We start from the raw sequence: 72,089 nt of genomic DNA on the forward strand, positions 1-72,089 counted from the left end.
TTATGTCGAGAACTTGCCATAATAATTATTTAATTGATTCTCATTTCTACCTTCTGTCGGTTTCCAGGACTGTGGCACCCCGCTTTACATGGCCCCAGAAATCATTCTGAAGAAAGGCTATGGAAGACCTGCGGACTGGTGGTCAATGGGAATCATCCTGCATGAGTTTCTGGTGGGATATGTACCATTTCATGGGGATTCCCTATCTGAGCTCTATAAAAATATTGTCACTGGTAAGTAGAATAATCCGATCATTGCTTTGACTGGTTACATGAATTTAGTTATTTCCTCTACTTTATCTTACAGTCCAAAACAGAGGTTTTATTTTCTGTAATTTTCTATATAACAGGAGACATAATTTGGGATTGGGATCGCGCTCCTCCCCCCGATGCTCAGGACCTTATTAATGACCTGCTCAGAACAAATCCTGCACAAAGACTTGGGACAGGTAACTGATATACTTTATTAGTATTAATATTCACTTTTTACAACGAGGACTCTTCGCTCCTGTCCATGAGGATCAGCACTTCTCTATCTGCTTGCCTATTTCTAGTTCTCCATAATATAACTTTCAGTTTGTTTCCTTCGGTTTTGTCATTACTTAAGATTAAGATATACTGTTCAGATATGGAGCAGCCTCTAACAATGTCCGCATCACTTTTGTTTTTCTTTTTCCAGGAGGAGCATTTGAGATCAAGAGTTATCCATTCCTGAGTGACTTAGAATTTGAAAACCTTCTAAGTCAGAAACCGGAGTACATTCCTCGGCTTGTTTCAGATGAGGACACCAGCTTATTTATCAGTAAGTAGAAGACGTCATCTAGACTAAGTGGCTGTTTGTCTCGTCTTCAATAATATTTGACAATCGGTTCCCATTAATAGTAGTGATAAATGGTGACTGTGTTATACTGACAACCGCTAATAACACTTCATTACCTATGTCTTGTAGATCACGCTGATACAAACAAGCCTATTGTCTCAGAGGAGGAGGACACAAGTGAGGATAATGAGAGCCTTTTCTTCCAAAATTTTACAACATCCTCTAAAAGGCTTTCTAAAGTAAGTGATCAATAAATCCAGAATACATAAAAAGACCTCTAAGGCTGAGTTCACACGATGCGTTTTTCATGCGTTTCCGCGGCGTTTTTGCAGTTGCGTAAACGCCGCGGAAACGCATGAAAAACGCATGGTAGAAGGGCAGCAATGTTCCCCAATGGAAATCCGCATGTGCTATGCCCATGATGCGGATTTTTCCGCAGCGTAAACGCTGCGGTCAAAAATCCGCAGCATGTCAATTAATTTTGCGGAAACGCTGCTCTTTTGCCGCCATTGACTTGCATTAGACCGCATGGAATCCGCATCACTGTATATGTTGATGCGCTTTTCATGCGGTCTAATGTGCGGATGGTACCCGGGTGTGGATGAGAGGACTCTCATCCAGACCCAGGTACCATTAAAAAAAAAAGAATAAAATAAAAAATATATATATTCTCACCTTCTGACGGCCCGCGCTGCGTCCTGCCGGCTTCCCGCGCACTTCGCGGTTGAATGAAGGACCTTCGCTGACGTAAGAGTCATGTGACGGGTCACGTGACGCTGACGTCGGAAGGTCCTACAGTCTTCACTGCCGGCAGCCGGGACCGATGAAGCAGGACACCGGGGGCCATCAGAGGGTAAAGTATATATTTATTTTTTATTTTTTGACATCACACACTATATAAATCCATGCCGGCTGCATGGATTTATATAGTGTGAAGTTGACAAGCACTTTCCAAGTGATGCTAAAATCGCTTGGGAAGCGCTTGTCAACCCACATGCGGAAATGAAAGTGAAGACCGCTTCATTTCCGCATGTCCCTGGCAGGAAACCGCATGTACAATCCGCATGCGTTTTTTCCTGCCAGAGAGATGCAGAAACGCTCAGGAAAAAATCCTGAGCATTTCTGCATCGTGTGCACATACCCTAAACGTAAAAAATTGAATTTCATATCTTATTTTTGTCATTTTTTAGCTCTGTACCACCGCTATCAAGTTTCCTCCAGAGTGTACCCCGGCATCCAGCAGAAACATCTCAGAAATGTGAGTAGATTATGGGGTCATTATTGGGAGCTCCAGGCTAATATATGTGCACAACACCAAATATAGGACATAAATACCATAATATTGAATGCAGCATCCACCGCCCCATGATCAGCGGTCATTGGCTATTGGCTTCAGAATCCGCTGGAGATAACAACCCATAATTGCTGCCGGTCAGGCATTGTTAGTTTTGCCCACACTGCAGGAGATATGTAGTATTACATGCCGGCCATTGTTGCTAGTTGTTTCCATAGAAGGTCGTTTTGAGCAGGAGACTTCCCCACTATGACTTTCATATGTCCTATTAGGCCTTATAGTCGGGGTTCTTCTAGTGAGACAATCCCTTTTATACTGAATTTACTTGTGATTTACACATTTTTCTTCTTCCTAACAGGCAGAAAGGATCTTCTCCTGAATCTGCTAGAGACGATGCTATAACCAGCTTGCCGTCCTCGTCCCCATTGTCAGGTATGTACATGTCTATAGCACAAACAATGTGAATGTTGTCATCAAGGGTGAAATATTTCCACATGGTTTTTCTTTAACGGGTCTCCTATGTTATCCATGTTTCAAGGAACCCAATTACTTTGCCCATGGGACCATACAGTGTCTCCATTTCTGCAACTTTGTACAGTATTATCATGGATTCTGTGATACATTGTTGCATCCAGTAACCTCCGTCATCATAATGAGACATCGTCTCCTATAGTAGAATATCGCTCATTAGGGATGCACCATATGGCGGCACACAGGGCGCTCACTGCTCCATATTAGTGACACATCTAATGCCCCTCATATGAGGTCATGTCCGGTATATAGGACTTATTCTGCCCTATTGTGTAATACCAGATTGTCAGGACTATAGGGGACAGGACTAGAACAATCTATATACTATACACAGGAGAGATACGAAGCAGATCCCATAACAATATGTCTTTAGTGAGTTGTTGTTTTTTCTTCTTTCTGATCAGAATTTCCAGCTGATGACGAAAAATCAGAAAATGGGAAAAAGGGGAAAAAGAGACGAGGTAAGTGTGAGAGTCATCTCCATGTTGTGTGATGTCGTCAGTGAGAATAATTCATGTGGAGCAGATGTCATCTGTCGGAGATGGGATTGTCACATGTATGATGGCTGACGATGATCCCTGACCTCTGTGTGATGAGATTCCTCTGCCGTCCGGCCACAGTGACCGCACAGTAGTATCATGTCATATGGAGTCCCATCACTTACATTATATTTCCTTCTCTTCTCATAGGTTCCATCTTCCGCCGGATCTTATCATCCTGCCGGCGTGGATTATCCAGGGCTGCTCGCGTATTTGCGTGTTGTCACCGTTCCCCTAGAGACATCTAAAAGACGGGAAACTTCAGCATCCAGCGCCCTGAAGTCCAGCAGATCCACCATCACTGCTGGAGCTGTACAGAAGGACCTTCACCATCTACCGGTGGCCTTCTGACTGTTACATCTCTGCCGGGACAATCTCAGTATCACCTCTGTCACCAGGCTCCGCGGTATTCATACTGCTCGCAGACGTGGCGGTTACTGATCACCTGGTATCTGACCCCGGCTGTCCTCCTGACTATGAGTTTGCCTACTGATTCTGTTCCTGGTTTTGTCCCTCCCTTCTATCCTAATATTAATTAAAAAAAAATTACAATTATTATTACTGAGATCTTGGTTCATCCATCAAACTTTACTTTGCATTTTGTTAACTGATAAAAATAATTTATTGACACTTCTGCTTTTAAAAGGATATATACAGTATGCTTATAATATATATACAGTATGCTGATTATATATACATGGTGACAAAGTCACTGGCAAAGTGCTGGAGGGGAGGTATGTTTCACTGAGGCTGTTAGCTTCAGTGATTTGAAGCCCATAAGTTTTCCACCAGCACACTATGTGTTGAGAGGGATTAATCGGCCATTTTAAGGGCTGGGTTTTTGTGAACGACCATAGAGCGGGTTGGGAGGTTGTTCACCATTTGGGAGGTCATTCACCATATCTCCACCCCAGGGTGGGGACTAGGATGTATATAGTCCTTCTAAGGCATTCAGTGTTCAGTAGGGCTGGAGAGAGGAACTCCAGCGCTTTGTGTCCTGAGAAGGAAAAGCTGAACTAGTGGATGGTTGTTCTCCTGAGCGGGCAGATCCCCACAGCAACACGGCTGTATGTTATGTTTTGTTTTTCCTTAGGTCAGAAAGCACGTATTTATTTTTGCTAACTCCTCACTGGCTTATGCAGCATCTTCAAATAAACCAGTGAGAGACTTAAGGAGACGGCGCTCCGGTGGCTACTTCTGTGTGCAACTGAATGGGCCCATCTACCATAGTATATATATACTGAATGCTTATACCGTATTTTTCGGACTATAAGAAGCACCGGACCATAAGACGTACCTAGGTTTTAGAGGAGGAAAATAGAAAAAAAATTGAAGCAAAAAATGTGGTCATTATGCCCTGTTAAGGGGGAGGGGGTCTGCTGCTGACACTGTTATAGGGGTAATGTCTCCCAATTCTGTTAATATCCCCCATCCTGGTATATTTATATATACACTGCTCAAAAAAATAAAAGGAACACTGAAATAACACATCCTAGATCTGAATGAATGAAATATTCTCATTGAATACTTTGTTCTGTACAAAGTTGAATGTGCTGACAACAAAATCACACAAAAATCATCAATGGAAATCACATTTATTAACCAATGGAGGCCTGGATTTGGAGTCACCCCCAAAATTAAAGTGGAAAAACACACTACAGGCTGATCCAAATTTGATGTAATGTCCTTAAAACAAGTCAAAATGAGTCTCAGTATTGTGTGTGGCCTCCACGTGCCTGTATGACCTCCCTACAACGCCTGGGCATGCCCTGATGAGGCTGAGTATTGTGTGTGGCCTCCACGTGCCTGTATGACCTCCCTACAACGCCTGGGCATGCTCCTGATGAGGCTGAGTATTGTGTGTGGCCTCCACGTGCCTGTATGACCTCCCTACAACGCCTGGGCATGCTCCTGATGAGGTTGCGGATGGTCTCCTGTGGGATCTCCTGCCAGACCTGGACTAAAGCATCCGCCAACTCCTGGACAGTCTGTGGTGCAACGTGACGTTGGCGGATGGAGCGAGACATGATGTCCCAGATGTGCTCAATCGGATTCAGGTCTGGGGAACGGGTGGGCCAGTCCATAACCTCAATGCCTTCATCTTGCAGGAACTGCTGACACTCCAGCCACATGAGGTCTGGCATTGTCCTACATTAGGAGGAACCCAGGGCCAACCGCACCAGCACATGGTCTCACAAGGGGTCTGAGGATCTCATCTCGGTACCTAATGGCAGTCAGGCTACCTCTGGCGAGCACATGGAGGGCTGTGCGGCCCTCCAAACAAATGCCACCCCACACCATTACTGACCCACTGCCAAACCGGTCATGCTGAAGGATGTTGCAGGCAGCAGATCGCTCTCCACGGCGTCTCCAGACTCTGTCACGTCTGTCACATGTGCTCAGTGTGAACTTGATTTCATCTGTGAAGAGCACAGGGCGCCAGTTGCCACTTTGCCAATCCTGGTGTTCTAAGGCAAATGCCAAGAGTCCTGCAAGGTGTTGGGCTGTGAGCACAACCCCCATCTGTGGACGTCGGGCCCTCATACCACCGTTATGGAGTGGGTTTCTAAGCGTTTGTGCAGACACATCCACATTTGTGGTCAGCTGGAGGTCATTTTGCAGGGCTCTGGCAGTGCTCCTCCTGTTCCTCCTTGCACAAAGGCGGAGGTAGCGGTCCTGCTGCTGGGTTGTTGCCCTCCTACGGCTTCCTCCACGTCTCCTGGTGTACTGGCCTGTCTCCTGGTAGCGCCTCCAGCCTCTGGACACTACGCTGACAGACACAGCAAACCTTCTTTCTACAGCTCGCATTGATGTGCCATCCTGGATGAGCTGCACTACCTGAGCAACTTCTGTGGGTTGTAGAGTCCATCTCAAACTACCACGAGTGTGAAAGCACAACCAACATTCAAAAGTGACCAAAACATCAGTCAGAAAGCATTGGTACTGAGATGTGGTCTGTGGTCCCCACCTGCAGAACCACTCCTTTATTGAGGGTGTCTTGATAATTGCCAATAATTTCCATCTATTGTCTATTCCATTTGCACATCAGCGTGTGAAATGGTTTGTCTATCAGTGTTGCTTCCTAAGTGGACAGTTTGATGTCACAGAAGTTTGATTTACTTGGAGTTATGTTCTGTTGTTTAAGTGTTCCCTTTATTTTTTTGAGTAGTGTACATATATATATATATACACTGTGGCTCTGGGTGTTGGGGGGAACGGCAGTGGCGGAGGAGCGGGGCACAGAAGGCAGCAGCCACCTGCTGCAGCCTACACCTGAACGGGATTCGGGCATATGATCTGACGTGGCCATAGACTATAATGGTCCAGACAGAGTGAATGTGCCCTCTGTCGTGCATCAGGTGTGTACGCCTACTGGAGGCGCAGTCTACTAAGCCTATGGCCTCGTCAGCACACACTACCGAATCCAGTTTTGTGAGGGAGTTCGCACCAAAGCCCCGACTGGTCAATGTGAAACTCCGTAAGGAAGAATGATGAGATACATACCTGCATAGACAGAGTATGAGAGTGATGAATGGATGGATAGATGGGGGCATTTTTGTCAGGTTTACACAGTGGCTGTTGGGCTCTAAAGAAATCACTTTGTGCAAACGTTGTCCTTATAGTCATGATTCCTTTTTCAGACCCCACCGCTCCACAATTTTACCACGGCCACTGATTTTACCTCGGCTCCCAGGAGGCTTCAGCCGCGCTCAACAGATTCGTCAACTTTCACAGAAGTCCAGTAGGTTCTGCCCTATTTCTGGAAACCTCCATATGGCAAATATGGATGAGACAGACGGATGATTAGATGGATGTCTGAGAAGAGGGCGCCCTGATAATGAGCATATATTACAAAGCCTGCACAAAAACAACAGGGGTCCCGGACCCTGGCCGTGTAGACTGATAACTGGTGTACTGCACTTACAGGGGGACATTAAGTCATAGGGGCCACACCAGGCAGGGACCCGATATTACAGGGTGGCAGGAGGGCGACTATTGCAAACAACATAATTAGAGCTATGGGCCCTTATGTGCAGAGTATTCAGGGGCCCCATTATGCAATGCAGGCGGGATACAGAGTCCCAGCAGAGCTTATATATCAGGTGTAAGGGCCACATAGTAATGGTATCAGGGGCCCCAGCAGCCGCCTGTACTCAGCTCCTATATATCAGGTGTAAGGGCCACATAGTAATGGTATCAGGGGCCCCAGCAGCCGCCTGTACTCAGCTCCTATATATCAGGTGTAAAGGCCACATAGTAATGATATCAGGGGCCCCAGCATCTGCCTGTACTCAGCTCCTATATATCAGGTGTAAGGGCCACATGGTAATGGTATCAGGGGTCCCAGCAGCTGCCTGTACTCAGCTCCTATATATCAGGTGTAAGGGCCACATAGTAATGGTATCAGGGGCCCCAGCAGCCGCCTGTACTCAGCTCCTATATATCAGGTGTAAGGGCCACATAGTAATGGTATCAGGGGCCCCAGCAGCTGCCTGTACTCAGCTCCTATATATCAGGTGTAAGGGCCACATAGTAATGGTATCAAGGGCCCCAGCAGCCGCCTGTACTCGGCGCCTATATATCTGGTGTAAGGGCCACATAGTAATGGTATCAGGGGCCCCAGCAGCCGCCTGTACTCAGCTCCTATATATCAGGTGTAAGGGCCACATAGTAATGGTATCAGGGGCCCCAGCAGCCGCCTGTACTCAACTCCTATATATCTGGTGTAAGGGCCACATAGTAAAGGTATCAGGGGCCCCAGCAGCTGCCTGTACTCAGCTCCTATATATCAGGTGTAAGGGCCACATAGTAATGGTATCAGGGGCCCCAGCAGCCGCCTGTACTCAGCTCCTATATATCAGGTGTAAGGGCCACATAGTAATGGTATCAGGGGCCCCAGCAGCCGCCTGTACTCAGCTCCTATATATCAGGTGTAAGGGCCACATAGTAATGGTATCAGGGGCCCCAGCAGCCACCTGTACTCAGCTCCTATATATCAGGTGTAAGGGCCACATAGTAATGGTATCAGGGGCCCCAGCAGCTGCCTGTACTCAGCCCTTATATATCAGATGCAAGGGCCACATAGTAATGGTATCAGGGGCCCCAGCAGCTGCCTGTACTCAGCGCCTATATATCTGGTGTAAGGGCCACATAGTAATGGTATCAGGGGCCCCGGCAGCCGCCTGTACTCAGCTCCTATATATCAGGTGTAAGGGCCACATAGTAATGGTATCAGGGGCCCCAGCAGCCGCCTGTATTCAGCTCCTATATATCAGATGTAAGGGCCACATAGTAATGGTATCAGGGGTCCCAGCAGCCGCCTGTACTCAGCTCCTATATATCAGGTGTAAGGGCCACATAGTAATGGTATCCGGGGCCCCGGCAGCAGCCTGTACTCAGCTCCTATATATCAGGTGTAAGGGCCACATAGTAATGGTATCAGGGGCCCCAGCAGCCGCCTGTATTCAGCTCCTATATATCAGATGTAAGGGCCACATAGTAATGGTATCAGGGGTCCCAGCAGCCGCCTGTACTCAGCTCCTATATATCAGGTGTAAGGGCCACATAGTAATGGTATCCGGGGCCCCGGCAGCAGCCTGTACTCAGCTCCTATATATCAGGTGTAAGGGCCACATAGTAATGGTATCAGGGGCCCCAGCAGCCACCTGTACTCAGCTCCTATATATCAGGTGTAAGGGCCACATAGTAATGGTATCAGGGGCCCCAGCAGCTGCCTGTACTCAGCCCTTATATATCAGATGCAAGGGCCACATAGTAATGGTATCAGGGGCCCCAGCAGCTGCCTGTACTCAGCGCCTATATATCTGGTGTAAGGGCCACATAGTAATGGTATCAGGGGCCCCGGCAGCCGCCTGTACTCAGCTCCTATATATCAGGTGTAAGGGCCACATAGTAATGGTATCAGGGGCCCCAGCAGCCGCCTGTATTCAGCTCCTATATATCAGATGTAAGGGCCACATAGTAATGGTATCAGGGGTCCCAGCAGCCGCCTGTACTCAGCTCCTATATATCAGGTGTAAGGGCCACATAGTAATGGTATCCGGGGCCCCGGCAGCAGCCTGTACTCAGCTCCTATATATCAGGTGTAAGGGCCACATAGTAATGGTATCAGGGGTCCCAGCAGCCGCCTGTACTCAGCCCTTATATATCAGGTGTAAGGGCCACATAGTAATGGTATCAGGGGCCCCAGCAGCAGCCTGTACTCAGCTCCTATATATCAGGTGTAAGGGCCACATAGTAATGGTATCAGGGGCCCCAGCAGCCGCCTGTACTCAGCCCTTATATATCAGGTGTAAGGGCCACATAGTAATGGTATCAGGGGCCCCAGCAGCCACCTGTACTCAGCCCTTATATATCAGGTGTAAGGGCCACATAGTAATGGTATCAGGGGCCCCAGCAGCCGCCTGTACTCAGCTCCTATATATCAGGTGTAAGGGCCACATAGTAATGGTATCAGGGGCCCCAGCAGCCGCCTGTACTCAGCCCCTATATATCAGGGGTAAGGGCCACATAGTAATGGTATCAGGGGCCCCAGCAGCCGCCTGTACTCAGCCCCTATATATCAGGTGTAAGGGCCACATAGTAATGGTATCAGGGGCCCCGGCAGCCACCTGTCCTCAGCTCCTATATATCAGGTGTAAGGGCCACATAGTAATGGTATCAGGGGCCCCAGCAGCCGCCTGTACTCAGCTCCTATATATCAGATGTAAGGGCCACATAGTAATGGTATCAGGGGCCCCAGCAGCTGCCTGTACTCAGCTCCTATATATCAGGTGTAAGGGCCACATAGTAATGGTATCAGGGGCCCCAGCAGCCGCCTGTACTCAGCTCCTATATATCAGGTGTAAGGGCCACATAGTAATGGTATCAGGGGCCCCAGCAGCTGCCTGTACTCAGCTCTTATATATCAGGTGTAAGGGCCACATAGTAATGGTATCAGGGGCCCCAGCAGCCGCCTGTACTCAGCCCCTATATATCAGGTGTAAGGGCCACATAGTAATGGTATCAGGGGCCCCAGCAGCCGCCTGTACTCAGCCCCTATATATCAGGTGTAAGGGCCACATAGTAATGGTATCAGGGGCCCCAGCGGCCGCCTGTACTCAGCCCTTATATATCAGGTGTAAGGGCCACATAGTAATGGTATCAGGGGCCCCAGCGGCCGCCTGTACTCAGCTCCTATATATCAGGTGTAAGGGCCACATAGTAATGGTATCAGGGGCCCCGGCAGCCGCCTGTACTCAGCTCCTATATATCAGGTGTAAGGGCCACATAGTAATGGTATCAGGGGCCCCAGCGGCCGCCTGTACTCAGCCCTTATATATCAGGTGTAAGGGCCACATAGTAATGGTATCAGGGGCCCCAGCAGCCGCCTGTACTCAGCCCCTATATATCAGGTGTAAGGGCCACATAGTAATGGTATCAGGGGCCCCAGCAGCCGCCTTTACTCAGCTCCTATATATCAGGTGTAAGGGCCACATAGTAATGGTATCAGGGGCCCCAGCAGCAGCCTGTACTCAGCTCCTATATATCAGGTGTAAGGGTCACATAGTAATGGTATCAGGGGCCCCAGCGGCCGCCTGTACTCAGCTCTTATATATCAGGTGTAAGGGTCACATAGTAATGGTATCAGGGGCCCCAGCAGCCGCCTGTACTCAGCCCCTATATATCAGGTGTAAGGGCCACATAGTAATGGTATCAGGGGCCCCAGCAGCCGCCTTTACTCAGCTCCTATATATCAGGTGTAAGGGGCACATAGTAATGGTATCAGGGGCCCCAGCAGCCGCCTGTACTCAGCTCCTATATATCAGGTGTAAGGGCCACATAGTAATGGTATCAGGGGCCCCAGCAGCCGCCTGTACTCAGCTCCTATATATCAGGTGTAAGGGCCACATAGTAATGGTATCAGGGGCCCCAGCAGCCGCCTGTACTCAGCTCCTATATATCAGGTGTAAGGGCCACATAGTAATGGTATCAGGGGCCCCAGCAGCCGCCTGTACTCAGCTCCTATATATCAGGTGTAAGGGCCACATAGTAATGGTATCAGGGGCCCCAGCAGCAGCCTGTACTCAGCCCTTATATATCAGGTGTAAGGTCCACATAGTAATGGTATCAGGGGCCCCAGCAGCCGCCTGTACTCAGCTCCTATATATCAGGTGTAAGGGCCACATAGTAATGGTATCAGGGGCCCCAGCAGCCGCCTGTACTCAGCTCCTATATATCAGGTGTAAGGGCCACATAGTAATGGTATCAGGGGCCCCAGCAGCCGCCTGTACTCAGCTCCTATATATCAGGTGTAAGGGCCACATAGTAATGGTATCAGGGGCCCCAACAGCCGCCTTTACTCAGCTCCTATATATCAGGTGTAAGGGCCACATAGTAATGGTATCAGGGGCCCCAGCAGCAGCCTGTACTCAGCTCCTATATATCAGGTGTAAGGGCCACATAGTAATGGTATCAGGGGCCCCAACAGCCGCCTTTACTCAGCTCCTATATATCAGGTGTAAGGGCCACATAGTAATGGTATCAGGGGCCCCAGCAGCCGCCTGTACTCAGCTCCTATATATCAGGTGTAAGGGCCACATAGTAATGGTATCAGGGGCCCCAGCAGCCGCCTGTACTCAGCTCCTATATATCAGGTGTAAGGGCCACATAGTAATGGTATCAGGGGCCCCAGCAGCCGCCTGTACTCAGCCCTTATATATCAAGTGTAAGGTCCACATAGTAATGGTATCAGGGGCCCCAGCAGCAGCCTGTACTCAGCTCCTATATATCAGGTGTAAGGGCCACATAGTAATGGTATCAGGGGCCCCAACAGCCGCCTTTACTCAGCTCCTATATATCAGGTGTAAGGGCCACATAGTAATGGTATCAGGGGCCCCAACAGCCGCCTTTACTCAGCTCCTATATATCAGGTGTAAGGGCCACATAGTAATGGTATCAGGGGCCCCAGCAGCCGCCTGTACTCAGCTCCTATATATCAGGTGTAAGGGCCACATAGTAATGGTATCAGGGGCCCCAGCAGCAGCCTGTACTCAGCCCTTATATATCAGGTGTAAGGGCCACATAGTAATGGTATCAGGGGCCCCAGCAGCAGCCTGTACTCAGCTCCTATATATCAGGTGTAAGGGCCACATAGTAATGGTATCAGGGGCCCCAACAGCCGCCTTTACTCAGCTCCTATATATCAGGTGTAAGGGCCACATAGTAATGGTATCAGGGGCCCCAGCAGCCGCCTGTACTCAGCTCCTATATATCAGGTGTAAGGGCCACATAGTAATGGTATCAGGGGCCCCAGCAGCCGCCTGTACTCAGCTCCTATATATCAGGTGTAAGGGCCACATAGTAATGGTATCAGGGGCCCCAGCAGCAGCCTGTACTCAGCCCTTATATATCAGGTGTAAGGGCCACATAGTAATGGTATCAGGGGCCCCAGCAGCAGCCTGTACTCAGCCCTTATATATCAGGTGTAAGGGCCACATAGTAATGGTATCAGGGGCCCCAGCAGCCGCCTGTACTCAGCTCCTATATATCAGGTGTAAGGGCCACATAGTAATGGTATCAGGGGCCCCAACAGCCGCCTTTACTCAGCTCCTATATATCAGGTGTAAGGGCCACATAGTAATGGTATCAGGGGCCCCAGCAGCCGCCTGTACTCAGCCCTTATATATCAGGTGTAAGGGCCACATAGTAATGGTATCAGGGGCCCCAGCAGCAGCCTGTACTCAGCCCTTATATATCAGGTGTAAGGGCCACATAGTAATGGTATCAGGGGCCCCAGCAGCCGCCTGTACTCAGCTCCTATATATCAGGTGTAAGGGCCACATAGTAATGGTATCAGGGGCCCCAACAGCCGCCTTTACTCAGCTCCTATATATCAGGTGTAAGGGCCACATAGTAATGGTATCAGGGGCCCCAGCAGCCGCCTGTACTCAGCTCCTATATATCAGGTGTAAGGGCCACATAGTAATGGTATCAGGGGCCCCAACAGCCGCCTTTACTCAGCTCCTATATATCAGATGCAAGGGCCACATAGTGATGGTATCAGGGGCCCCAGCAGCCGCCTGTACTCAGCTCCTATATATCAGGTGTAAGGGCCACATAGTAATGGTATCAGGGGCCCCGGCAGCCGCCTGTACTCAGCTCCTATATATCAGGTGTAAGGGCCACATAGTAATGGTATCAGGGGCCCCAGCAGCAGCCTGTACTCAGCTCCTATATATCAGGTGTAAGGGCCACATAGTAATGGTATCAGGGGCCCCAGCAGCCGCCTGTACTCAGCTCCTATATATCTGGTGTAAGGGCCACATAGTAATGGTATTAGGGGCCCCAGCAGCCGCCTGTACTCAGCCCTTATATATCAGGTGTAAGGGCCACATAGTATTGGTATCAGGGGCCCCAGCAGCCGCCTTTACTCAGCTCCTATATATCAGGTGTAAGGGCCACATAGTAATGGTATCAGGGGCCCCAGCAGCCGCCTGTACTCAGCTCCTATATATCAGGTGTAAGGGCCACATAGTAATGGTATCAGGGGCCCCAGCAGCCGCCTGTACTCAGCTCCTATATATCAGGTGTAACAGACCCCAAGACACAGCAGTGGGGGTCGCACCATGGAGAGCGGCATAGGGGCTCCTGATCAGCCCATAACAACCTGCACTGCGGTGATGCGACCAGCAGGGGGCAGCGCACACAGCACCAATCACCCACCTGTCTCTCTGCTCCTCTCTCACAACACTGCCTGCAACTTCCGGCTTCCAAAGGCGGAGGAGGAGTCGCGTCTACCACTGATCTGAGCACGGGGGGGGAACTGCAGCGGCCGCTCTTACTCTGTCCCGTCACTGATCGCAGCCGCATCTTTATTTTACCTATCAGTTCATTAAATATCTGCACTTTTACAAACAATAACAATTTATTCTCCTCAGCTCCCCCTGAGGGCTACAAAGAGTTGGTATCTTCCAAAGCGCGACGATTGGAGCAGAGCAGCCGGCTCCCAGTCTTGTATTTTCACTGGGACCCAATCATATTTTATCCCGGTAACGCGTCATCTGGTGCGAAGATGAAAACGAGTAGGCTGAGCTGATGCGCCGCTGATCAGCCTCTAGATGGCGCTGTAGATCAGCACAGGACGGAATGCGCTGTTTACTCGCTAAAAATGTCGCTTCCTTTTGTGTGACATTGGATCTGTGCAGATGGCGACACATAATAGATCAGGGATCCTAATAGACTCCATGTAATTGGGAGAGATGAGATATATATATCCAGGGATGAGTCCTTCTGTCCTAAGCCTCTATAGTCTGCGCCGGGAGGACGAGGCTGGAGGAAGAGTGCGTCGCCGGAGATCACCATGTGCATAGGCGCTGACCACGTCTCCGGCGAGGCTTAAGGAGGAGTCTGTGCCGGAGCCAGCGCATAGCGCGATATCCAGCACCATTTTGTTGAAGACAAATTCGCAGTGTCTTCAACAAAATGGCGCCAAATAGCGCAGTATGTGCACACACTGACTCCAGCGCCATTTTATTTACATATTTAACACAGACGATGTGCTGCGGGGGAAGGGTGAGTAGGAGTGTTTGTGGATGGATGAGCAGGACAGGCAGGATCGGGGGGGGGGGTGACATATACCAGGATCGGGGGTGACATATACCAGGATGGGGGGCGGCATATGCCAGGATGAGGGGGAGCATATACCAGGATCGGGGGGTGACATATACCAGGATGGAGGGGAGCATATACCAGGATGGGGGAGAGCATATACCAGGATGACGGGGAGCATATACCAGGATTGGGGGGTGACATATACCAGGATGGGGGGGAGCATATACCAGGTTCGGCGGTGACATATACCAGGATGGAGGGGAGCATATACCAGGTTCGGCGGTGACATATACCAGGATGGAGGGGAGCATATACCAGGATTGGGGGGTGACATATACCAGGATGGGGGAGAGCATATACCAGGATGAGGGGGAGCATATACCAGGATGGGTGAGAGCATATACCAGGATGAGGGGGAGCATATACCAGGATGGGGGGGAGCATATACCAGGATGGGGGAGAGCATATACCAGGATGAGGGGGAGCATATACCAGGATGGGGGGGAGCATATACCAGGATGCTGGGGTAGAGCAGGAGCGAGGTGCGGCGACGCAACCACAGCGGCTGTAAGTATGGAACCTTTTCATATTATATATTGGATTGGTTGTCACTTTGACTATATTGTCTTTCATGACACTTATTTCTATTAATGTACTGAGTGTCATACTTGCATCCACTTTGGGAAAATGCTTCTATATTAGAACCTGCATTAAACAGAAGTCTCTCACTGTGCGACCTTTCAATTGGATAGACACTTGAGCTACCTCTTTATGACCTGTTTTTGCAGTGCCATATTTTGCCTTCAGGCAATTGATTTACATAGGGCAGTACATTTAACCTGTTCCTCGTCTCCATGCTCCTCCATTGTTTTTAATTTTATGCCTCTGAGTGTTTTCCATTTTTTCTATTCTTGATTTTTTTCAATAAAGATTTTGTATTTTCATGTTTTCATGAAGTTCTTTTGTGCTTCCTTGTTCTCCATGATGGGGGGGAGCATATACAAGGATGGAGGAAGCATATACCAGGATGAAGGGGAGCATATACCAGGATGGGGGGGGCATATACCAGGATGGGGGGAGCATATACCAGAATGGGGGGAGCATATACCAGAATGAGGGGGAGCATATACCAGGATGGGGGAGCATATACCTAATGAGGGGGAGCATATGTCAGTATGGGGGTAGCATATACCAGGATCGGGGGTGACATATACCAGGATGGGGGGAGCACATACCACGATCGGGGGGTGACATATACCAGGATGGGGGGAGCATATACCAGGATTGGGGGTTGACATATACTAGGATGGGGTGGAGCATATACCAGGATGAGGGGAAGTATATACCAGGATGGGGGGGACGATATACCAGGATCGGGGGTGACATATACCAGGATGGGAGGGAGCATATACAAGGATCAGGGGGCGACATACCAGGATGGGGGGAGCATATACCAGGATCGGGGAGTGACATATACCAGGATAGGGGGGAGCATATACCAGGATGGGGGGAGAATATACCAGGATGGGGGTGACATATATAAGGATGGGGGGAGCATATACCAGGATGGGGGGAGCACATACCTGGATGGGGGCATATACCAGGATGGGGGGCATATACCAGGAAGGGGGGAGCATATACCAGGGTAGGGGGAGCATATACCAGGATGAGGGGGAGCATATACCAGGATGGAGGGGCATGTACGAGGATGGGGGGAGCATATACCAGGATGGGGGAGCATATACCAGGATGGGGGGAACATATACCAGGATGGGGGGATATACCAGGATGGGGGGCATATACCAGGATGGGGGGGAGCATATACCAGTATGGGGGGAGCATATACCAGGATGGGGAGGAGCATATACCAGGATGGGGGGATATACCAGGATAGGGGGAGCATATACCAGGATGGGGGGAGCATATACCAGGATGGGGGAGCATATACCAGGATGGGGGGAGCATATACAAGGATGGAGGGAGTATATAACAGGATGGGGGGCATATACCAGGATGGAGGGAGCATATACAAGAATTGGGGGAGCATATACCAGGGTAGGGAAGCAAATACCAGGATGGGGGGCATATACCAGGGTGGAGGGGCATATACGAGGATTGAGGCAGCATATACCAGGATGGGTGGAGCATATACCAGGATGGGGGGGCATATACCAGGATGGAGGGAGCATATACGAGGATTGGAGGAGCATATACCAGGATTGGGGGAGCATATACCAGGATAGGGGGAGCATATACCAGGATGGTGGGAGCATATACCAGGATGGGGGGAGCATATACCAGGATGGGGGGAGCATATACCAAGATGGGGAAGTATATACCAGGATGGGGGAGCATATACCAGGATGGAGGGAGCATATAACAGGATAGGGGGAGCATATACCAGGATGGGGGGAGCATATACCAGGATGGGGGGTATATACCAGGATGAGGGGAGCACATACCAGGATGAGGGGCATATATCAGGATGGGAGGCATATACCAGGATGGGGAGAGCATATACCAGGATGGGGGGAGCATATACCAGGATGAGGGGGAGCATATACCAGGATGGTGGGCATATACCAGGATGGGGGGAGCATATACCAGGATGGGGGAGCATATACCAGGATGGGGGAGCATATACCAGAATGGGCGGATATACTAGGATGGGGGGCATATACCAGGATTGGGGGGAGCATATATCAGGATGGGGGAGCATATACCAGGATGGGGGGAGCATATGCCAGGATAGCGGGAGCATATACCAGGATGGGGGGAGCATATAACAGGATGGGGAGGAGCATATACCAGGATGGGGGGAGCATATACCAGGATGGGGGAGCATATACCAGGATGGGGGCACATACCAGGATGGAAGGAGCATATAACAGGATGGGTGGGCATATACCAGGATAGGGAAGCATATACCAGGATAGGGGGCATATACCAGGATGGAGGGAGCATATACAAGAATTGGGTGAGCATATACCAGGGTAGGGAAGCATATACCAGGATGGGGGGACATATACCAGGGTGGGGGGGCATATACGAGGATTGAGGCAGCATATACCAGGATGGGTTGAGCATATACCAGGATGGGGGGGCATATAACAGGATGGAGGGAGCATATACGAGGATTGGGGGAGCATATACCAGGATTGGGGGAGCATATACCAGGATAGGGGAAGCATATATGAGGATGGAGGGAGCATATACCAGGATGGAGGGAGCATATAACAGGATGGGGGGAGCATATACCAGAATGGGGAAGTATATACCAGGATGGGGGAGCATATACCAGGATGGAGGGCGCATATAACAGGATGGGGGGAGCATATACCAGGATGGGGGGAGCATATACCAGGATGGGGGGGTATATACCAGGATGGGGGAGCATATACCAGGATGGGGAGAGCATATACCAAGATGGGGGAGCATATACCAGTATGGGGGGAGCTTATACCAGTATGGGGGGAGCATATACGAGGATTGGGGGAACATATACAAGGATGGGGGGGAGCATATACCAAGAAGGGGACCAGGATTGGGGGATCATATACCAGGATGGGGGGGAGCATATACCAGGATGGGGGAACATATACCAGTATGGGGGGAGCATATACCAGAATGGGGAGGAGCATATACCAGGATGGGGGGATATACCAGGATAGGGGGAGCATATACCAGGATGGGGGGAGCATATACCAGGATGGGGGAGCATATACCAGGATGGGGGGAGAATATACCAGGATGGAGGGAGCATATAACAAGATGGGGGGCATATACCAGGATGGAGGGAGCATATACAAGAATTGGGGTAGCATATACCAGGGTAGGGAAGCATATACCAGGATGGGGGGCATATACCAGGGTGGGGAGGCATATACGAGGATTGAGGCAGCATATACCAGGATGGGTGGAGTGTATACCAGAATGGGGGGGCATATACCAGAATGGAGGGAGCATATACCAGGATAGGGGAGCATATACGAGGATGGAGGGAGCATATACCAGGATGGATGGAGCATAAACCAGGATGGGGGGAGCATATACCAGGATGGGGGAAGCATATACCAGGATGGGGAAGTATATACCAGGATGGGGGAGCATATACCAGGATGGTGGGAGCATATAACAGGATAGGGGGAGCATATACCAGGATGGGGGGAGCATATACCAGGATGTGGGGTATATACCAGGATGGGGGGAGCACATACCAGGATGGGGGACATATACCAGGATGGGGGGCATATACCAGGATGGGGGGAGCATATACCAGGATGGGGGAGCATATACCAGGATGGGGGAGCATATAACGGGGGAGCATATACCAGAATATGGGGATATACCAGGATGGGGGGCATATACCAGGATGGGGGGCATATACCAGTATAGGGTAAGCATATACGAGGATGGAGGGAGCATATATCAGGATGGAGGGAGCATATACCAGGATGGGGGGAGCATATGCCAGGATGGGGGGAGCATATACCAGGATGGGGAAGTATATACCAGGATGGGGGAGCATATACCAGGATGGAGGGAGCATATAACAGGATAGGGGGGAGCATATACCAGAATGGGGGGGCATATACCAGGATGGAGGGAGCATATACTAGCATTGGGTGAGCATATACCAGGATTGGGGGAGCATATACCAGGATAGGGGAAGCATATACGAGGATGGAGGGAGCATATACCAGGATGGAGGGAGCATATACCAGGATGGGGGGAGCACATACCAGGATGGGGGGCATATACCAGAATGGGGGGCATATACCAGGATGGGGGGAGCATATACCAGGATGGGGAGGAGCATATACCAGGATGGGGGGAGCATATACCAGGATGGGGGAGCATATACCAGGATGGGGACACATACCAGGATGGAGGGAGCATATAACAGGATGGGGGGGCATATACCAGGATAGGGAAGCATATACCAGGATGGGGGGGCATATACCAGGATGGAGGGAGCATATACAAGAATTGGGTGAGCATATACCAGGGTAGGGAAGCATATACCAGGATGGGGGGACATATACCAGGGTGGGGGGGCATATACGAGGATTGAGGCAGCATATACCAGGATGGGTGGAGCATATACCAGGATGGGGGGGCATATAACAGGATGGAGGGAGCATATACGAGGATTGGGGGAGCATATACCAGGATTGGGGAGCATATACCAGGATAGGGGAAGTATATACCAGGATGGGGGAGCATATACCAGGATGGAGGGAGCATATAACAGGATGGGGGGAGCATATACCAGGATGGGGGGAGCATATACCAGGATGGTGGGGTATATACCAGGATGGGGGGAGCATATACCAGAATGGGGAAGTATATACCAGGATGGGGGAGCATATACCAGGATGGAGGGAGCATATAACAGGATGGGGGGAGCATATACCAGGATGGGGGGAGCATATACCAGGATGGGGGGTATATACTAGGATGGGGGGAGCATATACCAGAATGGGGAAGTATATACCAGGATGGGGGAGCATATACCAGGATGGAGGGAGCATATAACAGGATGGGGGGAGCATATACCAGGATGGGGGGAGCATATACCAGGATGGGGGGGTATATACCAGGATGGGGGAGCATATACCAGGATGGGGAGAGCATATACCAAGATGGGGGAGCATATACCAGGATGGAGGGAGCATATACCAGGATGGAGGGAGCATATACCAGTATGGGGGGAGCTTATACCAGTATGGGGGGAGCATATATGAGGATTGGGGGAACATATACAAGGATGGGGGGTGCATATACCAGGATGGGGGGCATATACCAGGGTGGGGAGGCATATACGAGGATTGAGGCAGCATATACCAGGATGGAGGGAGCATATACCAGTATGGGGGGAGCATATACCAGGATGGGGAAGTATATACCAGGATGGGGGAGCATATACCAGGATGGAGGGAGCATATACCAGTATGGGGGGAGCATATACCAGGATGGGGAGGAGCATATACCAGGATGAGGGGATATACCAGGATAGGGGGAGCATATACCAGGATGGGGGGAGCATATACCAGGATGGGGGAGCATATACCAGGATGGGGGGAGAATATACCAGGATGGAGGGAGCATATAACAAGATGGGGGGCATATACCAGGATGGAGGGAGCATATACAAGAATTGGGGGAGCATATACCAGGGTAGGGAAGCATATACCAGGATGGGGGGCATATACCAGGGTGGGGAGGCATATACGAGGATTGAGGCAGCATATACCAGGATGGGTGGAGTGTATACCAGAATGGGGGGGCATATACCAGAATGGAGGGAGCATATACCAGGATAGGGGAACCATATACGAGGATGGAGGGAGCACATACCAGGATGGGGGGGAGCATATACCAGGATGGGGGAACATATACCAGTATGGGGGGAGCATATACCAGGATGGGGAGGAGCATATACCAGGATGGGGGGATATACCAGGATAGGGGGAGCATATACCAGGATGGGGGGAGCATATACCAGGATGGGGGAGCATATACCAGGATGGGGGGAGAATATACCAGGATGGAGGGAGCATATAACAAGATAGGGGGCATATACCAGGATGGAGGGAGCATATACAAGAATTGGGGGAGCATATACCAGGGTAGGGAAGCATATACCAGGATGGGAGACATATACCAGGGTGGGGAGGCATATACGAGGATTAAGGCAGCATATACCAGGATGGATGGAGTGTATACCAGAATGGGGGGGCATATACCAGAATGGAGGGAGCATATACCAGGATAGGGGAACCATATACGAGGATGGAGGGAGCATATACCAGGATGGAGGGAGCATATACCAGGATGGGGGGAGCATATACCAGTATGGGGGGAGCATATACCAGGATGGGGAAGTATATACCAGGATGGGGGAGCATATACCAGGATGGTGGGAGCATATAACAGGATAGGGGGAGCATATACCAGGATGGGGGGAGCATATACCAGGATGGGGGGTATATACCAGGATGGGGGGAGCACATACCAGGATGGGGGACATATACCAGGATGGAGGGGGCATATACCAGGATGGGGGAGCATATACCAGGATGGGGGGAGCATATACCAGGATTGGGGGAGCATATACCAGGATAGGGGAAGCATATATGAGGATGGAGGGAGCATATACCAGGATGGAGGGAGGATATACCAGGATGGGGGGAGCATATACCAGAATGGGGAAGTATATACCAGGATGGGGGAGCATATACCAGGATGGAGGGAGCATATAATAGGATGGGGGGAGCATATACCAGGATGGGGGGAGCATATACCAGGATGGGGGGGTATATACCAGGATGGGGGGAGCATATACCAGAATGGGGAAGTATATACTAGGATGGGGGAGCATATACCAGGATGGAGGGAGCATATAACAGGATGGGGGGAGCATATACCAGGATGGGGGGAGCATATACCAGGATGGGGGGGTATATACCAGGATGGGGGAGCATATACCAGGATGGGGAGAGCATATACCAAGATGGGGGAGCATATACCAGGATGGAGGGAGCATATACCAGGATGGAGGGAGCATATACCAGTATGGGGGGAGCTTATACCAGTATGGGGGGAGCATATACGAGGATTGGGGGAACATATACAAGGATGGGGGGGAGCATATACCAAGAAGGGGACCAGGATTGGGGGATCATATACCAGGATGGGGGGGAGCATATACCAGGATGGGGGAACATATACCAGTATGGGGGGAGCATATACCAGGATGGGGAGGAGCATATACCAGGATGAGGGGATATACCAGGATAGGGGGAGCATATACCAGGATGGGGGGAGCATATACCAGGATGGGGGAGCATATACCAGGATGGGGGGAGAATATACCAGGATGGAGGGAGCATATAACAAGATGGGGGGCATATACCAGGATGGAGGGAGCATATACAAGAATTGGGGGAGCATATACCAGGGTAGGGAAGCATATACCAGGATGGAAGGCATATACCAGGGTGGGGAGGCATATACGAGGATTGAGGCAGCATATACCAGGATGGGTGGAGTGTATACCAGAATGGGGGGGCATATACCAGAATGGAGGGAGCATATACCAGGATAGGGGAACCATATACGAGGATGGAGGGAGCATATACCAGGATGGGGGGGAGCATATACCAGGATGGGGGAACATATACCAGTATGGGGGGAGCATATATCAGGATGGGGAGGAGCATATACCAGGATGGGGGATATACCAGGATAGGGGGAGCATATACCAGGATGGGGGGAGCATATACCAGGATGGGGGAGCATATACCAGGATGGGGGGAGATTATACCAGGATGGAGGGAGCATATAACAAGATGGGGGGCATATACCAGGATGGAGGGAGCATATACAAGAATTGGGGGAGCATATACCAGGGTAGGGAAGCATATACCAGGATGGGGAGCATATACCAGGGTGGGGAGGCATATACGAGGATTAAGGCAGCATATACCAGGATGGATGGAGTGTATACCAGAATGGGGGGGCATATACCAGAATGGAGGTAGCATATACCAGGATAGGGGAACCATATACGAGGATGGAGGGAGCATATACCAGGATGGAGGGAGCATATACCAGGATGGGGGGAGCATATACCAGTATGGGGGGAGCATATACCAGGATGGGGAAGTATATACCAGGATGGGGGAGCATATACCAGGATGGTGGGAGCATATAACAGGATAGGGGGAGCATATACCAGGATGGGGGGAGCATATACCAGGATGGGGGGTATATACCAGGATGGGGGGAGCACATACCAGGATGGGGGACATATACCAGGATGGAGGGGGCATATACCAGGATGGGGGGAGCATATACCAGGATGGGGGGAGCATATACCAGGATGAGGGGGAGCATATACCAGGATGGGGGGCATATACCAGGATGGGGGGAGCATATACCAGGATGGGGGAGCATATACCAGGATGGGGGAGCATATAACGGGGAGCATATACCAGAATGTGGGGATATACCAGGATGTGGGGCATATACCAGGATGGGGGGGAGCATATACCAGGATGGGGGAGCATATACCAGGATGGGGGGAGCACATGCCAGGATAGCGGGAGCATATACCAGGATGGGGGGAGCATATACCAGGATGGGGAGGAGCATATACCAGGATGGGGGGATATACCAGGATGGGGGGAGCATATACCAGGATGGGGGGAGCATATACCAGGATGGGGGCATATACCAGGATGGAGGGAGCATATAACAGGATGGGGGGGCATATACCAGGATAGGGAAGCATATACCAGGATGGGGGAGCATATACCAGGATGGAGGGAGCATATACAAGAATTGGGGGAGCATATACCAGGGTAGGGAAGCATATACCAGGATGGGGGGACATATATCAGGGTGGGGGGGCATATATACGAGGATTGAGGCAGCATATACCAGGATGGGTGTAGCACATACCAGGATGGGGGGCATATAACAGGATGGAGGGAGCATATGCGAGGACTGGGGGAGCATATACCAGGATTGGGGGAGCATATACCAGGATAGGGGAAGCATATACGAGGATGGAGGGAGCATATACCAGGATGGAGGGAGCATATACCAGGATGGGGGGAGCATATACCAGGATGGGGAAGTTATACCAGGATGGGGGAGCATATACCAGGATGGAGGGAGCATATAACAGGATGGGGGGAGCATATACCAGGATGGGGGGAGCATATACCAGGATGGGGGGGTATATACTAGGATGGGGGAGCATATACCAGGATGGGGAGAGCATATACCAGGATGGGGGAGCATATACCAGGATGGAGGGAGCATATACCAGGATGGAGGGAGCATATACCAGTATGGGGGGAGCTTATACCAGTATGGGGGGAGCATATACAAGGATTGGGGGAACATATACAAGGATGGGGTGGAGCATATACCAAGAAGTGGACCAGGATTGGGGGATCATATACCAGGAAGGTTTATTTTCTCCCTGCTGCATTCGACTACGTGCAGGCGTCGGGCAACATAATAACGCTATTAACCTGCAGATTAATCACATATGTGCAGGTTAACGGTGTTACTTCTGGTGACAGGTTCCCTTTAATTTTGTAGTACAATACTTCAATAGAATGACCCGGACTCAGTGTATGCCTATACCATGCTATCCGGCACCATTTTTTTAAGACACTGTCTGCAAATTCGCATATACAGTGTCTTCAATAAAATAGCGCCGGATAAGCGCAAACGCTGACTCCAGCGCCATTTTATTGAAGTAATGTACTACAACGTCAACATAGCAGTGCGCATGCACCACCCATCACCATTATCCCTTTGGCTGGCACGTGTGCACTGCTGTGTTGACATTGTAGTACATTACTTCAGTAAAATGGCGCTTATCCGGCGCTATTTTATTGAAGACAATGTATATGCGAATTTGCAGACAGTGTCTTAAAAAAAAATGGCGCCAGAAATATACCAATAAAAATGCTCACCACCCGGGCGTAGAAGGGGTTCAATAGCTAGTATAATATATAACCAGTGGCGTAACGAGGCTGATGGGTCCCGGAGCAAGATTTGGACCCCCCCATTCTGATTATATACAGGGTGGGCCATTTACATGGATACACCTAAATTAAATGGGAATGGTTGGTAATATCAACTTCCTGTTTGTGGCACATTAGTATATGTGAGGGGAAAACTTTTCCAGATGGGTGGTGACCATGGCGGCTATTTTGAAGTCGGCCATTTTGGATCCAACTTTATTTTTTTCAAAGGAAAGAGGGTCATGTGACACATCAAACTTATTGAGAATTTGATAAGAAAAACAATGGTGTGCTTGGTTTTAATGTAACTTTATGACCACTTATAAAATGTGTTCAAATTGCTGCCCATTGTGTTGGATTGTCAATGCAACCCTCTTCTCCCACTCTTGACACTCTGATAGCAACACCACAACACCATAGTCCTCCATATAGTATAATGCACTCCCCATAGTCCTCCATTTAATATAATGCACAACATAGTCCTCCATACAGTATAATGCACTCCCCATAGTCCTCCATATAGTATAATGCACCACACAATCCTCCATATAGTATAAAGCTTTCCCCATAGTCCTCCATATAGTATAATGCGTTCCATAGTCCTCCACATAGTATAATACACTCCCCATAGTCCTCTCTATACTATAATGCAAACCATAGTCCTCCATATAATATAATGCATCCCATAGTCCTCCATATGGTATAATGCATCCCATAGTCCTCCATATAGTATAATGGACTCCCCACAATCCTCTATATAGTATAATACACTCCCCATAGTCCTCCATATAGTATAATGCACTCCACATAGTCCTCCATATAATATAATGCATCCCATAGTCCTCCATATAGTATAATGCACTCCCCATAGTCCTCCATATACACTGCTCAAAAAATAAAGGGAACACTTAAACAACAGAATATAACTCCACGTAAATCAAACTTCTGTGAAATCAAACTGTCCACTTAGGAAGCAACACTGATTGACAATTAATTTCATATTTTGTTGTGCAAATGGAATAGACAATAGATGGAAATTATTGGCAATTATCAAGACACCCTCAATAAAGGAGTGGTTCTGCAGGTGGGGACCACAGACCACATCTCAGTACCAATGCTTTCTGGCTGATGTTTTGGTCACTTTTGAATGTTGGTTGTGCTTTCACATTCGTGGTAGCAAGAGACGGACTCTACAACCCACAGAAGTTGCTCAGGTAGTGCAGCTCATCCAGGATGGCACATCAATGCGAGCTGTGGCAAGAAGGCTTGCTGTGTCTGTCAGCGTAGTGTCCAGAGGCTGGAGGCGCTACCAGGAGACAGGCCAGTACACCAGGAGACATGGAGGGGGCCGTAGGAGGGCAACAACCCAGCAGCAGGACCGCTACCTCCGCCTTTGTGCTAGGAGGAACAGGAGGAGCACTGCCAGAGCCCTGCAAAATGACCTCCAACAGGCCACAAATCTGCATGTGTCTGCACAAACGGTTAGAAACCGACTCCATGAGGTTGGAATGAGGGCCGGATGTCCACAGATGAGGGTTGTGCTCACAGCCCAACACCGTGCAGGACGCTTGGCATTTGCCTTAGAACACCAGGATTGGCAAAGTCGCCACTGGCGCCCTGTGCTCTTCACAGATGAAAGCAGGTTCACACTGAGCACGTGTGACAGACGTGACAGAGTCTGGAGACGCCGTGGAGAGCGATCTGCTGCCTGCAACATCCTTCAGCATGACCGGTTTGGCAGTGGGTCAGTAATGGTGTGGGGTGGCATTTCTTTGGAGGGCCGCACAGCCCTCCATGTGCTCGCCAGAGGTAGCCTGACTGCCATTCGGTACCAAGATGAGATCCTCAGACCCCTTGTGAGACCATATGCTGGTGTGGTTGGCCCTGGGTTCCTCCTAATGCAGGACAATGCCAGACCTCATGTGGCTGGAGTGTGTCAGCAGTTCCTGCAAGATGAAGGCATTGAGGTTATGGACTGTCCCGCCCGTTCCCCAGACCTGAATCTGATTGAGCACATCTGGGACATCATGTCTCGCTCCATCCACCAACGTCATGTTGCACCACAGACTGTCCAGGAGTTGGCGGATGCTTTAGTCCAGGTCTGGGAGGAGATCCCACAGGAGACCATCCGCAGCCTCATCAGGAGCATGCCCAGGCATTGTAGGGAGGTTATGCAGGCACGTGGAGGCCACACACAATACTGAGTGTAACATACCTGGCGGCGTCCTTGCATGGTGGTCCATCTCCCACTGTGCAAGAGGGCGCACTTGATCTCCTGTCCAGAATGTCTCTCTGGCTTCCCTCCATGCTGTCTGTTTGTGTCTGTTTCTGCTGCTTAAGGGCGGCGCCCGATCACTTCCTGCCTTTTGTACCTGCTGTGGGTCACACCCCTTGTGCGTCCTCAGCCTATTGCTGTCTGTCACTTGGTATATAGCTCAGCAGCTCCCTTCTATCCCTGCCTGAGCATAGTGTTTCCTTCAGTGTGTGCTTGCACTCTGAAGGTGCCAGGTCCCGTCTCTTGTCTCCTGCTTTTTGTATCAGTTCCCGTGTCTGAACTGAGTCCTGTATGTCTCCTGCTTTGCGGTATCAGCTCCCGTGTCTGAACTGTGTCCTATATGTCTCCTGCTTTGCGGTATCAGCTCCCGTGTCTGAACTGAGTCCTGTATGTCTCCTGCTTTGCGGTATCAGCTCCCGTGTCTGAACTGAGTCCTTTCTGTGTTCTCTTGTCTGTCCTGTCTGAACACGCTCCTAGCCTGTTCCTCTCGCCTTCTAGTGGCCGATTTCCTAGACCCGCTCCTGTGTCTGGTCTGTCCTGTCTGAACACGCTCCTTGCCTGTTCGTTCCGCCTTCTAGTGGCCGATTTCCTAGACCCGCTCCTGCGTCTGGTCTGTCCTGTCTGAACACGCTCCTTGCCTGTTCGTTCCGCCTCTCTGGGGGCCGTATTCCCAGACCCGCTCCTGTATCCCTCTGCAGTGTCGGTCTTCTCCGTACACTCAGTTCCAGTCTGAACTCTCTCCTGTCCTTTACCTGTTTTGCCTCTATGTCCGTTCCCTTCCTTTTTCTGCAGAGTCTGAACTCGTACCTAACTCCTGCTTGTTGTCTCTGCAAGTACTGTGTGAGTATCTGGCTCTGTCTTTCCCTTCCTGTCTGTTCCGTGTGAACAGAGCCCTGTCCTCCCTGCTCAGCCTTGTCTGCACTCTAGCTGTGCTTGCCTGTAACCCTCTGCCTGTATTGTTCCTGAGTCCCGGTGTGTACTGGGTCCTATCCCGCCTGTGTTCCTACCTGCTAGTGCCTCCCTGTCTGCACTCTAGCTGTGCTTGCCTTTACCCCCCTGCCTGCATACCCGCCTGCCTGCATACCAGTCGTGCCTGCCTATACCCACCAGTCTGTGTGCCAGCCTACCAGCCTGTTCCTGTATTCCCCTGTGTGGGTCAACAGCCGTGTCCGGGGTCTGTCCTGGAGTAGCACCTGGTCCCTCTGCTCGGTTCCTCCTTGGTGCACTGGCGTCGTATGCCGTTGTGCGACCCTGGTCGGATCGGGTGAATACTTAGTCACGCCCCTCCAGGCATTCACTCTCCGGCACGGTCCAGTGGAATCACTACCAATCACACGCACACGCCACTTAGCCCGGGCGTGTGCATAACAGCATGCTCAGGCCATGGTTCCCGTTGAGCCCCACGGCCTTCGCTCTTTGAGAAGTTTTTCCAGCGAATACATGCATTAAAATAAATAAATAAATTTTTTTCCCCCTTTAGCTGAGTTCCAGGCGAATTACGCACCCGTCCAGATGGATCTATCAGCTCTCGTTCCTGCGGATCCGCCACGTTACTATGGGGATCCAAGACAGTGTCGTGCATTTGTGGAGCAATGCATGCTACACTTTAAGGCCTACCCTCTCTATTTTCCTTCCGATTGGGCTAAAGTGGCCTTTATGATTGACTACCTAGCGGGTGATGCCTTGAAATGGGTCACCCCCCTATGGGAAGCATGGGATCCTGTCATCCTTGACCTGCAGGCCTTCCTGGTGGCCTTTCGTATGGTCTTCGAGGACCCTAACTCTGAAGCCCCTGCTGAAGCTTCACTTCCCAATATCCCGGAGCAGCCCCGACGGGTAATGTGTGTGGGTAGCGCAATAGTCCTCCAGCCCAATGAGACTACTGCCCACCCAGAATCCTCACAGGGTGACTACGCTTTCCGGAATACTTCTCTCAACCTCAAGAGGCAGTCCAGACGTGCTAGACTTAGAGGCAAGCCGTCACGCCAGGGTCTGTCCTCCCTGAGACCTCCTGACCCCAACCTTGAAGTCCCTACTGAAGCTTCATCTCCCTGTATCCCGGAGAAACCCCAATGGGTAATGTGCGTGGGTAGTGCACCAGTTCTCCTGGCCGAAGAGACTTCTGCCCATCCAGACTCCACACAGGAGAACTTCCTGCACCCGGCATCAGATGCTTCTTTCTCTTTAACCGGTGTGCATGTCCAAGGATGCTCCAAAGCTGTGGTTACCTCAGAGTCTGTGCACCTCTACTACCTGGCGGAGGATCCCCTGTTGCCTCCTGAACCCTCCGGGATACCACTCGATGACAAATGGAGAGAGACTTCTCTACACCCGGTACTCAATACTTTGTCCGCTTCGTCCTGTGAGCCTGACAATGGGTACCCCAAAGTGGTAGTTACCTCCGAGTCTCTACACCCCTCCGACCAGGCGGAGGATCTCCAGTTGTCTCCTGAACCCTTCGGGGTGCTACCTGGTAGCGAAAGGACAGAGACTCTCTTATACTCTGTACCTGATACCTCGCTCGCTTCGTCCAGTGAGTCCAACCTAGTGTACTCCGAAGCAGAGGTTACTCCTGAGTCTCTACACCCCTCCGACCAGGCGGAGGACCTCCAGTTGTGTTCAGAATCCTTCGGGGTGCCACCTGGTGGTGAATGGACAGAGACTTTCCTATATCCTGGATCTGATACCTCGCTTGCTTCGTCCAGTGAGTCCGACCTAGTGTACTCTGAAGCAGAGGTTACCCATGAGTCTCTACACCCCTCTGACCAGGCGGAGGACCGCCAGCTGTCTCCAGAACCCTTCGGGGTGCCACCTGGTGGTGAATGGACAGAGACTTTCCTATACTCGGTACCCGATACCTCGCCTGCTTCCTCCAGTGAGTCCGACCTAGTGTACTCTGAAGCAGAGGTTACCCGTGAGTCTCTACACCCCTCTGACCAGGCGGAGGACCGCCAGCTGTCTCCAGAACCCTTCGGGGTGCCACCTGGTGGTGAATGGACAGAGACTTTCCTATACTCGGTACCCGATACCTCGCCTGCTTCCTCCAGTGAGTCCGACCTAGTGTACTCTGAAGCAGTTGTTTTCTCTGAGCCTCTGCACTCTTCTGACCCGGCGGAGGACCTCCAGTTGTTTCCTGAATCCTCCGGGATACCACCAGATAACAAAGAGACAGTGACTTTTCCTCATTATGTACCTGATAACCCGTCTATTTCTTCCTGTGAGCTTGACAAGATGTACCTCGAAGCAGAGATTACCCTTAAGTCTCTGTCCCCCTCCAACCCAGTGAACGACTGGCCCTCGAATTCCCTGCGGAAGATTCTGGCAGGCCTGAAGAAGAGGGGGCGTAAGGGGGGAGGTACTGTAACATACCTGGCGGCGTCCTTGCATGGTGGTCCATCTCCCACTGTGCAAGAGGGCGCACTTGATCTCCTGTCCAGAATGTCTCTCTGGCTTCCCTCCATGCTGTCTGTTTGTGTCTGTTTCTGCTGCTTAAGGGCGGCGCCCGATCACTTCCTGCCTTTTGTACCTGCTGTGGGTCACACCCCTTGTGCGTCCTCAGCCTATTGCTGTCTGTCACTTGGTATATAGCTCAGCAGCTCCCTTCTATCCCTGCCTGAGCATAGTGTTTCCTTCAGTGTGTGCTTGCACTCTGAAGGTGCTAGGTCCCGTCTCTTGTCTCCTGCTTTTTGTATCAGTTCCCGTGTCTGAACTGAGTCCTGTATGTCTCCTGCTTTGCGGTATCAGCTCCCGTGTCTGAACTGTGTCCTGTATGTCTCCTGCTTTGCGGTATCAGCTCCCGTGTCTGAACTGAGTCCTGTATGTCTCCTGCTTTGCGGTATCAGCTCCCGTGTCTGAACTGAGTCCTTTCTGTGTTCTCTTGTCTGTCCTGTCTGAACACGCTCCTAGCCTGTTCCTCTCGCCTTCTAGTGGCCGATTTCCTAGACCCGCTCCTGTGTCTGGTCTGTCCTGTCTGAACACGCTCCTTGCCTGTTCGTTCCGCCTTCTAGTGGCCGATTTCCTAGACCCGCTCCTGCGTCTGGTCTGTCCTGTCTGAACACGCTCCTTGCCTGTTCGTTCCGCCTCTCTGGGGGCCGTATTCCCAGACCCGCTCCTGTATCCCTCTGCAGTGTCGGTCTTCTCCGTACACTCAGTTCCAGTCTGAACTCTCTCCTGTCCTTTACCTGTTTTGCCTCTATGTCCGTTCCCTTCCTTTTTCTGCAGAGTCTGAACTCGTACCTAACTCCTGCTTGTTGTCTCTGCAAGTACTGTGTGAGTATCTGGCTCTGTCTTTCCCTTCCTGTCTGTTCCGTGTGAACAGAGCCCTGTCCTCCCTGCTCAGCCTTGTCTGCACTCTAGCTGTGCTTGCCTGTAACCCTCTGCCTGTATTGTTCCTGAGTCCCGGTGTGTACTGGGTCCTATCCCGCCTGTGTTCCTACCTGCTAGTGCCTCCCTGTCTGCACTCTAGCTGTGCTTGCCTTTACCCCCCTGCCTGCATACCCGCCTGCCTGCATACCAGTCGTGCCTGCCTATACCCACCAGTCTGTGTGCCAGCCTACCAGCCTGTTCCTGTATTCCCCTGTGTGGGTCAACAGCCGTGTCCGGGGTCTGTCCTGGAGTAGCACCTGGTCCCTCTGCTCGGTTCCTCCTTGGTGCACTGGCGTCGTATGCCGTTGTGCGACCCTGGTCGGATCGGGTGAATACTTAGTCACGCCCCTCCAGGCATTCACTCTCCGGCACGGTCCAGTGGAATCACTACCAATCACACGCACACGCCGCTTAGCCCGGGCGTGTGCATAACACGGAGCCTCATTTTGTCTTGTTTTAAGGACATTACATCAAAGTTGGATCAGCCTGTAGTGTGTTTTTCCACTTTAATTTTGGGGGTGACTCCAAATCCAGGCCTCCATTGCTTAATAAATTTGATTTCCATTGATGATTTTTGTGTGATTTTGTTGTCAGCACATTCAACTTTGTACAGAACAAAATATTCAATGAGAATATTTCATTCTTTCAGATCTAGGATGGGTTATTTGAGTGTTTGCTTTATTTTTTTGAGCAGTGTATTACAATGCACTCCCCATAGTCCTCCATATAATAATGCATCCCATAGTCCTCCATATAGTATAATGGACTCCCCATAGTCCTCCATAAAGTATAATGCACTCCCCATAGTCCTCCATATGGTATAATGCATCCCATACTCCTCCATATAGTATAATACACTCCCCATAGTCCTCCATATAGTATAATGCATCCCATAGTTCTCCATATAGCATAATGCACCCCCCCCATAGTCCTCCATATAATATAATGCATCCCATAGTCCTCCATATAGTATAATGGACTCCCCACAGTCCTCTATATAGTATAATGCATCCCATAATCCTCCATATAGTATAATACACTCCCCATAGTCCTCCATATAGTATAATGCATCCCATAGTCCTCCATATAGCATAATGCATTCCCCTTAGTCCTCCATATAATATAATGCATGCCGTAGTCCTCCATATAGTATAATGGATTCCCCACAGTCCTCTATATAGTATAATATTCTCCCCATAGTCTTCCATATAGGATAATGCACCACATAGTACTCCATACAGTATAATGCACTTCCCATAGTCCTCCATAAAATAGAATGCGTCCCACATTCCTCCATATAGTATAATGCATCCCATAGTCCTCCATATAGTATAATATGCTCCCCATAGTTCTCCATATAGTATAATGCATCCCATAGTCCTCCATATAGCATAATGCATTCCACATAGTCCTCCATATAATATAATGCATGCCGTAGTCCTCCATATAGTATAATGGATTCCCCACAGTCCTCTATATAGTATAATATTCTCCCCATAGTCTTCCATATAGCATACTGCGCTCCCCATAGTCCTCCATATAGTATAATGCACTCCCTATAGTCCTTCATATAGTATAATGCACTCCCCATAGTCCTCCTTATAGTATAATGCACCATATAGTCCTCCATACAGTATAATGCACTCCCCATAGTCCTCCATATAGTATATTGCACTCCCCATAGTACTCCTTATAGTATAATGCACCACATAGTCCTCCATACAGTATAATGCACTCCCCATAGTTATCCATATAGTATAATGCACTCCCCATAGTCCTTAATATAATAGTATGCATCCCATATTCCTCCACATAGTATAATGCATCCCATAGTCCTCCGTATAGTATAATTGACTCCCCACAGTCCTCTATATAGTATAATACACTCCCCATAGTCCTCAATATAGTATAATGCACTCCCCTTAGTCTTCCATATACAATACTGCATTCCCCATAGTCTTTCATATAGTATAATACACTCCCCATAGTCCTCCATATAGTATAATGCACTACATAGTCCTCCATATAGTATAATACACCACATAGTCCTCCATACAGTATAATGAACTCCCCATAGTCCTCCATATAGTATAATGCACTCCCCATGGTCCTCCATATACTATAATGAACTCACCATAGTCCTTCATATAGTACAATGCACCACATAGTCCTCCATATAGTATAATGCACCACATAGTCCTCCATACAGTATAATCCACTCCCCAGAGTCATCCATATAGCATAATGCACTCCCCATAGTCCTCATTATAGTATAATGGACCACATACTCATCCATATAGCATATTGCACTCCTCATAGTCCTTCATATAAAATAATGCATCCCATAGTCCTCCAAATAGTATAATACACTCCCCATACTGCTACATATAGTTTAATGCACTCCCCATAGTCCTCCATAAAGTATAATGAACTCCCCATGGTCCTCCATATAATATAATGCATCCCATAGTCCTCCATATAGTATAATGCACTCCCCATAGTCCTCCATATAATATTATGCTTCCCATAGTCCTCCATACAGTATAATGCACTCCCCATGGTCCTCCATATATTATAATGAACTCCCCATGGTCCTCCATATAATATAATGCATCCCATAGTCCTCCATATAGAATAATGCACTCCCCATAGTCCTCCATATAGCATAATGCATCCCATAGTCCTCCATATAGTATAATGTAATCCCCATAGTCCTCTATACAGTATAATACATACCGTAGTCCTCCATATAGTATAGTGCACTTCATATAGTCCTCCTTATAGTATAATGCACTCCTCATAGTCCTCCATACAGTATAATTCAATCCCCATAGTCCTCCATATAGTACAATGCATCCCATAGTCCTTCATATAGTATAATGCACTCCTCATAGTCCTCTATACAGTATAATGCACTCCCAATAATCCTCCATATAGTATAATGCATCCCATAGTCCTCTATATAGTACAATGCATCCCATAGTCCTCCATATAGTATAATACACTCCCCATAGTCCTCCATATAGTATAATGCACTCCCCATAGTGTTTTATATTGTATAATGCACTCCCCATAGTCCTTCATATAATATAATGCATCATATAGTCCTCTATATAGTATAATGCACTCCCCATAGTCCTCCATACAGTATAATGCACTCCCCCTTGTCCTCCATATAGTATAATGTGCCCCATAGCCCTCCATATAATATAATGTACTCCCCATAGTCCTCCATACAGAATAATGCATTCCCCATAGTCCTCCATATAGTATAATGCATTCCCCATAGTCCTCCATATAGTATAATGCACTCTCCATAGTCCTCCATATAGTATAATGCTCTCGCCATAGTCCTCCATATAGTGTAATGCACCCCCATAGTCCTCCATATAGTAAAATGCACTCCTCATAGTGCTCCATATAACATAATGCATCCCATAGTCCTCCATATGGTATAATGCACTCCCCATAGTCCTCCATATAGTATAATGCACTCCCCATAGTACTCCATATAGTATAATGCACCACATATTCCTCCATACAGTATAATGCACTCCCCATAATCCTCCATATAATAGAATGCATCACATATTCCTTCATATGGTATAATGCATCCCATAGTCCTCCGTATAGTTTAATAGACTCCCCACAGTCCTCTATATAGTATAATGCACTCCCCATAGTCCTCCATATAGTATAATGCACTCCCCATAGTCTTCCATATAGCATACTGCACTCCCCATAGTCCTCCATATAGTATAATACACTCCCCATAGTCCTCCATATAGTATAATGCACCACATAGACCTTCATATAGTATAATACATGACATAGTCCTCCAAACAGTATAATGCACTCCTCATAGTCCTCCATATAGTATAATGCACCACATTGTCCTCCATACAGTATAATTCACTCCCCATAGTCCTCTATATAGCATAATGCACTCCCCATAGTCCTCCATATAGTATAATGTACCACATAGTCCTCCATATAGTAAAATGCACTCCTCATAGTCCTTCATATAAAATAATTCATCCCGTAGTCCTACATATAGTATAATGCACTCCCCATAGTCCTTCATACAGTATAATGAACTTCCCATGGTCCTCCATATAATATAATGCATCCCATAGTCCTACATAAAGTATAACGCACTCCCCATAGTCCTCAATATAATATAATGCATCCCATAGTCCTCCGTATAGTATAATGCACTCCCCATAGTCCTCCATATAATATAATGAACTTCCCATGATCCTCCATATAATATAATGCATCCCATAGTCCTCCATATAGTATAATGCACTCCCCATAGTCCTCCATATAACATAATGCATTCCATAGTCCTCCATATAGTATAATGTACTCCCCATAATCCTCTATATAGTTTAATGCATCCCATAGTCCTCCATATAGTATAATGCACTCCCCATAGTCGTCCATATAGTATAATGCATCCCATAGTCCTTCATATAGTATAACGCATCCCATAGTCCTTCATATAGCATAATGCACTCCTCATAGTCCTCCATACAGTATAATGCACTCCCCATAGTCCTCCATATAGTATAATGCATCCCATAGTCCTCTATATAGTACAATGCACCCCATAGTCCTCCATATAGTGTAATACACTCCCCATAGTCCTCTATATAGTACAATGCACTCCCCATAGTGCTCCATATGGTATAATGCACTCCCCATAGTCCTCCATACAGTATGATGCACTCACCACAGTACTCCATATAGTATAATGTGCCCAATAGCCGTTCATATAATATAATGCACTCCCAATACTCCTCCATACAGTACAATGCACTCCCCATAGTCCTCCATATAGTATAATGTACTCCCCGTAGTCCTCCATATAGTATAATGCACTCTCCATAGTCCTCCATATAGTATAATGCTCTCGCCATAGTCCTCCATATAGTATAATGGACCCCCATAGTCCTCCATATAGTATAATTCACTCCCCATAGTCCTCCATATAGTATAATGCACTCCCCATAGTCCACTATATAGTATAATGCACTCCCCATAGTCCACAATATGGTATAATAAACTCCCCATATTCCTCCATATAGTATTATGCACCCCCATATTCCTCCATATAGAATAATGCACTCCCCATAGTCCTCCATAAAACATGATGCATCCCATAGTCCTCCATATAGTATAATGCACTCCCTATAGTCCTCCATATAGTATAATGAATCCCATAGTCCTCCATATAGTATATGCTCTCTCCATACTCCTCCATATAGTATAATGCACTCCCCATAGTCCTCCATAAAACATAATGCATCCCATAGTCCTCCATATAGTATAAGGCACTCCCTATAGTCCTCCATATAGTATAATAAATCCCATAGTCCTCCATATAGTATATGCTCTCCCCATACTCCTCCATATAGAATAATGCACTCCCCATAGTCCTCCATAAAACATAATGCATCCCATAGTCCTCCATATAGTATAATGCACTCCCTATAGTCCTCCATATAGTATAATGAATACCATAGTCCTCCATATAGTATATGTTCTCCCCATACTCCTCCATATAGTATAATGCACTCCCCATAGTCCTCCATATAGTTTAACACTAGAACTACTGATGGAGTCATTTTGACTCCTTTCGTTTTTTATTTCTCTTCTGTGACTACATTTTTCAGAATTCCGGCTTGAAACTCGGTGACTTTTCCTCAAATATGATGTGAAAAAAGATTTTGTGAGAATAAATAATTTTGGTGAAAAATTTGCGCGTTTTTTTCAAAATTTACCAAGAACTACTGAAGGGAGTCATTTTGACTCCCTACTATATTTTGAGGTCCTTTTGTCACTAAATGTTGCTATAAAGTTTTGTGCATAATTTTTTCACTCTGTCTTATTTACCCTGATGTTCATATAGATGTAGTTCAATTTACATGTCAACTTTTCACATTTTCCTTGTGTTTTACCTGCTTGTATTACTGTGTAATGCTGAACAAACTCTATCTGATGAGGAGCTAGATGCATTCATTGCGATATTCTATGCTCGTGGAATATCTGGCACGAACCGTCACTCAATTAGCAGTATTTGGTGTAATGACTGGGGAATACCGTTTTGCAAAGCGACAATGTCTAGGGACCGCTTTGTTGAAATTATGAGGTTTCTCAGATTTGATGAGAAATCTACTCGATCGGAGAGACTGCAAACGGACAAATTTGCTCTATTTTCTACTGTGTGGGACAGGTTTATTGAAAATTGTATTGCGTGTTACAAACCTGGCCCATACATAACGGTGGATGAGCAACTTTTCCCAAGCAAAACTAGGTGTCCATTCACGCAGTACATGCCTTCCAAACCAGATAAATATGGCCACAAATATTGGCTAGCTGTTGATAAGAGGAGCAAATATCTGGCAAATGGCTTCCCTTATCTAGGCAAAGATGACACATGCCGTGCTGAGGACCGTTTAGCTGACCATGTGGTAATGAAGTTATTGGACCCGTTTTTGAAAAAAGGTCGCAATGTTACAACCGATAATTATTTTACTTCAGTAAAATTAGCTAAACAGCTAAAAAGCAAAGGAACAACCATCGTGGGAACACTGAACAAGATAAGGCGAGAAGTGCCTAAAGAAATAAAATCCATGAAAGAGGAATTGTACAACACTAAAGTGTTTAGAAATGAAGACAATTTTACACTTACAGTATATCAAGGAAAGCCCAGCAAAAATGTTGTCATTTTGAGTTCCGTCCATCCAGATGTTGTTGTTGCGTCTGATTCCGCTAAAAAAACTCCAGAAACGGTAAAGTTTTACAATGAAACAAAATATGGAGTAGATGTAGTGGATCAGATGGCACGAAAATATACCACACGAACATGCACAAGGAGATGGCCTGTTCATGCATTTGAAAATGCCTTAGACTTTGCGGGTATAAATGCATGGATAATATTCAAGGAGATTACCCACCAAAAAATGTCACGCAAGGCATTTTTGCAAACGCTTGTGAGAGAGTTGAGTGGTCCTTATGTCACAGATAGGGAAAAGGGTTCCACGTCCCAAGTTTCTACATGCTCAGAAGTGATGGTTCAAACAAAATTTTGCCAGATCAAAGAAAAGTGCAAGAAAAATAGATCTGTCGAAAATTGTAAGACTTGTGGTAAGTCTTTGTGTGGGCAATGTACTGCCATAAATCAAAGGCAATGCCTAAAATGCGAAACACCAAATGTTTAGAAGGTGAATTCTGCGCCATATTTTCATTTTTATGCTCCTCCACCTACATTTTCTCTACTTTTTGTTCTTCAGTTGTTGTTTATATGTGTGCACTTGAATAAAAAAAAATGTTTGAAAAACGTCTATTATAATTATTGTTATTTTCTGTAGAAAAATAAGAAAAGCAGAAAAAAAACAATCAAAAGCATTACTGTTGGATCTCACAATAATAATACATTACAAAAAATATAATTATTAATAAATAACCACAAATGAAACTCTAAAAATAAACGAAAACAAGCAAGGAGTCAAAATGACTCCTTTCAGTAGTTCTAGGCGGGGTCACGAGTCCAGTAGTCCTAGTGTTAATGCATCCCATAGTCCTCCATGTTGTATAATGCATCCCACAGTCCTTCATATAGTATAATGCACTCTCAATAGTCCTCCATACAGTATAATGAACTCCCCATAGTCCTCCATATAATATTATCCATTCCATAGTCTTCCATATAGTATAATGCATCCCATAGTCCTCCATATAGCATAATGCAATCCCCATAGTTTTCCATATAGTATAATGCATCCCATAGTCCTCCATGTAGCATAATGCACTCCCCATAGTCCTCCATATAATATAATGCATTCCTTAGTCATCCATATAGTAGAATGCATCCCATAGTCCTCCATATGGTATAATGCATACCATAGTCCTCTGTATAGTAAAATACACTCCCCATAGTCTTCCATATAGTATACTGCAGTCCGCATAGTCCTTCATATAGTATAATACACTCCCAATGGTCCTCCATATAATATAATGCATCCCATAGTCCTCCTTATAGTATAATGCACTCCCCATAGTCCTCCATATAGCATAATGTGCCCCATAGTCCATCTTAGAGTACAATTCACTCCCCATAGTCTTCCGTATAGTATAATGTGCCTCATAGTCCACCATACAGTATAATGCACTCCCCATAATCCTCCATACAGTATACTGCACTCCACATTATACTCCATACAGTATAATGCACTCCCGATAGTTCTCCATATAGAATAATGCACTCCCCATAGTCCTCCATATAGTATAATGCACTCCCCATAGTCCAACATTTTGAATAATGCACCCCCATAGTCCTCCTTGTAGTATAATGCATCCAATAGTCCTCAATATGGTATAATGCACTCCCCAAAGTCCTTCATGTAGTATAATGCACTCTCCATAGTCCTCCATATAGAATAATGCACTCCCCATAGTCCTCCACATAGTATAATGCACTCTTCATAGTCCTCCATATTGTATAATGCACCCCTATAGTCCTCCATATAGTATAATGCACTCTCCATTGTCCTCCATATCGTATAATGCACTCTCCATAGTCCTCCATATAGTATAATGCACTTTCCCATAGTCATTCATATAGAATAATGCACTCCCCATAGTCCAAAATATAGTATAATGCACTCTCCATAGTCCTCCATATAGTATAATGCACAACCCATAGTCCTCCATATAGAATAATGCACCCCATAGTCCTCCATATAGTATAATATACTCCCCATAGTCCTCCATATAGTATAATGCACTCCCCATAGTCCTCCATATAGTATAAATCACTCCCCATAGTCATCCATATAGTATAATGCACTCCCTATAGTCCTCCATATAGAATAATGCACTCCCCATAGTCCTCCATATAGTATAATGCACTCCCCACAGTCCTCCATATTGTAAAATGCACCCCCATAGTCCTCATTTAGTATAATGCATCACATAGTCCTCTATATTGTATAATGCAGCCCCATAGTCCTTCATATGGTATAATTCATCCCATAGTCCTCCTTATGGTATAATGCACTCCCCATAGTTCTTCATATAGTATAATGCACTCCCCATAGTCCTTCATATAGTATAGTGCACTCTCCGTAGTCCTCCATATAGTATAATACACTTCCCATAGTCCTCCATATAGTATAATACACAGCCCATAGTCCTTCATTTAGTATAATGCACCCCATAGTCCTCCATATAGTATATTGCACTCCCCATAGTCCTCCATATAGAATAATGCACTTCCCATAGTCCTCCATGTAGTATAATGCACTCCCCATAGCCATCCATATTGTATAATGGACCCCCATAGTCCTCCATATAGTATAATGCATCCCATAGTTCTCCATATGGTTTAATGCATCCCATAGTCCTCCTTATGGTATAATGAACTTCCCATAGTCCTCCATATAGTATAATGCACTCCCCATAGTCCTCCATATAGTATAATGCACTCTCCATAGTCCTACATGTAGTATAATGCACTTCGCCATAGTCCTCCATAAAGAATAATGAACTCCCCATAGTCTTCCATATAATATAATGCACTCTCCATAGTCCTCCATAAAGTTAAATGCACAGCCCATAGTCCTCCATATAATATAATACACTCCCCATAGTCCTCTATATAGTATAATGCGCTCCCCATAGTCCTCCATATAGTATAATGCACTTCCCCATAGTCCTCCATATAGTATAATACACTCTCCATAGTCCTCCATATAGTATAATGCACAGCCCATAGTCCTACATATAGTATAATGCACTTCCCCATAGTCCTCCATATAGAATAATGCACCCCATAGTCCTCCATATAGTATAATACATCTCATAGTCCTTCATATGGTATAATGCACTCCCCATAGTACTCCATATAGTATGATGCACTCCCCATAGTCCTCCATATAGTATAATGCACTCTCCATAGTCCACTACATAGTATAACGCACCCCATAGTCCTCCATATAGAATAATGCACTCCCCATAGTCCCAAATATAGTACAATGCACTCTCCATAGTCCTCCATATAGTATAATGCACAACTCATAGTCCTCCATATAGTATAATGCACAACCCATAGTTCTCCATATAGAATAATGCACCCCATAGTCCTCCTTATAGTATAATGCCCTCCCCATAGTCCTCCATATAGTATTATGCACTCTCCATAATCCTCTATATAGTATAATGCATTCTCCAAAGTCCTCCATATAGTATAATGCACTCTCCATAGTCCTCCATATAGTATAATGCACTCCCCACAGTCCTCTATATTGTATAATGCACCCCCATACTCCTTCATATAGTATAATGCATCCCATAGTCCTCCATATGGTATAATGCACTGCCCATAGTTCTCCATATAGTATAATGCACTCCCCATAGTCCTCCATATAGTATAGTGCACTCTCCATAGTCCTCCACATAGCATAATACACTTCCCACAGTCCTCCATATAGAATAATGCACTCCCCATAGTCCTCCATATAGTATAATACAGTCTCCATAGTCCTCCATATAGTATACTACACAGCCCATAGTCCTTCATATAGTATAATGCACTTCCCCATAGTTCTCCATATAGAATAATGCACCCCATAGTCCTCCATATAGTATAATGTGTAGTGCCGGCGTCCCTGCCCTCTGCTAGGCAGGGACGCTGCTCCTCTCACCGCTCTGCTCCGTGCCCGGCTTCCTCCCCCCGCTCTGCTGTCAGCGCGCGCTCCGTCCCGGCGTCCTCCTCCTGCTCTGCTCTCAGCGCGCGCTCCTTCCCGGCCCCTGTGCTTAGGGCGCGCGCGCGCGCGCTCCCCTCCTCTTAAAGGGGCCGCGCGCGCCGCCCTAAAGAGTCCCCGGCCAATGGCCGGAGGACTTCATCATATATAAGGCACCTCCTCCAAAATGGAGGTGCCCGAGCAATGTTGTTTGCACCTGTGTCTCACCTGTGCTTCAGCCCTCAGGTCCCGTTGCCAGTTACCTGCCAGTTTCCTGCCAGTTTCCTGCTAGTTACCTGCCAGTACCTGCCAGTTACCTGCCTGATTCCTGCCTGAATACTTGTTACCTGTCTGCCAGTCTGAGGTCCGACGGTCTGCCTTACTACTCCTGTCAGTCTGTCTAAGGACCAACTTGCCCGCTCACCTGGGAGCGCATATCAGCTACCTGCCTGCTTGCCTGAGGTCCGACGGTCTGCCTTACTACTCCGGTCAGTCTGTCTATGGACCAGCTTGCCCGCTCACCTGGGAGCGCTTCTCCGTTATCTGCCTGCTTGCCAGCCCGGAGGTCCCGTTGTCACGTGCGGTGACCATCAGCTATTCCAGAGACTCTTGCCCGCTCACCTGGGAGCGCTTCTCCGTTACCTACCTGCCTGCCAGCCCGGAGGTTCCGCCGTCACGTGCCGTGACCACCTGCTATTCCAGAGACTCTCGCTTGCTCACCTGGGAGCACACATCTACCACCTGCCTGCTAGCCTACCCGGAGGCTCTGCCATCACAGGTCGTACCTACCCCTTACCCAGAGACTGCCCTGATCACTTGCCGTAACTCCCTGTCCGTTCACCCAGAGACTGCCACCCGCTCCCTTACAAGGGCCGCCCCCTTGTATAGTAGCTCAGAGGTTCCGCCTCCCGGACCCGTTACAGTCCGCCTCCCGGACCCGTTACATAATGCACTCACCATAGTCCTCCATGTAGTATAATGCACTCTCCATAGTCCTCCATATATTATATTGCACTCCCTATAGTCCTTCATATAGAATAATGCACTCCCCATAGTCCTCCATATAGTATGATGCTCTCCCCCTAGTCCTCCGTATGGTATAATGCACCCCCATAGTCCTCCATATAGTATAATGCATCCATAGTCCTGCATATGGTATAATGCATCCCATAGTCCTCCGTATAGTATAATGCATCCCATAGTCCTCCATATGGTATAATGCACTTCCCCATAGTCCTCCTGATAGAATAATGCACCCCATAGTCCTCCATATGGTATAATGCACTTCCCCATAGTCCTCCAGATAGAATAATGCACCCCATAGTCCTCTATATAGTATAATGCACTCCCTATAGTCCTCCATATAGTATAATGCACTTCCCCATGGTCCTCCATATAGAATAATGCACTCCCCATAGTCCTCCATATAGTATAATGCACTCTCCATAGTCCTCCATATAGTATAATGCACAGCCCATAGTCCTGCATATAGTATAGAGCACTTCCCCATAGTCCTCCATATAGAATAATGCACCCCATAGTCCTCCATATAGTATAATACACTCCCCATAGTCCTCCATATAGTATAATGCAATCCCCATAGTCCTCCATATAGTATAAAGCACTTCCCCATAGTCCTCCATATAGAATAATGTACTCCCCATAGACCTCCATATAGTATAATGCACTTCCCCATAGTCCTCCATAAAGAATAATGCACTCCCCATAGTCCTCCATATAGTAAAATGCACTTCCCCATAGACCTCCATGTAGAAAAATGCACTCCCCATAGTCCTCCATATAGTATAATGCACAGCCCATAGTCCTCCATATAGTATAATGAACAGCCCACAGTCCTCCTTATAGTATAATGCACTTCCCCATAGTCCTCCATATAGAATAATGCACTCCCCATAGTCCTCCATATAGTATAATGCACAGCCCATAGTCCTCCATATAGCATAATGCACTCCTCATAGTCCTCCATATAGTATAATGTACTCTCCATAGTCCTCCATATAGTATAATGGACTCTCTATAGTCCTCCATGTAGTATAATGCACCCCATAGTCCTCCATATAGTATAATGCTCTTCCCCATAGTCCTTCATATAGAATAATGGACTCCATAGTCCTCCATATAGTATAATACACTCCCCTTAGTCCTCCGTATAGTATAATGCACTCCCCATAGTCCTCCATATTATATAATGCACTCCCCATAGTCCTCCATATAGTATAGTGCACTCTCCATAGTCCTCCATATAGTATAATGCACTCTCTATAGTCCTCCATATAGTATAATGCACTCCCATAGTCCTCCATATTGTATAATGCACTCCCCATTGTCCTCCATATAGTATACTGCACCTCCATATAATATGATGCACCCCCATAGTCCTCCGTATTCATATAAATCACAGCCCATATCCTTCATATAATATAATGCACAGCCCATAGTCCTCCATCTTAGTATAATACAAAGCCCATATCCTCCATATAGTATAATGCACTCCCCATAGTCACCTGTGTAGAAGTATGGTCACCATGTACTCACTGGTTTAGAAAGAAAAAAATAAATACTCCCCTGCCCTGCGCTCCCCCTCCGAGCGGCATCCTCTTCTGAAGCCGGCAGCTGACTTCAGAGTACAAGTGACGGGAGCGCATGACGTCAGCGTCTGGCCTCTGATTGGCTGGCAGCATGTATCGCCGTGCATGGACCCGAAGGGTCTGTGCGCTGCAATACATTTCAGCTGAATGTGTGTCCTTTTGACACATGACAGCACATACTCCTACATGTGACGCTATTCGTATGGCATTATACACACTACTGCTATCATAGCATGAGGACTGTCTGGCATTTGCCTTGAGACAGAGCCTTTTTCCCACCTGGGATCTATTATGCCTAACATCTTATTACCACTCATTTGAGATGGGATTTTTTGTGTATCAGTGATTGTCACCATACATGACTGATACACTCATGTGGTTTCATGTGTTATATATTTATTCAGTTGCTTCTGTTGTATTGACATCTGAACTTTGCCAGTGTGGTTACACTTTTTTGTGTTTTTCACCAGCAACCATGTATACTTTTCATGATACTCTATTATTTTTTTTAAGTGTTTAATAAAGTTAATACATATTTTATGCGCATTATATTTGTTGTTGCTATTACTTATGGGGTATTTAGCTCCTGTTTTTCTCTACTGTTGTCCTAATTGCTTTGGGATTTCCCCTATTGGGGGAAGGGAGGACATAATCGCTGGAGTTCTGAGGGAAGGACGTTGACCCATTCTTGTCTGATGTCGGATTCTCACTGCTCCTCCTTTGTCGGATTTTTTGTTTCATGATGCTCACAATATTTTCTATTGGTGAAAGGTCTGGACTGCAGGTGGCCGGTTCATCACCAGGACTCTTTTTCTGCAGAGCCGTGGTGTGTGATGTATGCAGGATGTGGTTTACCATTGTCCTGCCAACATATACAAGGTCTTCCCTGAAATAGACGTTGTCTGGATGGAGCAGATGTTGTTATAACATCTCTACACGTAAGGCTCAGCATTGATGGTGCATTTCATGTGAGTGCTGTCCCTATAATAGGCATTAATGCAGCCAGATACTATCAGAGATAAAGAACTGTGTGCCAATAACAAGCTGGATGGTCCCTCTCCTCCATAACAAGGTGGATTGACCCTCTCCTACATGATAAGGTGTATGGTTCCTCTCCTCCATATCAAGCTGGATGGTTCCTCTCCTCCATATCAAGCTGGATGTTTCCTCTCCTCCATATCAAGCTCGATGGTTCCTCTACTCCATAACAATCTTTATGGTCTCTCTCCTCCATAACAAGCTTTATGGTCTCTCTCGTCCACAGCAAGCTGGATGGTTCATGTCCTCCATAACAAGCTGGATGGTTCCTCTCTTCAATAACAAGATGGATGTTTTTTCTCCTCGATAACAAGCTGGATGGTCCCTCTCCTTGATAAAGGTCCCTCCCGTTGATAAAAAGCTGGATGGTCCCTCTCCTCCATAGCAAGCTGCAAATGCCCTCTCCTCCATAACAAGCTGGATGGTCCCTCTCCTCCATAACAAGCTGGATAGTCCCTCTCCATGATAACAAGCTGGCTGGTCCCTCTTCTCCATAACAAGCTGGATGATCCTTTAACTCCATAACAAGCTGGATGTTTACTCTCCTCCGTAACAAGCTGGATGGTCCCTCTCCTTGATAAAGGTCCCTCCCCTTGATAAAAAGCTGGATGGTCCCTCTCCTCCATAACAAGCTCAAATGCCCTCTCCTCCATAACAAGCTGGATGGTCCCTCTCCTCCATAACAAGCTGGATGGTCCCTCTCCATGATAACAAGCTGGATGGTCCCTCTTCTCCATAACAAGCTGGATGATCTTTTAACTCCATAACAAGCTGGATGTTTACTCTCCTCCGTAACAAGCTGGATGGTCCCTCTCCTTGATAAAGGTCCCTCTCCTTGATAAAAAGCTGGATGGTCCCTCTCCTCCATAACAAGCTGCAAATGCCCTCTCCTCCATAACAAGCTGGATGGTCCCTCTCCTCCATAACAAGCTGGATAGTCCCTCTCCATGATAACAAGCTGGATGGTCCCTCTTCTCCATAACAAGCTGGATGATCCTTTAACTCCATAACAAGCTGGATGTTTACTCTCCTCCGTAACAAGCTGGATGGTCCCTCTCCTTGATAACAAGCTGGATGGTCCGTCTCCTCCATAACAAGCTGAATGGTCCCTCTCACTCTGAGGGCACAGCGTCTGTGGTTTCCATAACGAATTTCACATTTTGATTTTTCTGACCACAGAACAGTTTTCTATTTCGCCTGAGTCCATTATAAATGAGTGCAGAGAAGACTACAGCGTTTCTGGATTGTGCTGATATTCTGCTTTTTCTTTGCATGATAGAGCTGTCATTTACATTTGTGGAACGCATGGTGAACTGTGATCACAGACAATGATTTCTGGAAATTTTTTTGAGCCCATGCAGTGACTTGGATGACTGAATCATGTCTTGATATCATGCAGAGCCTTCTCAGGGTCCGTACATCATGAGCATTCAATATTGACCATCAGCCCCATTCTTTGTGCACATGGATTTTTCCAGAATTTTTTGATGATTTTATGGCCTGTAGATGGAAGATATTCAAAGTCTTTGTAATTTCACATTGAGGAAAAATTTCCTGAAATTATTCTACAATTATTAGACGCAGTTGTTCACAGATCGGTGACCTCTGACCATCTTTGCTTCTGGGAGGCTCTGCCTCTCTAACATGCTTTTTTTTATACACAGTCATGTGATTTAGTTAGAAATTGACCCTCCATTTGTTTTTCATTACTTATACTTACTTTTACAGCCTTTTATTAACCATAATAAATACATTGATCTGACATAGATAGATAACATAGAAAATGAGATACATAAAGATGAAAACTAGAAATTAGGATGATCTGGATAGATAGAGAAAAATATGTGAAAACAAATAATAGCCGCACCGTGGAATATTGGGTGCGATCCCCTCGAAACCGTAGTGAGGTCCACTGTATAAAATATAAAAAAGGCAGGTGTTAGAATCTATATTGTTTTACTATCGGCCATCTTGTTGTGGTTTGCTGGCTTCTAGTCTTTTCCTCTGGTGCTGGGTGTCTTGGTCACGTGATCTCTTCACTCTTTATTACTCAGCACCTGTCTCCCATTCCCCGCTAGACATCAGTGTTGTTACGCTTGTGCTCTGGCTAAGTTTCCTTGCTAAGTTCTCTGTGCTTTGGACAATTGATATGCTGGGACTTCTTGTTCCACCAGTTTTGTTCCCTTTAATCTTCGTTTCTGCAACTAACTTTTCTATTAGGAGGTCTCCTGTTTTTTCTCCTAGTCCTTAGATCTGTTAGGGACCCCTTTTCCCCTTCCTTCAGGTCTTTGTTTGAGTTCAGTGCAGGAGTTTCGGTGGGGCTATTCACAAGGAATAGAGCACCCACCCCAGCGTAGAGTTTAGCTGAGTCTCAGTGCAGGGACAGCTTTTCCCTCCTATTCTTTAGTTCTAAGCTGCAGAACATAACAGCAGTCAGCGCTCTGATAAAAGCTCGTGAATTTTCTGCATAGGAAAGCTAACAGTGTTTTTCATAGATAGCACTCTTACCTGTAATACGACCTGCAGGTTCAAAACCAAACAGGTTGATAGCGTTATCTGACATGACAACTTCCCTTTAAGTGCTCTGGGTGCGGCAGGCACTTTACGAGCCTCCGCCTCCTTGGGGTAAAAATTTCTTATCCCAAATATATATTATAAAATGTAATTGATTCTGTTGTCTATGTCTAAATGAGCGGTGCACATATTACATGTCTGTATACCTCCCACCTGTCTGTCCATACATTATATACAGCCCCCTGCACCACCATCTGCCAGTCCTCGCAGCACATGCCTGAATTATAGGCTTCTCCAGCGCAATTGACGCGCCCCCTGGGCCATATTCTTTAGGGGAATACCCGGAGCCGGATCAGATGGGGGTTGTAGTCTCCGAGTGGCTGTGACCCGGTCCGTGCCCAGGGTGTCAAGCTCAGAGTATGTGGCAGTCCTACAGATGTTACAAAGTTCGTTATGTCGACTACGCCACCCGTTGGATTGCGGTCACTACGGCCGCCGCTGCAGCAGGGTCCGCTGAGGCTGATGGTGTTGGTGCAGCTTTAGATAGTATAACCCCCAACGGGAGGGGTATGGCCTCAGGGGGTCAGGTGCAGAGGATGGGGGTTGTGGTGGTGCAGCGTAGATGATAATTAAAGACAGAGTCGGGTTGTGCAGTTCAGGGTGTTTACTTACTGCAGATATTCCGGTCACTCCGGCCTTGAGTGACCACCCGAGCCGTGCTGCGTCCACCAGGTCCTGGATTCAGCCAACCCCCAAGCAAGTCCGGAGCGTGTCCCTGAGCCCTCCTTCTTGTCCTTTCTTCTGGCCGTCCCCACCAGGGATCCACCTAGGTCCAGCTCCCTCGGGCCTTCTGTTGGGAGACCCTTGGCCTTGGGTTCCCTGACCCTACACGTGGTTTGCCTTCAGGGTGGATGTGGTGGGTGGCCGTGGCAGATCCTGCCCACGGCCTCCGGTCTCTGGCTGAGGTATGCTTTAGCCCCCACCAGTTTGGGATCCGGTACCCTGTTGCCAACTCTTCACCCTGTGATTGTATTTGGGTTCTCAGAGTTCCTTCTGTCTCCCCCTCTGGGTCTTTCTTGCTCTCCTCTCTCACTCTTGGGCTGGGGCTGCTCTGCTCTTCTGCTCTCTTCAGGTTACCCTCTGACAGACTGACTTCTCTCAGACTGACTGACCTCTCACAGACTGACCCTGATCTTAGATGGTGCCCACCTTAAATACTCCCTCTATGTGTGAGCTCAGGTGACCAGCACCCAATGAGCTCCTAACTTTACCCAGGCTGCTCCCCCTATCTGCCCCTACACTACTGGGATGTACCACCCCCCTCCCACTCCAGCCAGGAACAGACTCGGTCGTACCTGCACATTTCTAAGTGGGAGTACCGTTGGTCTGTTCCTCGGAAATGGGATGTGTGTAGTGCATGCAGCTTTCTGAGCTCAGTTCCACACTCCATCCTTACCCGGGAGTGGAATATCACACCTCTGGGTTGAGGTGCAATACCCCTGTAGCAGCCGAATCCTCAGGGTGCTACACAATGACATCACTCCATCGCACCGCCTGCAGCTACAGACTGCGGCACAAGGACAGCACCACTCGTTGTGGGAGAAGGGAGTTTTCATTTATTTTTATTTTATTGCCAGGGCACTGGATGGGAGGATGTAAAGGGGGGATTACAATTGTATGGAGGCACTAGTAATATATAGAATTACAGAGGAGCACTATGCCTGGTATATGGACATACTGCATATAGGCACAGAAGAGGCACTATCACTATATGGAGGAATAGAAGGGGCACTATCACTATATGGAAGCACAGAGGGGGCACTATCACTATATGGAAAAACAGAGGGGGGCACTATTACTATATGGAGGAATAGAAGTGGCACTATCACTATATGGAGACACAGAGGGGGGCACTATTACTTTATTGAGGCATAGAGGGGGCATTATTTCTATATGGAGACATGGAGGGGGCACTATTACTATATGGAGACACAGAGAAGGCACTATTACTATATGGAGACACAGAGGGGGCATTATTGCTATATGGAGGCACGGAGGGGGCACTATTACTATATGGAGACACAGAGGAGGCACTATTACTATATGGAAACACAGAGGAGGCACTATTACTATATGGAGACACAGAGGAGGCACTATTTCTATATGGAAGCATGGAGGGGGCACTATTACTATATGGGGACACAGAGGGGGTATCATTACTATATGGAGACACAGAGGAGGCACTATTACTATATGGAGGCACGGAGGGGGCATTATTACTATATGGAGGCACAGAGGGGGCATTATTTCTATATGGAGACACGGAGGGGGCACTATTACTATATGGAGACACAGAGGGGGCACTATTACTATATGGAGGCACAGAGGGGGCATTATTTCTATATGGAGACACGGAGGGGGCACTATTACTATATGGAAACACAGAGGAGGCACTATTACTATATGGAGACACAGAGGAGGCACTATTACTATATGGAGGCACGGAGGGGGCACTATTACTATATGGGGACACATAGGGGGGCATTATTACCATATGGAGACACAGAGGAGGCACTATTACTACATGGAGGCACAGAGGGGAGAGGGGGCATTATTACTATATGGAGGCACAGAGGGGTGCATTATTACTATATAGAGGCACAGAGTGGGAACTATTCCTTAATGTGCCTAGAAAGATTAATATTTCTATATAGTAGCACAATGGGGGCATTTTTACCATGTGGAAGCTCAGACGTGAGACTTTTAGTATATGGAGGCAGAGAGCTGGACACAATTACTGTATAAAGGCAAAGAGGGGTGTACTATTACTGTGTGGGGCAACAGAGAGGGCATTATTACTCTCCAGGGCACTAGAGATGGTTATAGCATTATGCAGTTTGTGTAGAGGTGGGAAAAAGTGGGAAAAGTGCCGGTTAAATAATAATCCAAAGACGTCTGTGCATTAAGTTCTGCAGAGACACATCGTGGATGGAAGAAGTTATCACGGTGATCTGGGCTAAATAGAGGAGAGAAGGGAAAGTGAATGACTATGATCAGCAAGAACATGTCACCGATAAGACTCTGGATTTATCTGTACTGTATATACTTATACCATTCAGAGGCTTCAGATCTACCATAGCTCTTCAGCCTCATTTGCATACCAATTTAAAAGCTGATTTCTCAGTAATGGAGGAACAGTCCGTGAAAGAGCTACATGTGCATATAAGTAGTGTGGAGGGTGCAGGGGTGGATTAAGAGTAGCAAGGGCCCCGGGCAGTTTAGAAGGCGCCCCCCCCCCCCCCCCCCCCCCACACACACACACACACACACACACACACACACACACCTGATGTATCACATGTCACATGATCACCTGTGATAGATCATGTGATAGTTCACGTGAAATTAATTTGGCACAATATTAATATATTAATTATAATAATAATTTATAATATTTTTTTTTAGGCTGTGTGCCCACTATGGGTTTTTTAAGCGTTTCCGCTTGGTATCATTGTGGAAAAATCCGCAGCACTACCAATTATTTTGCGGAAGAGCTGCGTTTTCGCCGCCATTGACTTGCATTGGAACGCATGGTATCCGCATCATTGCATCTGTACATGCGGATTCCATGCGTTTCAATGTGCGGATGGTACCCGGGTTTGGAGAACAGAAGACTCTCCTCCGGACCCGAGTACCATGGAACCTGTAAAAAAAAGAATAAAATAAAAAATAAATATTATACTTACCTTCTGATGGCCCCCGGTGTCTTTATCCGATGCGTCCTGCCTCGCCGGTAGACTAAAGGACCTGTGGTGACGTCATTTAGTCATGTGACGGGTCACGCGACCGCTGACGTCGGCAGGCCATCAGAAGGTAAGTATATTTATTTTTTACCATTCTTTCGGTCACACTATATAAATCCTTGCCGGTTGCATGTATTTATATAGTGTGACCAAGTTGTCAAGTACTTTTCCAAGTGATGCTAAAATCGCTTGGAAAACGCTTGACAACCCGCATGCGAAAATGCATGTGAAGAACGCATCACATCCGCTTGTCCCTGGCAGGAAAAACGCACGTACAATCCGCATGTACAATCCGCATGTACAATCCGCATGCGTTTTTTCTGCCAGGGAGATGCAGAAACGCTCAAAAAAAATCTGGAGCATTTCTGCATCGTGGGCACACAGCCTAACATTGGATGACTTAATATTGAGCACACGTAGCCATCTATACTCAGCAGGAGGCCGCACGTAGCCATCTATACTCAGCAGGAGGCCGCACGTAGCCATCTATACACAGCAGGGGGCTGCACGGAGCCATCTATACACAACAGGAGGCTGCACGTAGTCATCTATACACAGCAGGAGGCCGCACGTAGCCATCTATACACAGCAGGGGGCTGCACGGCGCCATCTATACACAGCAGGAGGCTGCACGTAGCCATCTATACACAGCAGGAGGCCGCACGTAGCCATCTATACACAGCAGGAGGCTGCACGTAGCCATCTATACACAGCAGGAGGCCGCACGTAGCCATCTATACACAGCAGGAGGCTGCACGTAGCCATCTATACACAGCAGGAGGCCGCACGTAGCCATCTATATACAGCAGGAGGCCGCGCGTAGCCATCTATACACAGCAGGAGGCCGGACGTAGCCATCTATACACAGCAGGAGGCAGCACGTAGTCATCTATACACAGCAGGAGGCCGCACGTAGCCATCTATACACAGCAGGGGGCCGCACATAGCCATCTATACACAGCGGGAGGAAGCACGTAGCCATCTATACACAGCGGGAGGAAGCACGTAGCCATCTATACACAGCGGGAGGCCGCACGTAGCCATCTATACACAGCAGGGGGCTGCACGGCGCCATCTGTACACAACAGGAGGCTGCACGTAGCCATCTATACACAGCAGGAGGCCGCACGTAGCCATCTATACACAGCAGGGGCTGCACGGCGCCATCTATACACAGCAGGAGGCTGCACGTAGCCATCTATACACAGCAGGAGGCCGCACGTAGCCATCTATACACAGCAGGGGGCTGCACGGCGCCATCTATACACAGCAGGAGGCTGCACGTAGCCATCTATACACAGCAGGAGGCCGCACGTAGCCATCTATACACAGCAGGAGGCTGCACGTAGCCATTTATACACAGCAGGAGGCCGCACGTAGCCATCTATATACAGCAGGAGGCCGCACGTAGCCATCTATACACAGCAGGAGGCCGGACGTAGCCATATACACAGCAGGAGGCTGCATGGCGCCATCTATAAACAGCAGGAGGCCGCACGATGCCATCTATACACAGCAGGAGGCCGCACATAGCCATCTATACACAGCAGGGGGCCACACATAGCCATCTATACACAGCAGGAGGCCTCACGGCGCCATCTATACACAGCAGGAGGCCGCACGTAGCCATCTATACACAGCAGGAGGCTGCACGTAGCCATCTATACACAGCAGGAGGCCGCACGTAGCCATCTATATACAGCAGGAGGCCGCACGTAGCCATCTATACACAGCAGGAGGCCGGACGTAGCCATATACACAGCAGGAGGCTGCATGGCGCCATCTATACACAGCAGGAGGCCGCACGATGCCATCTATACACAGCAGGAGGCCGCACATAGCCATCTATACACAGCAGGGGGCCACACATAGCCATCTATACACAGCAGGAGGCCTCACGGCGCCATCTATACACAGCAGGAGGCCACACGGCGCCATCTATACACAGCAGGAGGCCGCACGGCGCCATCTATACACAGCAGGAGGCTGCACGTAGCCATCTATACACAGCAGGAGGCCGCACGTAGCCATCTATACACAGCAGGAGGCCGCACGTAGCCATCTAACCTACCTTTCCTTTACCTGACTTTTACTAACCTACCTATATCTGACTTTTACTATCCTACCTATACCTGACTTTGCAATTTCTTTTAGGTGGTGCCACCATAACTCCCACACATGTCACCTGCACCTTAAAAACATATCCAGAATTCAACCTTTTCGCACCTTTGATACTGTAAAAACTCTTACTGTGTCTCTGATTAATTACTGCAGCTATCTTCTAATCAATTTCCCTCTAAACAAACTCTCTTCTCCAATCCTTTCTGAATGTAGCAGCCAGAGTCGTATTTCTATAAAGGGCAGCACGGTGGCTCAGTGGTTAGCACTGCAGCCTTGCAGCGCTGGGGTTCTGGGTTCAAATCCCACCAAGGACAACATCTGCAAGTAGTTTGTATGTTCTCCCTGTGTTTGCATGGGTTTCCTCTGGGTTCTCTGGTTTTCTCCCACACTCCAAAGACATACTGATAGGGTATGTAGATTGTGAGCCCCAATGGGGACAGTGCCCATAATGTCTATAAATTGTCTGAATTGTAAAGCGCTGTGGAATATGTTGGCGCTATATAAATAAAAAGATTATTATTAGTGTTGAGCGAGTATGTTCTATTAACCCTTTCGGCGAGTATGCTCGGGCCGAGCTCCGTGTATTTATAGCTGCTCGGTGATATGGTTGAATCGCTCCCGTGTGCATGATTTGCGACTGTTTTGACAGTTTTATTACATGGAAGTAATGTCTATTTCTTACACATTCCTCGCAAGTAATAAAGCTGTCAAACAGTTGCAAATCATGCACCCGGGAGCGATTCAACCATATCACTGAGCAGCTGTAAATACTTGGAGCTCGGCCCGAGCATACTCGGACAGAACATACTCGCTCAACCCTAATTATTATTATTAAGCCGCTTCACCGAAGCCTCTACCCTTTGCGAGTCATTGCACTGGTTAGGTTAAACAATCACTACAGAATACAATACAAACTCATCTCTTTCACCCACCAAGCTCGCCACAGTTCTGCACCGGCCTATATCTCTTCCCTCATTTCTGTGTATCACCCCTCCCATGCCCTCCGTTCTGCAACTGATCTAAGACTGACATTCTCCTTAATCAGAACCTCACACCTCTGTCTACAAGACTTCTCTCGTGCCGTGCCAGTTTTCTGTAATGCCCAAGTCGGCTTGTGTGCCAGACTGCCAACAGCCAAGACTTCCCTGTTCTCATCAAGAGGACTTTTGTCCATGTTCTCTTCCTCCTCCTCATTATCACCCAATCTGCGTCGGGATGAGATGAGGCTGGGCTGAGTAGCATAACCCTGTATAGCTCCTTGCTCCACCTGCAATGCCTCCTCTTTAATTGTGAGCAGCGATTGTTCCAGTACACAGAGAAGCGGGATGATGATGCTAATTATGGCGTCATCGCCGCTCACCATCTTGGTGGAGTCCTCAAAGTTTTGGAGGACGGCACAGATGTCAGACATTCATGCCCACTCATCAGCTCTTATGTGCGGAGGCTGACCTGAATGCCGACGGGCGTATTGAAGCTGGTACTCAACTGCTCTCTGCTGCTCAAAATCATTCCAAACATCTGCAACTTTGATTTCCAATCCGTGGTCACATCGCACACTAGTCGGTGATCTGAAAGCTGCTGAAGCCCTGCCAGAGCGGTGAAAGCTGTAGCTGACTTTCTGAAATGGGCACACATGCAGCGTACTTTCACAAGTCGCTGTGGCAGACCTGGGTAGGTTTTGAGAAACAGCTGATCCACTAAGTTGAGCACATGGGCCAGGAATGGCTCGCGTGTGAGCTTGCCTAGCTTCAGAGCCGCCACCAGGTTCTCTGACACAGCTTTCAACAACTCTGCAATGGTGTGTGGTTTGTCAACTAAGCATACAGTCCTGCTTATTGTTATTGGCACCCACAAAGTTTTAGTACATAATCTGGAATATCTCCTGAAAAAAATGAATCAAGTGATGGAGATGGAGGCTGAAGAGGAGGAGGTGGTGCAGGAGCTGTAGAATGTGGGGGCAACCCTGGTTGACCCAGGGCTTGCAATCCTCTGCGTCGGGAGTACGCATTCCGTCCCAAGGTCCCACTGGGTCCCGGCTTCCAGAATATTAACCCAGTGAAATGTGTCAGTGAGATGTACCATCCCTGGCCACATTCACTTGTCCATGTGTTTGTGGTTAGGCGGTCCTTCACACTAAGTGCGCTGAGGAGGGCACGGGTAAAGTTCTGGGACCCGTGCTGGTGGAAGGCAGGGACAACACCAGGAGAAATAATGGTGGCTGGGGACGTGTATGGATACCCGGCTGGAAAGCTTCCACCTCCACGAGCCTAAAAGGCCATATTTCAAGTGCAAGTGTGTCACCCTGGCCTGGATGCCACAAGTGTAAATAAAGCTGTGTCTGAGAGCAAGGGGGAGGTTCTCTAGTCAGGGGAACATTAGCATGCAATGCCTCCTGTCTCAGGCCAGTAGGGGGAGCAGGCTGCCCCTATAAAAGCTGGTGCTGGGGGCAGGATTAGGGAGAACTTGATGGCCTGTCTCAGCAATGAGACGTGTCCCAGAGCAGAGCAGGGACAGACAGTTGTATTGCACCTAAGAGGAAGTGTGGCAGGACGAGAGCCACAAGCCAGAGACAAGAGGCGAAGAGAGCCTGTCCTGGCAGATAAAGGACTTAATTTACCAGACTTTGGTGTCTGAGGCTGGGAGGATTCTACATCCTCCAGCAGATAACCAGTCCGCAGGGGACTGTATATTCCTTGGCCTAAGAAGCCTGGAGGCCCTGCCACAACCGAAGGGACCAGTAAAGCCGTACAAGGCTGGGAGCAGAAAGGAACCCACGTCGCAGGCCATACAGGCGAGAATACACCGAAAGCTCGGAAACGTGGGCAGCTACCCTATAACGAGGAGATAGCCAGAAGGAGCGCAGAAAGCACGGTAGGCCTACACCCTCACCCTGACCAGGGCCAATTTCCACGTTGCTCTCAGACATCCAGGTCCCCTCCTAGCTGGGACTGTTTGTGGGTCAGTTTACCTGTTTTAGTAAAGACCCTGGACTGCAACCTGTTGTCTGTGTGCTCCTTGCTCCTCCAGCACTATCAGCACTGGGACTCTCACTACCATCACTCCCACCATCCACTATACTGCCCTGGGGCCGCACTCTTCCCGTGGGGAGTCACACTACCCTAGCTGCACACCTCATCAGCCCCAGCGGTCTGCATGCAGCGGCGGTTCCTAATAACCGCAATCCACGGGTGGCGTAGTCGGACATAAACATCAGCACATAACGGACTACCACTGGCCTGACCACCCTGAGCCACGGAACCGGGTTGCCACTACTACTCCCACCGTTTCCCTAATTGCCCGGATCCGAGTGCCCCACGGCTCAGGGGGCGAGTCAGCTTTGGCGTAGTCGGCAGGATTTCGTGCCCGCAACCACCGGGTACTGCGTGCCTGAAAAAGACTTTTGTAATTTACCTGTGGCGAAGTTTCCCACCGTCCGGAGTCGTTTCCCGCCATCCGGAGCCGATTCCCGCCATCAGACGCCATCTTGGACCTTTTCCCGCCGTCTTCTGCCGTCTTCCCGCCATCTGCAGCTGTTTCCCGCCATCGGACGCCATCTCCAGGACGCCGCGCGGGAAGAAGAGGGGCGTGGACGTCAAAACCGCGCGAGATCCGAAGCTCCGCCCCACGCACCGACGGTGCGCAAGGTCCTGGAAGGGAGAGAGAGCGACGCTGACGTCACCAGGACGCGACGCCAGGTCCTCGTCCATAGCAGCAGCAGCGGAGCCGCGGCCTACAGAAGAGGATCGTCGTAAGGTAGGCCACGCTTGACTAGGGGGGAGGAAGATGTCGGACACAGAGGCCCCCACTACCACCAAAGCAGCTGCAGCAGCGCTGATGCCCTTTTCCCTGCCCTACATCCCTGGAGCGGCCTGGCTGCCCAAATACTCAGGGGAGCTCCATGCCCTAACTGACTTCAAGGAAAGGCTATACAGTTTGTTCCACGTTTACCCCCTGACAGAGGAACAGAAGGTCAGCATATTGACAGGGCAGTTAACTGGCGCAGCCCAAAGGGAGGTAAAATCATGGCCCACTGAGGAGAAAAGGACTGTGAAGGGTATTCTGGCCCGGCTGCGGGGTACCTTTGACACACGTACCTCCGCTGAGATTAAAATGAGGTTCTATGGATGTAAGCAGCGGGCACAGGACAGCATCAGAGACTATGCCCTAAATCTGCAGGAAGCCTTGAGGGCTATTCAACAAACTGACCCTGGCAGTGTGCAGGAAACGGATAAGCTGCTAACAGAACAATTCATAGAAGGTCTGCTGTCTAGCGCCCACAGGGCCCAACTGCGCCTCATGTTCTTTCAGAACCCCGACCTGACCTTTGCCCAATTTAAGGACAGGGCCATAAGGGTGCTCCGTGAATCTGCAACTAGTGGCGCTATAAACCCCCGGTGCCCTGCTCTCACCTACCACCAGGAGGCGGCGCCCTCCTCTATGGACTCCGTGGAGGCTGATGCACAGGCCCTGAACCAAGCCCCGTCGAAAGACCTGCACCACCAAGTCCAGGAGCTGACCAGGAGTGTCGCAGCGTTGACCAGGACCGTCCAGGCGTTGCAAGTGGACCCGTCAAGACCCATCGAGCTGGCTTCAAGTCCGGAGGATGTCCCGTGGCGTCGACAGAGGAGGATCCCGTCGTTCCGAGGGAGGCCCACAGACCGCTACGCAGAGGATGGACAGCCCATTTGCCGTCGATGCAACCAGCCCGGACACATTTCCAGGTACTGTAATTTAAACGGGTCCAACCTGGGGCAGAGGGCCAACCCCCAGGCATAAGATCACCAGGCCCTTATAATTGGCGTGATAAGTACGTTGGGGGGCGCCCGGTTTTACCCGTGGTGCTGGACGGTATCCCCATGAGCGCCTTGCTGGATACTGGGTCGCAAGTAACCACTATCCCTTATGTACTTTTTAAGCAGTATTGGACTGATGCTGATATCACACGGTATCCAGACAGTAACTTGAGCATCATCGCTAGTAATGGCTTACCCGTGCCGCAGATGGGGTTCAAGGAGATGACCATTAAAATTGGTAAAGTTGAACTGCCGGCACAGGGAGTAATTATTGTGGACATTGACCGTCGTGAAAGTCACCCTAAAATAACTGTGGGTACTAACGTAATTGAAAATTGTCTTTCAGAGGTAATTGTAATCTTACAACAGGTGGCGGTGAATGCTAGTTCCAGCCAACAGAGAGTCCTCAACAAGGAGATAAAAGCCCTGATGAGACGGCAGCAGGTAGAACTGTCTGGTGGTGAGATCGGTAGCGTAAGACTGAGTGACCCATTCCCCATTTCCATGCCTCCCAAAAGTGAAATGATGATCTGGTGTCGGACTGCAATCGGGTTGAGAGGTAGAGACTACCAAGCCATGGTAGAACCCGTGTACTCAGACAGCAGGCCCACCATTTTGACAGCCCGGGGGGTGGTTGATGTCCATCATGGGAGGGTGCCCGTCCGCATCCTCAACATTGGGGAGAGGGAGGTACACTTACCCAGGTACGCTACACTCGCCAAACTGTTTGTTGTCGAACACAAAGCTATCAGGGCCGTGGAACCCTTGCCTCCATCTCCTCAGGCGGAGGGTAATGGCTCCCAGAAACAAAAGGAGGACTGGTGCCAGAAACTCAATGTGGGTGCTGACTCCACTCCCCTGCACCAAAAACAAGGAGTCTACCGGGTGGTACAGGAGCACGAGAGAGTCTTTAGTAAGCACCCGCTAGACTTCGGCAGAGTAAAAGGGATAGAACACCACATCCCCACAGGGAGCCACCCACCAATAAAAGAGAGGCACAGACCTGTACCCCCTGCACATTATCAGAACGCAAAGGGCATGCTAAGAGAGATGAAAGAAGCTGGGGTCATTTGAGACAGCTGTAGCCCCTGGGCAGCCCCCTTGGTTCTGGTCAAAAAGAAAGACGGCACCATGAGAATGTGTGTAGACTATAGACAAATCAACCGTATCACCCACAAAGACGCATACCCGTTGCCTAGAATAGAGGAGTCTTTAGCCGCACTAAAATCAGCTAACTTCTTTTCTACTTTGGACCTTACTAGCGGGTACTGGCAGGTTCCTGTGGCAGAGGCTGACAAGGAGAAGACCGCCTTCACCACCCCGATGGGACTGAGTGAGTTCAACTGTATGCCTTTCGGGCTCTGCAACGCACCAGGGACCTTCCAGCGGTTGATGGAATGCTGTCTAGGGCACCGAAACTTCGAGACGGTTCTCCTTTACCTGGACGACGTGATCGTCTATTCGAAGACCTACGAGGACCACCTAAAGCACCTGGCCGAGGTGTTCGAAGCCCTGGCAGGCTACGGCCTGAAGGTGAAACCATTGAAGTGTCACCTGTTGAAACCAAAGGTCCAGTACCTAGGGCATGTGGTAAGCGCGGAAGGAGTGGCCCCCGACCCTGACAAGGTCACGGCAATCAAGAGCTGGCCAAGACCCTCGAACATCAAAGAGGTGAGACAGTTTCTCGGGTTGGTAGGCTACTACCGAAGGTTCATCCCCGGGTTCACCAAGATGACAGCTCCTATGCAGGACCTCCTGATCGGACAGTCTAAGTCCAGGAGCCAAAAGCCGCCCTTCAAGTGGGATAAACCGGAAGAGGAGTCCTTCCGCCAGCTAAAGATGGCCCTCACAGGGGACGAGATCTTGGCCTACCCTGATTATGGCCAGCCTTTCATTCTCCACACAGATGCCAGTAATGTGGGACTGGGAGCTGTACTGTCCCAAAACCAACAGGGCAGAGAAAGGGTGATCGCGTACGCCAGCCGGAAGCTGAGGCCCACCGAGAGGAACCCGGAGAATTACAGCTCCTTCAAGCTAGAATTCTTGGCGGTGGTATGGGCCGTGACGGAACGCTTCAAGCATTACCTGGCCTCCGCGAAGTTCACCGTGTACACGGACAACAACCCGTTGACACACCTGGACAATGCAAGACTGGGTGCCCTAGAACAGCGGTGGATGGCCCGTCTCTCAAACTATGACTTCGTGATCAAGTACCGGGCAGGCAAAACCAATGCCAACGCGGACGCCCTATCAAGGATGCCTCACTTACCTGAAGGTGACGAAGACCCAGAAGAGCTGGAGGAGGTAGAACTCCCCGCGTTTCACCGGTATGGAGCCGCTCAATACTCTCACCGCGTGAAGGAGGAGGATCTAACCACTGTGATAATCAATCCCCTACCTCACCACAGCTGGGCCGAGACCCAAGATAGTGACCCTGCAGTCCGCCTGGTGAAAGATCTGCTGACCCGGGAAGACGCCCGCTTAGATCCAGATGCCCCAGAGGAAGCCAAGCAGCTATGGAAGGAGAAGAGCAAGCTGTTCCTCTACGAAGGCAAGTTGTGCAGAAGGATTGTTAACCACCGGACGCACGAGCTGACCTGGCAAGTCGTGGTCCCAAGACGGGATGCAGCCATGGTCCTGGGGGCTTACCATGACAGAGCGGGACACTTCGGATGGAAGAAATTGGAGTTCCTGCTAAGAGGAAGGTTCTTTTGGGTCGGCATGAGAGGAGCTGTAGAAAAGTGGTGCAGAGATTGTGGCCCTTGTCACCTGAGGAGGAAGGACCGCACCAGCCAGAAGACACCCTTGAGGCCCATCGTCACCACGCAGCCTCTTGAGCTGGTAGCTCTGGACCACGTCAAATTGGCTCCAAGCCGGTCTGGATACATCTATGCCCTGACAATCGTGGACCACTATTCCCGTTTTCTAGTGGTGGTCCCGGTAAAAGACTTGACAGCCCAAACAGCGGCCAGAGCCTTCCAGCAATATTTCTGCCGTCCACACGGGTATCCGGAACAGGTCCTGACAGACCAGGGTCCAGCGTTCGAGGCTGAAATCTTCCAGGAGTTCTGCAACCTCTATGGCTGTAAGAAGATTCGGACAACGCCTTACCATCCACAAACCAACGGGATGTGTGAGAAGATGAACAATATGGTCATTGATCTCCTGAAGACGTTGCCCCTGGAGGAACGCAGCCTGTGGCCAGAAAAACTGCCGGACCTAATAGACCTATACAACAATATCCCGGTGAATGCTACAAACTGCACCCCGGCTTACCTGATGCGAGCTAGACCAGGTAAGCTGCCCGTAGACCTGGAGATGGGAGTCCTAATACCTGAGGACACCTCCCCGGATGCGGACTGGGATACGGAAAGGCAACTGCAGTACAAGAAGGTACAGGAGAGTGTGGAGAAGAGCCTGGCCCAGGTGAGAGAGAGGCAAGAAAAACTCTTCAATCAACACGCCCCTGCTGGTCCCCTAGAACCTGGTGAGCAAGTCCTAAAGCGAAAAAGAAGGCTACATAAGTTGGACGACCAGTGGGAAAGGGAACCCTACACCGTACTGCAGTCTGACCACGACAACCCAAAGGTGTGCGTAATCACCAAGGACGGAGGAGAAACCACTAGTGTCGTCTCCAGAGACCACCTCAAAAGGTGCCCCGAGCAACTCCGTAGTGCAGAAGAGGATCAGAGTGACCTTGAACCCGCAGAGGACAAGGAAGAAATGATCAGCACCGTTCTCGGAGAGTTCCCTCAGTCCTGGACTCGCATAAATGATGCCATAGTGGTACCCGTCCTGCATTTCCTGCAACCGGCACAGCAACAACCAACACCAGAGCCGGAAGGTGAAGAGGAGCAAGCAGTTCCAGGGCAGAAGAGCCTGTACCAGCAGCCCAGGAGAGTCAACCCTCTGCTGACAGTGAGCCTGCCATGCCTGCGGTAAGCCAAAGGACTCGCAGATAGCTGCCTGCCCTACCTGTACACCCAGCTGGTAGCTGTACCCCTAACGCTAGTGGGGAAAGCCAGGTTGGTCCACCACCAGACAGTGGGCTACGTAGGTCAACCAGGAGCACAAAGGGGCAGATACCCGCTCGCTGGAGAATATAGAGCGCGCTAAAATTGTAAATGACCCTGTTGCCAAATGTTGAATTGTTTGCCAAGTTACATGCTTGTTTGGTAATTCTGTGTTTCAGTTTCTTGCAGCTACCGTAAGGACTCAAAGGTTATGGACTTTTTATAACCGGGACCTTGTATGGACTGCGTTTGGAGCCTAACCCAGGAATGAACTAAGACTGTGAAGGACTTGGGGTAGGACAGACTCCCACCTGGTTAAGGCTCCCCGTTGTGCTGGTGATATGGACACCCGGTCACAGACCACACTGTGACCTTAAGAACTCAATTTGTGCGTCGTCTGTCTATTAATGTTTTATTGTTATGAATATTGTCTTTGTTTATTGTTTAGTCCCGGAGTACTAAATTTCACTAGGGGGGAATGTGTCACCCTGGCCTGGATGCCACAAGTGTAAATAAAGCTGTGTCTGAGAGCAAGGGGGAGGTTCTCTAGTCAGGGGAACATTAGCATGCAATGCCTCCTGTCTCAGGCCAGTAGGGGGAGCAGGCTGCCCCAGAAAAGATGGTGCTGGGGGCAGGGTTAGGGAGAACTTGATGGCCTGTCTCAGCAATGAGACGTGTCCCAGAGCAGAGCAGGGACAGACAGTTGTATTGCACCTAAGAGGAAGTGTGGCAGGACGAGAGCCACAAGCCAGAGACAAGAGGCGAAGAGAGCCTGTCCTGGCAGATAAAGGACTTAATTTACCAGACTTTGGTGTCTGAGGCTGGGAGGATTCTACATCCTCCAGCAGATAACCAGTCCGCAGGGGACTGTATATTCCTTGGCCTAAGAAGCCTGGAGGCCCTGCCACAACCGAAGGGACCAGTAAAGCCGTACAAGGCTGGGAGCAGAAAGGAACCCACGTCGCAGGCCATACAGGCGAGAATACACCGAAAGCTCGGAAACGTGGGCAGTTACCCTATAACGAGGAGATAGCCAGAAGGAGCGCAGAAAGCACGGTAGGCCTACACCCTCACCCTGACCAGGGCCAATTTCCCCGTTGCTCTCAGACATCCAGGTCCCCTCCTAGCTGGGACTGTTTGTGGGTCAGTTTACCTGTTTTAGTAAAGACCCTGGACTGCAACCTGTTGTCTGTGTGCTCCTTGCTCCTCCAGCACTATCAGCACTGGGACTCTCACTACCATCACTCCCACCATCCACTATACTGCCCTGGGGCCGCACTCTTCCCGTGGGGAGTCACACTACCCTAGCTGCACACCTCATCAGCCCCAGCGGTCTGCATGCAGCGGCGGTTCCTAATAACCGCAATCCACGGGTGGCGTAGTCGGACATAAACATCAGCACATAACGGACTACCACTGGCCTGACCACCCTGAGCCACGGAACCGGGTTGCCACTACTACTCCCACCGTTTCCCTAATTGCCCGGATCCGAGTGCCCCACGGCTCAGGGGGCGAGTCACAAGCAGCTGTCAAAAATTTGGCAGTATAGTATTGCAGCCTGTGGGTGGGTGGGTGAGCGACTGGCTATATACTTGCGCTTGCATTCCAGGGACTGGGGTAGGGACTACTGAACGCTGCAAAGGGACAAGACGTGGACGGTGATGGTTGCAAGTCTGCAATGACAGGTACAGGGTGGGAGGCATCTTCACATGCACCATGGAAAAGGATTGGAGTGCACGCACAACAGCGGAAGAGGCAGTGGTGTCACCCACAGACACTGTTTCTGGACCTTGGCATTCGGCCCAGCTAGTCAGGTTCTTTGCTGTCATGCGCCTGAGCATGCTGGTGGTGGTCAGGCTGGTAGTTTTGGTGCTCTTGCTGATGGTGGCCTGGCAGATGTTGCAAATGGCCTTTTTGGGGTTATCTAAACAGTCTTTAAAAAAGAACCAGACTTGGAAAGACCTAACAGTTGAACTGGCAACTTCCGTCATGTTGGTGTTCCGCGGAGCAGTTGCCCGCCTTGTGTCTGTGGCCACCACACTGCTTGTTCCTGCCTATTGTGGTGCTACGCCTCCCTCCCCCTGTATGCTGCTGTCCTCGCTCTGCATGTCCCCTTGCCAGGTCGGATCAGTGACTTCATTGTCCACCGCTTCGTCTTCCACTTCCGCACCCTGGTCCTCCTCCTGACTTTCTGTCCATTGTGTCTTATCATCAATAGTGTTGAGCGATACCTTCCGATATCAGGAAATATCGTATCGGATTGGATCGGGCCGATACCCAAAAAGTATCGGATATCGCCGATTCCGATACCGGAAACCAATGCAAGTCAATGGGACACAAATATCGGAATGAAAATAAACCCTTTCTTTCCTTGTAGGTTAATTCTACATGAAGTAAAACAACTAAGAATAATGTAGAATGACATGAAAAGCCGGCAATTCATCAGCGGCATACACCGGTACCCGACAATTTACAACAGAAAGAATAGAGCATCACACATAGATTAGATAGATAGAAACATGTCAGTCACATATATATGAAGTACAGTGACAGTGTTGCTTACTGTACTTGTCATTTAGTGTAAAGGATTTATTAAAAAAAATATTAGTGTTTTCGTGCACCGTCTCTTTAAAAAAGCCGGCCGGCAATTCAGCAGCGGTACCCGACAATTTATAACAGACAGAATAGAGAATCACACATAGATTAGATAGATAGAAACATGTCAGTCACATATATATGAAGTACAGTGACAGTGTTGCTTACTGTACTTGTCATTTAGTGTAAAGGATTTATTTAAAAAAATAATAGTGTTTTCATGCACCGTCTCTTTAAGAAAGCCGGCCGGCAATTCAGCATCTGTACCCGACAATTTAGAACAGAAAGAATAGAGAATCACACATAGATTAGATAGATAGAAACATGTCAGTCACATATATATGAAGTACAGTGACAGTGTTGATTACTGTACTTGTCATTTAGTGTTAAAATAAAGGATTTATTTAAAAAAAAATTGGCGTGGGGTTCCCCTTAATTTTAGGCTCTAGCGGAGGTTAAGCAGACAGCTGGGGCAAATGTTTGAAGCCTGGGAAGGGGGTAATACCCACGGAGCTTCCCAGGCTACTAATATCAGCCCCCAGCTGAATACCTAGCCTTTACTAGCTATTAAAATGGGGGAACCCCCCCAAAAAAATAACGTGGGGTCCCCCCTAATTTAATAGCTAGCACAGGCTAGGCAGACAGCTGGGGGCTGATATTAATAGCCCAGGAAGGGTGCCATGAATATTGGCCCCCTCCCAGGCTAGAAACACCAGCCGTCAGCCGCCCCAGAAATGGCGCATCCATAGGATGCGCCAATTCTGGCACTTAGCCTCGCTCTTCCACGCTGCCCTGGTGCGGTGGCAGGGGATAATAGGGTTGGGGTTGATGTCAGCTTATAATGCCAGCTGACATCAAGCCCAGGTTAGTAATGGAGAGGCGTCTATAAGACACCCCCATTACTAACCCCATAGTCAAAGTTAAAAGAAAACACAAACACCCAGAGTAAAGTCCTTTAATTGAAATAAAGACACAATTCTTTATTGTTCTAAATTAAACCATACTTACCATCACGCCCATTCCAGCTGAAGCCAACGATCTCCTGCAATAAAAGAAAAATAATAAAGCAACCTCATCCTTACCTTTCGATGGTTCCCAGGACAGCTCCAGCTCTGCTACATCGAGATGACAGGCTGGACCGCAGCAGAAAGCTGCCATCCAGCCTGTCATCCCGCAGACACTGGGAAGCGCAGGCATGCTTGCGCTCCTCAGTGTCTCTCTGTGACGTCATCCAGATGAGCCGAGTTCATGTCCAATGAACTCAGCTCACCTCATGCACGTCACTGACAGCGTGGGAAAGTTCTCCTGCACTCAGCGCTTCAGTGTGAGAATTCTCCCACGCTGTCAGTGACATACATGAGGTGAGGTCATGTCCAATGAACTCAGCTCACCTCATGCACGTCACTGACAGTGTGGGAAAATTCTCACGCTGAAGTGCTGAGTGCAGGAGAATTTTCCCACGCTGTCAGTGACGTACATGAGGTGAGCTGAGTTCATTGGACATGACCTCGGCTCATCTTTATGCCGTCACAGCCAGACATTGAGGAGCACAAGCATGCCTGCGCTTCTCAGTGTCTGCGGGATGACAGGATGGATGGAAGCGTTGGCTTCAGCTGGAATGGGCGTGACTGTAAGTATGGTTTAATTTAGAACAATAAAGAATTGTGTCTTTATTTCAATTAAAGGACTTTTTTCTGGGTGTTTGTGTTTTTTTTAAATACTTTACTAGAAATTCATGGCGGTCATGTCTAATATTGGCGTGACCCCATGAATTTCGGGCTTAGGGCCAGCTGATAATGCCAAGCTGGCCTTAACCCCTTTATTACCCAATGAGCCACCGCACCAGGGCCCTGGATGAGTTGGGTACAGCGCCAGAAGATGGCGCTTCTATGAACGCGCCATTTTCCGGGGCGGCTGCGGACTGCAATTTGCAGCGGGTGGGGGCCCAGAAAGCTTGGGTCTCCCTGCGCTGCAGATTCCAGCCCCCAGCTGCCTAGTTGTACCTGGCTGGACACAAAAATAGGGCGAAGCGCCACACATTTTTTTTTTAAATTATTTCATGAAATTCATGGAATAATTAAGAAAAAAAGGGCTTCCCTATATTGTTGTGTCCGGCTAGGTACAAATAGGCAGCTGGTGGTTGGGGGCAGCCCGTTCCTGCCTGCTGTACCTGGCTGGACACAAATATAGTGCGAAGCCCCACGTCAATTTTTTTTTAATTATTTCATGAAATAATTTAAAAAAAAAGGGCTTCCCTATATTGTTGTGTCCGGCCAGGTACAAATAGGCAGCTGGTGGTTGGGGGCAGCCCGTTCCTGCCTGCTGTACCTGACTGGACACAAATATAGGGCGAAGCCCCACATAATTTTTTTTTAATTATTTCATGAATTTCCTGAAATAATTAAAAAAAAATTGACGTGGGGCTTCACACTATATTTGTGTCCAGCCAGGTACAGCAGGCAGGAACGGGCTGCCCCCAACCACCAGCTGCCTATTTGTACCTGGCCAGACACAACAATATAGGGAAGCCCTTTTTTTCTTAATTATTCCATGAATTTCATGAAATAATTAAAAAAAAAAAAACGTGGGGCTTCTCCCTATTTTTGTGTCCAGCCAGGTACAACTAGGCAGCTGGGGGATGGAATCTGCAGCGCAGGGAGGCCCAAGCTTTCTGCCCCCCCCCCCCCCCGCTGCAAATTGCAGTCCGCGGCCGCCCCGGAAAATGGCGCGTTCATAGAAGCTGGATGCTGTACCTGGCTGGCATACAAAAATATGGCGAAGCCCACGTCAAAAGTTTTGGGAAAAATTTATTAAAAAATAAATAATAATTTAGGGACTGCATCTTTATTAAGTCCTCAAATGTCATTTAGTGTTAAAATAAAGGATTTATTTTAAAAAAAAATGGCGTGGGATCCCCCATAATTTTAGTCTCTAGCGGAGGTTAAGCAGACGGCTGGGGCAGATGTTTGAAGCCTGGGAAGGGGGTAAAACCCACGGAGCTTCCCAGGCTACTAATATCAGCCCCCAGCTGAATACCTAGCCTTTACTAGCTATTAAAATGGGGGACCCCCCCCAAAAAAATGACGTGGGGTCCCCCCTATTTTAATAGCTAGCAAAGGCTAGGCAGACAGCTGGGGGCTGATATTAATAGCTCAGGAAGGGTGCCATGAATATTGGCCCCCTCCCAGGCTAGAAACACCAGCCGTCAGCCGCCCCAGAAATGGCGCATCCATAGGATGCGCCAATTCTGGCACTTAGCCTCGCTCTTCCACGCTGCCCTGGTGCGGTGGCAGGGGGTAATAGTGGTGGGGTTCATGTCAGCGCCAGCTGCCATGAAGCCCAGGTTAGTAATGATGGGTGTCTATAAGACACCCCCATTACTAACCTACAAAGTGTTAAAAAGAAAAAACACACTACACCCAGAAAAAAATAATTTATTTGAAATAAAACACCATTTTATTTAATTCTTAGTTTACTAAAAAAAAAATAGTTACCTGTCCACGTTCCTGCGCTGATCTCCCATGCACAGCTGTCACATCTGGAGATGGTGACAGCTGTGCATGGCTGCTGTAAGCTCACGCTGCCGGGAACACGTCCACTCCCGGCAGCGGGAGCCACTGACTGAGGTTACCGGAGTGCATTCAGGCAGCGCAGCTCCGGAGACCTCCTTTACGGCAGTGCTGTACCGTGGGAATTTCTCACGATACAGCAGTGCCGTAAAGCAGCTAACCGGAGCAGCGCTGCCTTAACTCTGGTGAACCCTTACGGCCCCGTCATTCTAGCGGCGGCAGCGGTTCAGAGCGGTCACATTCTATGTGGCTGCTCTGAACTGGAGATCTTCGTGGGACACTCGTGGACTACTACGGAGGGGTAAGGATAAGGTTGTGGTTTATTATTTTATATTTTATTACAGGAGATCGATGGCTTCGGGGAATTAGGTGTCTAGGTGAGTATAGGTGTAGTTTTTTATTTTTTACTTTATTTTAGGTGGCGATCGGCGGGGACAGGTAATGTATAAACTAATTTCTTTTAGGTAACCACTGGCCACCAATGACATGTATCTAACATTTATTGGGGACACAGTAGGGCAATTTATATAGCAGGATCAGGCTGATGGGAACTACTGCTCCCATCGAGCTGATCCTGCTGGCACGAGTGGACGGGGGACAGACATAGGCCGATGGGAGTAGTAGTGTCACATCGGCCTATGTCTGCCTGCACGCACAGACACCCCGCACACACACCCCGCACACACACACACCCCGCACACACACACCCCGCACACACACCCCGCACACACACACACCCCGCACACACACACCCCGCACACACTAATCATGACGGGTCTGGGAGGTGAGGCTGACCTGTGCGGCCGTGGGAAAGTTCATGTGAGTTCATGCAGTCAAGCATGAACTCACATGAACCCTCTGAGGGCACCGCGGCTACTTCAAATGAACAGCTGATCGGCATCACCTGATACCTCAGCTGTTCATTTGAAATAACCGGCGGGAAAGCGCAGCACAGAACGGGAAAGCCGGCGGTGAAGTCTTTTCACTGCCGGCTTCCCCGCCCGGGTCCTTCGCTCCTTGGTGCTGCGCTCCCCGCCCGGTCCTAATTTACGATTGGGATTGGAGGTGGCGAGGGGAGCGGAGGATCGGGGTGGGAGGCTGCGGGGAAGCAGTATGGGGCTGTGTGATTGTTTAAAAGCCGGCGGCTTTTTACCGCCCGCCGGCTTTTAAACAATCAGGAGAATTCTCCCACGCTGGGATGGCATTCTGATGACAAGCTGGATCGCAGCTGAGCGCTGCCATCCAGCTTGTCATCCTTCACAGACACTGCAGAGCGCAGGCATTATGGGAACTTCCGATTCCGGTATTCGATATTATAAAAGTATCGGAATTAAGTATCGGAATTCCGATACAGTGAATATCGGCCGATACCCGATATTTCAGTATCGGAATGCTCAACACTAATCATCAACCATCTTTTCAACAGTAATTGCAGTTTCCCACAGTCACCTTCGGGTGACCAATGCTGCTCAAATCGCTACATGCGATCTTCTGTTGCCCTGCTTGAAACTGGCCGTCCGAGGGGCCCGAATCTATCAATGGAAAAGTGAACAGCTCTTGGGGTAACCCTGGACTCTAATCTCTCCTTCAAACCACATATCCAAGCTCTTTCCACTTCCGTGCGGACCGAGCGAGAGGCCAGAATCTATAAATGGAAATATGAACAAAACAGCTCTTCGGAGAGTCCAAGTATGGGATCAGTTGTCTCAGGGCACTCGGAATGGTGGGAGGAAAGAGGGTGAGGAAGATGCCGACTTAAGTAAAAAAATCTCCTGGATCCGCACATTCCTCAACCACGAATCTACAAAAACACTAGTGCACGCCCTCATCATCTCCCGTCTCGATGACTGCAACCTCCTGCTCTGTGGCCTCCCTTCTAACACTCTCGCATTTCTCCAATATATCCTAAACTCTGTTGCCAGACTAATCCACCTATCCCCCCGCTATTCCCTGGCCTCTCCTCTCTGTCAATCCCTTCACTGTCTCCAGTTCAAAACCCTAACCTTGGCATGCAAAGCCATTCACAACCTGTCTCCTCCATACATCTGTGACCTAGTCTCCCAGTACTTACCTGCACGCAACCTCCGATCCTCACAAGATCACCTTCTCTACCCTCTTATCTCCTCTTCCCACAATAGCATACAAGATTTCTCCCGTGCATCCCCCCAACTCTGGAACTCTCTACCCCACCATTTCTGACTCTCACCTACTGTTGAAACTTTTAAAAGGAAGCTGAACACCCACCTCTTCCGACAAGCGTACAACCTGCAGGAACCCTCGCTCCACCACACCGTTGCACG

Source organism: Phyllobates terribilis, unplaced genomic scaffold (genome assembly GCF_046119375.1).
Source record: "Phyllobates terribilis strain yellow unplaced genomic scaffold, ASM4611937v1 Scaffold_19__1_contigs__length_20705806, whole genome shotgun sequence".
Lineage (NCBI taxonomy): Eukaryota > Metazoa > Chordata > Amphibia > Anura > Dendrobatidae > Phyllobates > Phyllobates terribilis.